Consider the following 72,089-nt stretch of genomic DNA (forward strand, 5'->3'; position numbering starts at 1 on the left):
AAAATAGTTGAAAATTTCTCTGAGGAATTGGTAGAGGTGAAATAGGGCAAGAAAATTTTGTTTTTCATTATAAGCCTTATAATATTTAGCTTTTAAAATGTATTTATAATATTACTTTTATAAAATATTAACATATATTTTAAAATCTACAAATTGAGACATTTTTCCCAGAATAAAAAATGATAATGGTTTTTTTTTTTTTTTTTTTTTTGAGACGGAGTTTCGCTCGTTACCCAGGCTGGAGTGCAATGGCGCAATCTCGGCTCACTGCAACCTCCGCCTCCTGGGTTCAGGCAATTCTCCTGCCTCAGCCTCCCGAGTAGCTGGGATTACAGGCATGCGCCACCATGCCCAGCTAATTTTTTGTATTTTTAGTAGAGACGGGGTTTCACCACGTTGACCAGGGTGGTCTCGATCTCTTGACCTCGTGATCCACCCGTCTCGGCCTCCCAAAGTGCTGGGATTACAGGCTTGAGCCACCGCGCCCGGCCATGATAATGGTTTTATAATATTAACAACATTTTTTATTGAACTCTTCTCAAGATCTTTCATAGAAAACACACGTTCATGCTTATCCAGTCTAAATATGGAAGGACTTCATGATTACTCAAGTTGTATTCCTGATTCTTTTATTTGAGATTCACTTTAAGTCTAATCCAGATAATAATCAATGCATTTTAACAAATGTCTTCACCTGTGTTACTGAAAGGGCTATCTAAACTTCTTGACATACATTCTGGCAACTTTATATTGTTTTTGATGTTTTATTTCTTTAAGAAAATAGATGCTCCTCTTCCAACTTTACTGTTTTTCAGATTTTTTTTCTATTTTGATTTCCCTGGCCTAAAGTTCCCCTATGTATTCTGGTTAGATAGCATTGTAGAGAAAAGAATCAAATTTTTAAAAATACAAAGAAAAAATGAACCCTCTGGAAAACCAATGTCCAATGTCCTAGGAATGCTGAGAATAGAGTGAGCTGGAAGAACTTGGCAGGATCTGGTCCCATAGGTATACTTTTCCACAGTGGCGCATAGCCTCCACTGGCTACAGATCTAGGTTGACAGGGTTCAAAGGTAAGTTGGGTTGAGTTGTATGGGCTTTGAGATGAGTGCAGATATATCTGCTGTTGGTCTTGCTGTCATCAAAGTGAAGTCACAGCAGGAGTGATGGTCTCTCTTCTTAGTTCAGTGGAATGTCTACTTCCTGAACTTGGAGGTAAATCATCTTTTCTTTATTTTTTCTTGGTCTGCAATAAGAAATAAAAATGGGGAGGGGAGAAAGAAATCATCAGGAGGCTGAAAACCAAAATAAAGTGGGTAAATATAAGAAAAACAACAAATGATGATGAGCTTTGTTCAGAATTAGTCTTGCAATGTGTTCGAGTGGTGGTTCTCACAAAGAAAATAGACAGAACTTGTCGATAGCTCGTGTGGACAAGGTTGTTCCTAAAATTCTCTTATTGAATGGGAACTGGCCTAATAAGTTCCTTTTTAGGGTGTTTGCCTTTCTCTGTAATAGAGAATGTGGGTAAAGACTAAACAAATCTTATATCAGTTAATAATGAAGATTGCAAAATTTAGACATTGTTATCACTAGTCCTACAAATAGAATTTGAAAAATTATTTTCTCAAAGTGTATTTACTTTTGAACAGCTCGATAAATGAAGAATGCAATTAAAACATTTGTTTAAATTGCAAGTTAATCATCTTGTCTTTGTGAATGCCAGGACATTGCTGATATTCATTGCAGAAATGCTGCTTTCTTCATTTTGTTGTTCCCAGCTGTGTCCTTTGAACCTGTTCCTGTTTATAGCAGTATGGAATCTGGTGTGGGTTGCTCCCAGACACCCAGCATCTCACAGAATTTCTGCCACCTGGAGTTGGTTAGTCTTGTCTCAATTTCTGGACCAATCCAATCTAAGACGAGGGATGGCAACAGCTTACCCAAATCACCCTATGGTTTTGGAATTCTCTAAAGCTCCAGATGAAGGGGTACAATCAAGTCAGTTGAGCTCCTGTGGTCTCTGTGCCAACAACAATAGCAACTGCAGCAGCAGAAACAGCAACAGTAGTAATAGCAGCAATAGAAGCAACAACAGGAACAACAAAAGCAACAACAGCAACAACAGTAGCAGCAACAACAGCAGCAACAAAAGCAACAGCAGCAACAACAGTAGTAATAGCAGCAATAGAAGCAACAGGAACAACAAAAGCAACAACAGAAACAACAGTAGCAGCAACAACAGCAGCAACAGTAGCAACAGCAGCAACCACAGTAACAACAGCAGCAACAGTAATAGCAACAGTAGAAGCATCAGCAACAACAGCAGCAGTAACAATAACAAGAGCAACAGCAGCAACAATAGTAATAGCAATGCAGCAGTAATGGTAGCAGCAACAGGTATGACAACAGTAATACCGTCATCATCAGCAGCAATAGCAACAGTAGCAGCATCAGTAATAACAGCAATAACAACAGTATTGCTGTTATTACTGCAACAATAGTATCAGCAATAGCAATAACAACAGTAACAACATCAGCAGAACAGTAATAACAACAGCATCAGCAACAATAACAAAAACCACAGCAATGGTAGCAATAACAACAGTATTGCTGTTATTACTGCAACAATAGTATCAGCAATAGCAATAACAACAGTAACAACATCAGCAGCAACAGTAATAGCAACAGCATCAGCAACAATAACAAAAACCACAGCAATGGTAGCAATAACAACAGTATTGCTGTTATTACTGCAACAATAGTATCAGCAATAGCAATAACAACAGTAACAACATCAGCAGCAACAGTAATAGCAACAGCATCAGCAACAATAACAAAAACCGCAGCAATGGTAGCAATAACAACAGTATTGCTGTTATTACTGCAACAATAGTATCAGCAATAGCAATAACAACAGTAACAACATCAGCAGCAACAGTAAGAGCAACAGCATCAGCAACAATAACAAAAACCGCAGCAATGGTAGCAATAACAACAGTATTGCTGTTATTACTGCAACAATAGTATCAGCAATAGCAATAACAACAGTAACAACATCAGCAGCAACAGTAATAGCAACAGCATCAGCAACAATAACAAAAACCGCAGCAATGGTAGCAATAACAACAGTATTGCTGTTATTACTGCAACAATAGTATCAGCAATAGCAATAACAACAGTAACAACATCAGCAGCAACAGTAAGAGCAACAGCATCAGCAACAATAACAAAAACCGCAGCAATGGTAGCAATAACAACAGTATTGCTGTTATTACTGCAACAATAGTATCAGCAATAGCAATAACAACAGTAACAACATCAGCAGCAACAGTAATAGCAACAGCATCAGCAACAATAACAAAAACCACAGCAATGGTAGCAATAACAACAGTATTGCTGTTATTACTGCAACAATAGTATCAGCAATAGCAATAACAACAGTAACAACATCAGCAGCAACAGTAATAGCAACAGCATCAGCAACAATAACAAAAACCACAGCAATGGTAGCAATAACAACAGTATTGCTGTTATTACTGCAACAATAGTATCAGCAATAGCAATAACAACAGTAACAACATCAGCAGCAACAGTAAGAGCAACAGCATCAGCAACAATAACAAAAACCACAGCAATGGTAGCAATAACAACAGTATTGCTGTTATTACTGCAACAATAGTATCAGCAATAGCAATAACAACAGTAACAACATCAGCAGAACAGTAATAGCAACAGCATCAGCAACAATAACAAAAACCACAGCAATGGTAGCAATAACAAAAGCAACAATAGCAACAACAGCAGCAACAATCGTAGCAACAGCAGCAACAATAGCCACGGAAGCAACAGCATCACAATTAAGAGCAAGAACAGCAGCAACGACAGTCACAGAAATAGCAACAGCAGCAGTAGCGACAGCAGAGGTAGCAGCAATAATAGCAGAAATAGCAGCAACAGAAGTAGCAGTAATAACAGCAACAGCAGCAGCAGCAGCAATAATTACAATAGCAGCACAAACAGTAGCAGCAACACCAGATCAGAAGCAATAGTAGCAGCAGTAGCAAGAGTAACGGTAGCAGCAACAGCAATAGCAACAGTAGCAGCATCAGCAACAACCACAGCAACAGTAGCAGTAGCAGCATCGGCAGCAAGAGCAACAATAACAAAAGCAACAATAGCAACAGCATCAACACCAGTAACAGCAATAGCATCACAGTTAACAGCTACAATAGCCACAGCAACAGCAACAGTAGCAACAGAAATAGTAGTAATAACAGCAGCAGCAGCAGCAATAATTACAACAGCAGCAACAACAATAAAAGCAAAGATAGAAACAACAGCAATCGCGGCAGCAATCATAACAGCAACAGAAGCAATAGCAGTAACAATAGCAGCAATGACAACGTCAGCAACAGTAGCAGCAGTGACAGCAATAGTAACACCATCATAATCAACACCATTCTGTTGTTACAATGGCAGTAACAACAGAAGCAGCAACAATAACAACAGCAACAACATAAGCAAAAATAGCAGCAATAGTAGCAGCAACATCAGCAGTTGCAACAATAGCAGCTGCAGTAGCAACAGCAGCAGCAGCAGCAGCCATAGTAGAGCAATGACAACAGCATGAACAATAATAGCAGCAACAATTTCAGCAACAGCAGCAGCAGCAACAGCAATAGCAATAGCAACAGCATCATAATCAACAACAGCAATAACAACAGAAGCAGCAACAATAGCAGCAGCAGCAGCAACAATGTCAGCAACAGTAGCAGCAGCAACAATAACAAAAGCAACAACTCTAGCAATAGCAGCAGCAGCAAGAGGGCCAACGACAGTAGCTGCAGCAGTAACAAAAGCAACAACAGCAACATCAGCAACAATAGCAGCAGCAATAATTATAACAGCAGCAACAGCAGTGTCAGCAAAAGAAGCAACAACATCAGCAACAGCAGCGGCAGCAAGAGCAGCAGCAACAGTAGCTGCAGCAATGACAAAAGCAGCAACAGCAGCAACAGCAGTGACAAAAACAACAGCAGCAATAGTAGCAGCAGCAACAGTAACAGTAGCGGCAATAGCAGCAGCCACAACACTATCAGAGGCGACGACAGTAACAGCAGCAGTAGCGGTAGTAGCAATAACAGCAGCAGCAATAACAATGGAAGCATCAGCAACAATAGTAACAGCATCACAATCAACAACAGCACCAGCAGCAACAATAGCCACCGCAATAGCAACAGAAGCAGCAGCAGTAACAGCAGCAGCAGCAACAGTAGCAGCAGTAGCAACAGCAGCAAAAATTACAACAGCAGCAGCAGCAACAGCAACAGCAATAGGAACAAGTACAATAGCAACAACAACAGCAAAAACAAGAGCAGCAGTAACAATAATAACAGCAACAGCAGCAAGAACAGCAACAATAAGAATGGCAATAGCAGCAGCAGCAACAGCAACATCAGCCACTGGTGAGTGAATACTAACTAAACACCAAGCACTGGAGTGGGTGCTTCATTGCATTGTCCCATTCATGAGCCCAAGCCTCTGACAGTGAGACAAGTTCATGGGCCAAAGGATCTAGCCGCCGGGATTAAAACTTTGGCTTTTAATCACTTATTGGCTGTGTGGTTTTGCACAAGTCTTTTCTTTCTCTGGCCTGGGCCTTTTTTTCAGTTGTCAGTGGGGTTAATAATAATAACACCTATTTCATAGGATTGCTGCAAAGATTCAACGAGGGAATACAGGCATACCTCAGAGATGTTGAGGATTCAGTTCCAGACACCACAGTAAAGTAGATTTTACCGTAAAGTGAGTCATACATTTTTGTTGGTTTCCCAGTTCATATAAAAGTATGGTTATACTATACGGCAGTCCATTAAATGTGCACTATTATGTCTAAGAAAACAATGTAATTTAAAAATACTTTGTTTTTTAAAAATGCTAACAATCATCTAAGCCTTCAGTTGGTGGTAATCTTGCGGGTGGAGGCTCTTGCCTCTATGTTGATGGTTGCTGATTGATCAGGATAGTGGTTGCTGAAGGTTGAAGTGGCTGTTGAAACTTTTTAAAAGAATATGAAGTTTTCCACGTTGATTGACTCTTCCCTTCATGAAAGATTTTTCTATAGCATGCAATGTTGTTTTGATAGAATTTTACCCAGAGTAAAACATCTCAAATCCTGATGCTGCTTTATCAACTAAGTTGATGTAATATTCTAAATCCTTTGTTGTCATTTCAACAATGTTCACAGGAGCTCCACCAGGGGTAGATTCCCTCCCAAGAAACCACTGTTTTGTTTTTGGTTTTTTTTTGAGACAGAGTCTCACTCTGCTGCTAGGCTGGAGTGCAGTGGTGTGATCTTGGCTCACTGCAACCTCCACCTCCCAGGTTCGAGCAGTTCTCCTGCCTCAGACTCCAGAGTAGCTGGGACTACAGGCATGCACCACCATGCTCAGTTAATTTTGGTATTTTTAGTAGAGATGGGGTTTCACCATGTTGGCCAGGATGGTCTTGATCTCTTGGCCTCGTGATCTGCCTGCCTTGGCCTCCCAAAGTGCTGGGATTACAGGCGTGAGCCACTACTTCTGGCCAGGAAACCACTTTCTTAGCTCATCTCTAAGAAGCAACTCCTCATCTGTTCAAGTTTTATCATGAGGCTAAAGAAATTCAGTCACATCTTCAGGCTCTACTTCTAATTCTAGTTCTCCTGCTATTTCTATCATATCTGCAGATATTTTTTATGCTGATGTCTTGAGCTCTTCAAAGTTATCCATGAAGGCCCAAATCAACTTATTCAAAACTCCTGTTAACATACATATTTTGACCCCCTCCCATGATTCACAAATGTTCTTAGTGACATCTACAATGGTGAATCCTTTCCAGAAAGTTTTCAATGTACTTTGCCTAGATCAATCAGAGGAATTACCATCTATGGTAGCTACAGCCTTATAAAGTATATTTCCTAAATAATATTTGAATGTCAAAACCACTCCTTGATCGATGGGCTCCAGAATGGATGTTGGTTAGCAGGCATGAAAACAGCATTAATCTTTAGGCACATCTCCATCACAACTCTTGGGTGACCAGGTGTATGTATTGTCAATGAGCAGTAATATTTTGAAAACAATCTCTTTTTCCTAAGCAATAAGTCTAAACAGTGGGCTTAAAATATTCAGTAAACCATGCTGTAAACAGAAATACTTTTATCTGTACATAGGCTTCACTATTCTATGAGCATAAGCAGAGTAGATTTAACATAATTCTTAAGGACCCTATGGTTTTAATGGTAAATGAGCACTGGCTTCAACATCCAGTCACCAGCTGCTTTCACCTTTCACAAGAAAGTCAACCTGTCCTTGGAGCTTTGAAGCCAGGCATTGATTTTTCCTCTCTCACTATGAAGGTCCAAAATGGCATCTTCTTTCAATAGAAGGCTGTTTTGTCTGTATTGAAAATCTGTTGTTTAGTGTGACCACTTTCATCAGTGATCTTTGTTAGATCTGGATAACCTGCTGCAGGTACTATATCAACACTTGCTGTTTCACCTTGCACTTTTTTTTCCTTTTTAATTATAGTTTAAGTTCTGGGGTACATGTGCAGAATGTGCAGGTTTGTTACATAGTTATACACATGCCATAGTGGTTTGCTGCATCCATCAGCCCGTCATCTACATTAGGTATTTCTCCTAATGCTATCCCACTCTTAGCCTCCCACCCTCTGACAGGCCCTGGTGTGTGATGTTCCCTTCCCCGTGTCCATGTGTTCTCATTGTTCAACTTCCACTTATGAGTGAGAACACGTGGTGTTTAGTTTCCTGTTCTTGTGTTAGTTTGCTGAGAATGATGGTTTCCAGCTTCATCCTTTTTATGGCTGCATAGTATTCCATGGTGTATATGTGCCATATTTTCTTTATCCAGTCTATCATTGATGGGCATTTGGGTTGGTTTCAAGTCTTTGTTATTGTGAACAGTGCCACAATAAACATACATGTGCATGTGTCTTTATAATAGAATGATTTATAATCCTTTGGGTATATACCCAGTAATGGGATTGCTGAGCCAAATGGTATTTCTAGTTCTAGGTCCTTGAGGAATCACCACACTGTCTTCCACAATGGTTGAACTAACTTACACTCCCACTAACAGTGCCAAAGTGTTCCTATTTCTCCACATCTTCTCCAGCATCTGTTGTTTCCTGACGTCTTAATGATCACCTGACGTCTAACTGGTTGAGATGGTATCTCAGTGTGGTTTTGATTTGCATTTCTCTAATGACCAGTGATGATATGCATTATTTTCATATGTTTGCTGGCTGCATAAATGTCTCCTTTTGGGAAGTGTCTGTTCATATTTTTGCCCACTTTTTGATGGGTTTGTTTTTTTCTTGCAAATCTGTTTAAATTCTTTGTAGATTCTGGATATTAGCCCTTTGTCAGATGGGTAAATTGCAAAAATGTTCTCCCATTCTGTAGGTTGCCTGTTCACTCTAATGATAGTTTCTTTTGCTGCACCTTGCACTTTTATGTTATGGAGATGGTGTCTTTCCTTAAGCCTGATGAGCCAACACTTACTAACTTCGATGTTTTCTTCCACCACTTCTTCACTTGTCCCAGGCTTCATATAATTCAAGAGTTAGGACCTTGCTCTGGATAAGGCTTTGGCTTAAGGGAATGTTGTGACTGATTTGATCTCCTATTCAGACCACTCAAACTTCTCCATTATCAGCAATAAGGCTGTTTCATTTTCTTATTTGTGTGTTCACTGGAGTAGCATTTTTTAAACTTCTTTCAAAAACTTTTCCTGTGCATTCTCAACTTGGCTAACTGATGCAAGAGGCCTTGCTTTCGGCTTATGCTGGCTTTCAACATGCCTTCCTCACTGAGCTTAATCAAATTTAAAAGTTGAGACTTGCAACTCTTCCTTTCATTTAACACCTAGAGGGCACTGTAGAGCTTTTTTTTTTTTTTGAGAAGGAGTTTCGCTTTTGTTACCCAGGCTGGAGGGCAATGGCGCGATCTCGGCTCACTGCAACCTCCGCCTCCTGGGTTCAGGCAATTCTCCTGCCTCAGCCTCCTGAGTAGCTGGGATTACAGGCACGCGCCACCGTGCCCAGCTAATTTTTTGTATTTTTAATAGAGATGGGGTTTCACCATGTTGACCAGGATGGTCTCGATCTCTTGACCTCGTGATCCACCCGCCTCGGCCTCCCAAAGTGCTGGGATTAAAGGCGTGAGCCACCGCACCTGGCCCTGTAGAGCTATTAATTGGCCTGATTTCAGTATGGTTGTGTCTCAGGGAATAAGAAGGCCCAAGGAGAGGGAGAGAGGTGGGGGAACGGTCAGTGCATGGAACCGTCAGATCACACACATTTATCAATTAAGTTAGCTGTTTTACACAGACATGGTTTGTGGTGTCCTAAAGCAATTACAATAGTAGTATCAAAGATCACTGATCACTGATCACCGTTACAGGTATGATAATCATGGAAAAGTTTGAAATATTGTGAGAATTATCAAAGCATGCCATGGTGACCGGAAGTGAGCACCTGCTGTTGGAAAAGTGCTGCAGATAAACTTGCTTAATGTAGGGTCACTGTATACATTCAGTCTGTTAAAAAAATGCATGATACGCAAAACAATAAAAGGAAGTGCAATAGAAAAAGGCACACGAGAAGGGGATGGAAAGCACTGGGTAGAGCTCTTAGTAAATGTCAGTTACTGTTATCCTCATTTTACAGACAAGAAAACTGGCTTACGAAGTGAGATAAGGGGCCAGGCATGGTGGCTCACACCTGTAATCCCAGCACTTTGGGCAGCCAGGGTGAGCAGATCACTTGAGCTCCAGAGTTCGAGACCAGCCTAGGCAACATGGTGAAACCTGACTCTATTAAAAAAATACAAAAAATTAGCTGGGCACAGTGGCACATGCCTATAGTCCCAGCTACTTGGGAGGCTGAGGTGGGAGGATGACCTGAGCCAAGGAGATCGAGGCTGCATTGAGCTGAGATCAAGCCACTGTACTCCAGCCAGGGTAACTGGAGTGAGACCTTGTCTCAAAAAGAGAGACAGAAATACAGTGAGAAGTGAGATAAAGTATAGCGTATAAGTCCATACAGGCTACATTTGTAAGTAGGATAGGTTTAGTGCCCTTAGGAACCAAGTGACGTGGTTGGTGAGGGAAGGACCCTTGCCCTGCCATTTCTGCTGGCTCTCCTCAGTGCATGTGACACTGTTCTTGGGGTCAGTTTTCAGTGCCGGCTGTGGTCTGTCCTCCTGCTCTCACACATCCCTGCCTTCTGCAGGCTGCACTTCCCACCCCTCCCTCTGTAGATGCACTGTCCTCTGGCTCTGTCTCAGCCCTCCCACTCCCACTCTTCTGCAATTCCCCAAACCTTACACATATCTCTCGGTGAGTGGCGAACTGAGTTATGTGATACAGAAATAAAAACAGTGCAAATCTTCATAGGCATATTTATAGATCACATACCTGGAAAGAATATAAAATAACAACAGGAATGATCTTTTGAAATACGTCTTTAGCCTGCTTTGAACCCGCCTGATGAAAATGAACATCTGTGACAAGCAGTGGTGTGTGTATGCCCCTGAGCTGCATTTCTCCATCTTACAACAACTCAGAATGTATTTTAAAATTTGATTTCCAATAAGTAGTCTAGGCTTATATTTTCCTGTTTTATAGAATGGCTATAAAAGCTTCTATGAATAATAGCAGTGGCTCGTAGACATTAACTAGTGTCAGGCACTTCATTGACACTTGGTGAGTGTCAATTGGAACCACACTCACTGAGTGAGAGCGCTTAGTAAATGTTAGTTATATTACATTTTATTTTATTATTAGACGGAGACTTGCTCTGTCACCCAGGCTAGAGTGCAGTGGTGCAATCTCGGCTCACTGCAATCTCTGCCTCCTGAGTTCAAGTGATTCTCCTGCCTCTGCTTCCCGAGTAGCTGGGCCACCAGCTGTGCCACCGCACCCAGCTAATTTTTTTCTATTTTTAGCAGAGATGGGGTTTCATTATGTTAGCCAGGATGGTCTTGATCTCCTGATCTCATGATCTGCCTGCCTCGACCTCCCAAAATTCTGGGATTACGGGAGTGAGCCACTGTGCCTGGCCAATACTAGCTATTGTTATCCTCATTTTGCAGAAAGGAAAACAGGCTTAAGAAGTGAGATAAAGTAATAGGGTATGAGTCCACAGGCTATATTTGGAACCAGGACAGGTTTAGTGCCCTTAAGAACCATATCAACTTAATTAGTAACCAACTGACACTTAATTGGTATCAGGCACTTTACAAACATTTTCTTCTTTAATCCAGTGAGTAGGTGCTGTTGTCTCCATTGACAGATGAAGCAACTGAGGCTTTGAGGCATTAAAGCAATAAAGCCACACACAAGGGATGTGTGACGGCAGTGCTTCAGGTTCTACAGGCCGTGCTCTTCACCACATGTATTACTGCCTGCCTGGCACTGGTGCTGGCTAGAGGAAGGAACTTCGATTAGGGATGCTGTTGAAAGAACTTCAGCATTTGTTCCACTAATAATCGGTAGCTCCTGCTCTGTGTATGCCAGGCACCGTGCTAAGTTCCAGGTCAGGACTTAGACCTTGTCTTTAACGGGAGGTGCCCATGTATGTGGGAAGTTGTGTGGGGAGAGGGGTACGGGGTTGGAGATGGTTGATTTAGATGAAAGGTCTCCAACTCAAATGTCTGCATGCACCAGGCAGATCATACAATGTACCAAAGACAATAGGAAACAGTGAAGACTGTGGCCTCCTGCAGAGGGTGTGCCCTTCAGAAAGCATGGCTGACAGTTTCCTCCTACAAACTGCCAAGAAGAGGAAATATCTTCTCAATGTTACCAAATATTCTTTTTCTTTCTTTTTTTAAAAAAAAAAAACAGATCCTGGAAATCCAGTTTATATGGAATTTCCCAGTTAAAAAAATACTGTGTGGGCCAAATAAAGCACTGGAGAACTTGGTGACCTGCAGGCTTCGAGTGTGTGACCTCTGGCCAGTTTCAAACGCCTCTTCCAACTCTAAGACTCAATTCTAGGAAAAGCCTCAGATCACTGTGATTTACCAGCATTTTGCCCAAGTACTGAATATGTTAAACATGAAGGTTTGGTAGAAGGAATAAAAGTCAGTTTTTTGTGGTATCAGCAGGCCAAAAATGGAGTAAGAAGGAAAATAAAAATATCTAAATATGCTGCATAAACAAACTTGTGGAGAGAAATTCAGATAGTTCAACTGGTCTTCTGATTCACGGTCATTTAGGTTGTTTCCAAACTCTTATAAAAAATCGCCTTAATGACTAGTCCTGTACATGTGCCATTTTGCACATGTAAACTAGAAGTGTAGAGTGGCTAGGTTAAAGGACACACATGTCTGTGATTTTTATATTACCATTGCACTGTCCATTACAGAGGTGTCTAACTCCTACCAGCAACACGGGATCCTGCGTTTCTCCCCATTCTTCCCCAACATAGTGTGTTACCAAGTAGTTTTATTTCTGACTATCCAAGTAGTTATTAGTGCAGGGTTAATCTAAATTTTTCTTACTATGAAGGAGGTTGAGTGTATTTTCATATATTTAAGAGCTGTTTTTATTTCCTTTTCACTGAATTATTTGCTCAAATCTGTTGCCTATTTTGTTTTTTCTATTGGGTGGCTGCTCTTGCGGATTTTTAGGGGTCTTTATATATTGGGACAATTAGCCCAATGTAGAGTAGCAAATATTTTCCTCAAGTTTATAATTTTACTTTTAGCCCATGGTAGTCGTTTAATGCAGAATCTTTTATTTTTATGAAAGCAAACATATTGACCTTTCTCCTATGCATTCTGGATTTTTTGGGTCATGTTTAGAAAGACCTTCTCCACATGTAAGTTTAAAGACATTCTCTTATACTGTCTTTGTTATTTTACTGAATTTTAAAATGCTTTCAAGTCTTTGGCTGAGTGTGAATTTATCTCAGTGTATGATGTGAAGTATGAAGTCAGTCTCATTCTTCTTCCCAAACGGCTAGAGGGCTGTCCTAAAACCTTCATAGAACAGTTTATTCAGAGCTTTCAGCAGCCTACCTGTGCATATTTTCAACTTCCTCGATGGTCTCGGGCAAAGCCTTCCCTTTAGTTTCTGGTATCAACAGCACCAGACCTCCAGCAACCAAGCCAATCACAGCTGAAAGCCAAACAGATGAAAATCACATTAAGAACTGAAAAACTCAAGGTCTATCATTAGAGTTTCTTTTATTTTTGTTTAAAATATTTTTTGGGTGTTTTTCTGTACCTATTTACAGATTCCTTTGCCTTCTGTGATGCTGTATTTTCCATTATAAATATTATACCAGTTCCAAACTCCATTGAATTACAATTCCTAATAGGGAAATGAAATACTTAACATTTTGAGTCAAGGTTATTCTAGGGTAGAGGACATTGCCATCATATTAAGATACTTTGGAGTTAGAAAATAACTCAGCCAAAAATTAACTGTATGAAAAGGAGACCATAACTCTGCCAGTGTAATGCACGTAGTAAGAAACATAAGTCAGAAACTTGGATCATTTCCAGCAAATACAAGTGAATTATGTATCTATTACCATGTAAGAGCACTAAAAAGCATAGCCAGGATTTTAGTTAAAATTTAGGTGTTCACTAAATCCCATTGTTCCTTTTCTTCCTTTGTCTCTAGCTATAGTCTTTAATAATAAACATGTTTTTGTTTCTTTAGATTCTGATAAAAGTTTTGAGCTTTTAAAGTTGTATTTATATGTGTTTGAAAATAATAGAATACAGGAAATAGGATATGGGTTCTTTACTAGTTTCGAGGTCTCAAAACACTGCATGCCGGTCTCTATCTTTACACCCTCAGAAAATGGCTGAAACAGAAGCTGCAGGGAACAGAACCCAAGCTCTGGGAAGCTGGGCTCCAACTCTGGCCCCCTCACCTACTGGTCTCAGGGCCCTGGGAAGTTCTGTCATCTCTCTGATGCTCCAGACTTTCCTATACAAAGTGGGATAATACTGTCAAATCAAGTTTAGCTTACAGCTACCTCCTTACATATTTTAAGTTGGGCCTAAAGGTTTCTCTATACATTGTGAGCTATAGATGGAATTGTAAACACTGCAGCCCACTCCTGTGCTAAGTGAAACAGCCTTTGCAAAATTATGACTGAGACAATGAAAGAGATCTAACTTAATCGACTTCATCTTACTTCTAACCTCCAACCTGTCCTTGTTCGGTCTTGGGTGTAGTCTGAACTAACTTGGGGAGAAACTTACAGATTAAAACAAAGATGACGACAGCCAAAGCAGACATCTTTGTTACCTCGGGACTAGGTTGCCTTTGTAGGACTCACATTAGCCACACGATTAGAAATGATGGTTTAGGAGTCATGCAGCTGGAGGCTACAGGATTCGGACCGTTTCTAAACTGCTGGTAAAGTCAGTGCTGCAGATATTTTGCAGACCCTGCACTTGGTGGATCAGCTAGCACTACCCAAGTCAATAAACTGGCTTATCTGATTGTGTGACCCCCACCAAGAACTGACTCAGCACAAGAAGATAGCTCTGACTCCCTATGATTTCATCCCCAACCAATCTACACTTCCCCCAACCCACCAAGTTGTCCTTTAAAACTCTGCTCCCCAAATGCTCAGGAGATTGATTTGAGCAATAATAAAATTCCAGTCTCCCACACAGCTGACTCCCCGTGAATGACTCATTCTCTATTGCAATTCCCCTGTCTTTAGAAATTGGCTCTGTCTAGGCAGCAGGCAAAGTGAACTCCTTGGGCTGTTACACAGTCACCGAGTTTTAGCCAGTCAAATGCGGCCAACTGTTCAAACCATGTTCAAATAAGGAAAACGCCAAGCTGTAACCAATCCAGCTGCTTCTGTACATCACTTCCAATTTCTGTATGTGGCTTTCCTTTTTCTGTCTGTAAATCTTCTACCATGTGGCTGTGCTGGAGTCTCTGAGCCTACTCTGGCTCAGGAGGTTATCTGATTCACAAATTATTCTTTGCTCAATTAAATTCTTTTAAATTTAATTCAGGAGAAATTTTTCTTTAACAATACCACCTCATAGATGTAAACCAAAAATAAAGATTGAAGACCCCCAATTGATTGAATTGAACTGAAAAACTTCAAGGTTTTTCACCCGCACCCCTTCCCATTCAAACCCTGATGGGAAGAAGTAGGGGTCATACATGTCTCATTATACCCTCTCCCTTTTGGGGTTCAAGCACAATTCGCCAGTGTTAACATTAAAACACATCTTAAGACTGACATAACAGACTCTTTATAGGAATAAGATAGCAAATTCCTAACTGAATAACGTCACATGACAAAGAAGGAAATTAAAATATTTTACCCCAAAATGTATTTTCTTGCCCTAATTTGAAATGGCCTGGCAAAGCCATCTTTTGTGGAAAATATTTGCATCTGTAAAGAATCTCTATTACACTAACTAGATCTTTCTCCTTCTAGACCTCCCTATCCTGAAGGGATGAACTGAGAATCTAGCACCTTTTAAAGGTCTGAATAGGAAACACTTGCAGTTGTCTCTCAGGTCACTAGCTATGAGATTTCATCTACATAATAAGGGCCTTGGTTTCTATACATCTTTAGGTAATAACTCGTTAAAGCAATTGCCAATCAGAAAATCTTTGAATCCACCTATGACCTGGAAGCCCCTGCTTTGAGTTGTCTTGCTTTTCTGGACCAAACCAATGGATGCCTCATAAGTATCGATGGATGTCTTTTGTCTCCTTAATATGTATAAAACCAAGCTGTAACCCAACCACATTGGATACATGTTCTCAGGACCTCTTGAGACGGTGCCTCAGGCCATGGTCACTCATATTTGGCTCAGAATAAACTCTTTAAATATTTTACAGAATTTAGTTTTTTTCCTTGACATGTCAGAGGTGTTTGAAATACAGCAACTTTACCTTGAATAGGGAATGGGTAAAATAAGGCAGAGACTTACTGGGCTGCCTTCCTAGATAGTTAGGCATTCTATGTCACAGGATGAGATAGGAGGTCAGCACAAGATACAAATCATAAAGACCCTGCTAATCCAACAGGCTACAGTAAAGCCAGATAAAACCCACCAAAACCAAGATGGTGATGAGAGGGACCTCTGTTAGTTCTGACTGCTACACTCCCACCAATGCCATGGGAGTTTACAAATGCCATGCCAACATCAGGAAGTTACCCTATGTGGTCTAGAAAGGGGAAACTCATGAATAGTCCACCCTTTGTTTAAGCATATAATCAAGAAATAACCATAAAAATGGGCAACTAGGAGCTGATCTGCCTGTGGAGTAGCCATTCTTTATTCCTTGACTTTCCTATTAAACTTGTTTTCACATTACTATATGGACTTGTCCTGAATTCTTCCTTGCATAAGATCCAAGAATCCTCTCTTGGGGTCTGCATCAGGACCCCTTTTCAGTAACATTTTTTGGGTGAACAGTGAAGGGATGATACTGAGAAGACCCCCCAGCCCAAAGGAATTAGCCAACTTTGGGTTATTGATTAGCAGCACTGATTAGCCAACTTTGGGTAAGTGGTGGGGTACCCAGGTAAAGGACATGATTGGGTCAGCGGCCCAATTTAGGGGAGTTAGAGTCTCTCTTATGACAGAGAGGGTTGGCTGGGTGCAGTGGCTCATGCCTATAATCCCAGCACTTTGGGAGGCCAAGGCGGGTGGATCACCTGAGGTCGGGAGTTCCAGACCAGCCTGACCAACATGGAGAAACCCCATCTCTACTAAAAGTACAAAATTAGCCAGGCCTGATGATGCATGCTTGTAGTCCCAGCTACTTGGGAGGTTGAGGCAGGAGAATCACTTGAACCCAAAAAACAAAGGACACAAACTCATCCTTTTTGATTGCTGCATAATATTCCATGGCAATGACACTTGACTGAGCTTCGATTTGAGACGTAACTTAGGAAGGTTAGAGTCCTTCCTAAGACTGAGGGGTTTAGAGGCCCCTCACAGTAAAATTTCTCTCAGCTCAGAACAAGTTTGGCACTATGGGATGTCAACTGCTATTTTCTTTGAATTAATTTCTCTTGCACTCTGCTAATGGCTATGGGTGATAGGATTAGGCATATGCAGGATCATGGAATATGGGGAGCTTTATTTCTCCCTACGAGTGACACTTGAGAGCTGATAGGACAGTTGGAAAAGATCGCTTCACTACTGACAAGCAGTCACCTGAACTTTTCAGGGTTGCTGTAATAGGTGGGTTTTTTTCTGACCTCCCTGAGCACCTTGCCTTCCCCACCCTGGTGCAGGTAATGTTTTTCTCTATTTCTCTCCTTTCTCTTTTCTATTTTTCCTGTTACTCAGGGCAACTGTCTGCTCTTTCATCTTGCCCAGAGACCGTATGTTGAAAAATGTCCTTGGGAGCTTGAACTTGTAACCACATGGCAGTTTTTCTCTTGGTTTTCACCATCCAACAGAAAGGAATTTGGGACTTCGTGTCATACTTATTCCAAAAAATTATCTTGAGCAGTTAAAAGCCTTTGCAATCTCAGAATTGGCTGCTCTAAAATCCTTCTGGGAAGAAGAATGGAAACCAGCCAATACTGTAGCTCAATAGCTAAGGCTTCACCATTTTACAACGGGGACCCAGGTTCAATCCTGGCTTAGGGAATGAGTCCTTTCTGGTTTAAAATCTGTATAACCTTTACCACTTGTTAATTCTCTTCTCCTCCATAAACCATCTTGAACTTTCCTTTCTCTGAGCACAAAAATGTTGGCCATTTGGCATGGCTAAAGTGGGGTAACAAGAGATTTAAAGTAATTTTTGAGTGCTATGGTTAAAAGTCAGTTTATTCAAGCTCTAACAGCCTGGAACGCCTTGGAAAAAACAGAGGAGGTATCACAGATCCCCTTTTGGAAAAACCTCTATTTTCCTCACAAAACCCCAGGAATTAGAAGTGGATGGATCCTTCTCTGAAATCTAAGGCTCTGTTCTGTTTTGCATTGCATTATCTGATGTTTTTGACTTTGGAGAGCATCAGAAATTAAAATTACTACAAATTATGAGGCAGTTTTGATGTATGATAAATAGGTAGGAAATATAGTTTTGGGGATAGCTAATGGCAGTTATGGTGACATACTCAGCTCTTTGCAAGTTTGGATCAGAAAAGCATACTCTTGGCAACACGGAAGTTATGAAAATGTCCCACTTCCCACTGAGAGATAAGACTCCCGTAAGAGATGGGCTGATTTCCTGTTTTTGGGTTACAGGATCTGGTATAAAAATGAGACCCTTAATTTTGGGAATCTGTTTTTGCTTTTCAGCTGTGCCAGCTTAATAGGCCCTAGAAGTTGCATACTTTAAAAAGTAACAAATAAAAATCTTAAAAGTACTAAACTTTCTTCTGTCTGTGAATTTATATATGTTGTGTGTGTGTGATATGAAAGAGCTTTGATTAATTGTTTTAAAAATAATAAGAGCTTAAGTCAAATATTTTTGTCAGAAAAGTAAACAGTGTAATACCTTTTATTTCATGTGACTTAAGTAATTTTTGGGAAATAAAAACCGTTTTACATACTAGGTGTGTAAAAAAAGTAAAATGTGTTTTTGGTAAAAGACTATAAGAAGTCATGGAAATGTGGATTTTTCTGCCTAAAGGGTTAAAGGATTGTTTTAAGTTAAATAATACAAAGCTGAAGGTTTGAACAAGTTATGGAATGTTTGTGAAAAATTAATCATGCAAAAAAATTCCGTGTGAACATATTGGCTAAAGTTAAAGAGGTATTATTCAGTTTTTCCATAAACTGAACATTAGAATAAAAGCACCATAGGGTTTTTTTAAGAGCACTGATCTGCTCTTTAATAAAAAATTTATAAAGAGTTATAAAAAATTTATGAGAATCCTACCTTATGGTCAAACATTAAAACTGGGTAGATATGTCTATGAAGTTTCATTACAAACAGTTTAACATTAATAGTACACTAATATAAAAGTGAAATTTGGCTTACATAGTATAAAAGTCAAACAGGAAGCATTGTCAAATATGAAATGGTGCTTGGTTGTTTTGGGGCTCTATTTGTATAAATGTCCTAATGATATGTGGTCCAAAATTAAGTGAAACTCCTATATCTTAGTGTACATTACCAGTAATAATTATAATTGTTATGTAAATTAATGTGTGCCACAGAATTAACAAGTTTCTTTATCAATTGTGTTTTTGACTGTGGCTGCCCTAAGACTTTGCCATACACAGACAATTGTTGTCTTGTTTGAGCTCTACAAAAGGTGGTTTTGTAATCAACTACAGGACTTTACAGGTATTCTTGAATGCAGGTTTCTGATAACTTTGGAGATTGTGAATTAGAATAGAGGAAAATACTTTCAGGACTGTCACAGAGAGGTGAAATGTTCATGTATATCAAACAAAGCAGGAGTTAACTGCATGCACCGAACTAATACAAGACTAAAGTAATCTTTTTAACTTTTTGCTGAAAACATTGCTGATCCTTTGTTTTGTTTTTCAGAGTCAAGGAAACTTTTCTTTTGAGCTATTAATAATTACAGCTTATGGCAATTGAGTCAAGTACATTTCTGTGAACAAACTTTGGAACATATTTGTTTACCTCTACATGATTTCTCTAAAATTTGAAAACTATTTGTGAGTATTCTTAACTTATAGCAATATAGTTATTTGCATAAGTGCAATTAAAAAATCTGTTTTCTTTTGCAACAAGACACAAGTGGAGAAAATTGTTATTTTTACCAAGGCTTTGACTGGAATGGTGTGCTTCCCTTTAAGGAATCAAGCCTAACTTGTAGAGCCAGTAAAAGCCCTGTGGGAAAACTGGCATCATACCTTGTCTACATAGTCCCCATACAGAGTTCCTGACCTGTGGTAAGTAAAAAATGTCACTTTTTGACAGGCCCAGGAACCCTGAGTTATTTGGGGACCTCAAGAGGAGAGAAATTTACTAAAATCATGGGTATTTGAGGGTACAAACCCATGGATGGGCTTGGCTTTGAAAAAAACATTTTATGAGATTCCTTTTATGGAACAGTTTTGCCAAAGCCAATTTAAAAAGCTTATATGAAAAATAATTACTTCTGCTGCACTTTATACAAATAATCAGGCCAAGTATAATAAAGCGAATCAGTCTTACCATGATTTGTCTTTAGTAAAAATGGGAAAATGGAGAGAGAAAAATTGTGTTTCAAGAACAATGGTACACCTGTTATTATACTCTAGTCTCATCAGTTGTTTTAAGCCTTTTTCCCCCTGCAATTTAGATTGACCCTGCTCATTCCAACCAGTGATTCCTGCAGCTCAGAAGAAACAAGAGGCGGCTGGGCGCAGTGAATCATGCCTGTAATCTCATCACTTTGGGAGGCTGAGGTGGGTGGATCATGAGTTCAGGAGTTTGAGACCATCCTGGCCAACATGGTGAAACCCCATTTCTATTAAAAATACAAAAATTAGCTGGGTGTGGTGGCTGGTGCCTGTAATCCCAGCTACTTGGGAAGCTGAGGCAGGAGAATCATTTGAACCTGGGAGGCGGAGGTTGCAGTGAGCCAAGATCGCGCCATTGCACTCCAGCCTGGGCAACAGGGTGAGACTCTGTCTCACAAAAAAATAAAAATAAAAAAGAAAGAAAAAGAAGAAGAAGAATCAAGAGGGATGGGTAATATAAAAATCTGGATCAATTTTCTAATTCTGGTCACACTGGAATCACCTAGTGACCCCATATCAGCATGGTTTCAATAATTGCCAAGTTCATGGAAAGCCTTCTAATTTAGTTTACCTGGGATAATTTTGCTTATTTTGCTTTACTATTGTGGAATATATTGCTGTTGGACTCTTTGTGTAGAAATACAGGATAAGCTTACCAAAAGTTTTCTTAAATTAAACTCTTATTAATCTTCCAGATACCTCTTTTTGTCAAAACTCAGAGTTATGAATGGCCCTCACCATAGTGATGCCTTCTAACTGAGCTCTCTACCCTAAATACAAGAGACCCTAACAGTTAATCAGAAATATCACTGCTCCTAATCAGCATGAAGACGTTACAGAGGATGGATCTTCCTCTCTCTGCAACCATTAGGGTTAAGGGTTCTCTCATAAAATGTAGTGGGGAAATCTCAGAGGCATTCAAACCAGAGCTGCTTTATCCTGAAGAGGGGCTAGGTAAAACAAGACTAAGACTTAGTGGGCTGCATTGAGTAAGGCATTCTGTGTCACAGGATAAGATAGGAGGTCAGCACAAGATACATAGGTCATAGATCATAAAGTCCTTGCTGATCAAACAGGCTGCAATAATGAAGCCGGCTATAACCCACAAAACCACGATGGTGATGAGAGTGATCTCTGTTAGTCCTCACTGCTACACTCCCACCAGTGCCATGAAGTTTACAAATGCCACGCCAACAGCAGGAAGTTACCCTATATGGTCTAAAAATAAGAAACTCATGAATAGTCCACGCTTTGTTTAGCATATAATCAAGAAATAACCATAAAAATGGGCAACCAGAAGCCCTCAGGGCTGCCCTGCCTGTAGGTAGCCATTTTTTATTCCTCGACTTTCTTAATAAACTTGCTTTCACATTACTCTATGGACTTGCCGTGAATTCTTTTTTGTGTGAGGTTCAGGAGCCCTCTCTTGGGGTCTGGATCAAAACCCCTTTCTGGTAACAAGCCAGGCTTGTTATGAGGCTGACATGAGTTAATGTTGTCAGGGCTTAGAATAGTACTTGGCACATGGTATAAACAACGGAATTGCCTACTAAATAATTAACCTCTCAAAATCTCTCTCCAAGCCTCCCAAGATTCACTTGGTTATTGTATTGTAACTAATGCAAACAAGAAACACATTCGGTGGGCATCTGAATCTCTGAAGTGAGTGAATCATGATAAATACAACTGATTAATCAAATTACCATTCATCTGGCATTTTATATTTGCAAAGACAGGCCTAATTAACCAGAATAATCCTTATTGATGTTCTCAATGCTCTTTCAGCCAGTATTTTCCAATGTGGTGACTTTCAGGCTTCTTCGATTATCATTTTATGGCTATTTCAAGACCACAATTAGTATATTATTATTGTGTGGAAAAGAAAGGGAAAGAGGTTAAGATGCAAAACTGTTAGGGTTGCTTTCTGTTAGCCACTCATATTAAAGATTGGTGAGGGAATAATATGAAATTACTTTCAAGAATAAAATTGGAATTGTCTTGAGTTTACTTTGAATATATAGTTATAGTCCTGTATCTTTTCTGCAGGAAGGTGTCAGGCAGGAACAAGGGTCAAGCTGGTTGCTCTTGGCCTGGACTTTGCATTGCTTTGTTAAATAGCACTTAGAGAAACATGAAATTATCAGAGGTGTTTGAACCTGAGTGACTCCAACTTGGATAGGGGCTGGGAAAAATGCAGCTGAGACCTACCAGGCTGCATTCCCAGGAGGTTAGGCATTCTTAGTCACAGGATGATGGAAGGTCAGCAAAAGATACAGGTCACAAAGACCTTGCTGATAAAATAGGATGTGGTAAAGAAGTGGGTCAAAACCCACCAAAACCAAGATGGTGATGAAAGTGACCTCTGGTCATCCTCACTGCTCATTATACACTAATTATAATGCATTAGCATGCTAAAAGGCACTCCCACCAGTGCCAGGACAGTTTACAGATGCCAAGCTAATGCTCGGAAGTCATCCTATATGATCTGTAAAGGGGAAGAATGCTCAGTTCCAGGAATTGCCCATCCCTTTCCTAGAAAACTCATGAATAATCCACCCCTTCTTTCTAGCATATAACCAAGAAGTAACTATAAGCACACACAGTGGAGCAGCCCATGCCACTCTTCCACCTGTGGAGTAGCCATTCTTTATTCCTTTTATTACTTTCTTAATAAACTTGCTTTTATTTTACTCTCTGGATTCAGGTCAAATTCTTTCTTGTGTAAGATCCAAGAACCGCCTCTTGAGGTCTGGATCAAGACCCCTTTCCGCTAACAAAGTAACCATTTGCAATCCAAAAATGTCCTGCTGACCCATTGGTCACCCACTGTCCACCTAAGGGAGTGGCCAAGACTGAGTGGTATCTAACTTCCTCCATGGCAGGAAGGAGTCCAGAGGGTGGGATGGGCACCTCCTCAAGATGAAAAGAGGGTTCTAGGGACAGGTTCCTTAGCCAGTGTTTGGGGAGAAAGGAATAGGGGTCACATATGTCTCAGAAGTAGCGCCAGCTACTCCGTGGCCAGGTTATCTCAGGATAAAGACGTTGTGCTCTGTCAACTTTGGCTGTCTTATTGTTATTAAACTGGATCGTGCAGGAATTCACTGGATCTGTTTTCCAATGGTTTGGAAATTTTGCTGGCAGATCTAGAGCAGTGGAAAATTTTCCCCCTCACAAATTCCATGAGAGGGCAAGAGAAGGAATGAGCAGGGCAGCTGCGTGGGGCATTGTGCAGCCTGAGGAATGAAGGGGTAGGAGCTTCCTCTGATAACCGAAATGAGTGACTGAGGAAAAAGTCCCATCAGTCAAGGCTTATCAAGTCAGCTTTAGCGCATGTCCCTGAAAACCATAAGCCACAGATACATCAGTGGCTGTTTCTACAAAGAGGCTTTCAGGAGGTTAGTATTTATACATTTCCTTAAAGTAGGGAGGCAGGAAGGGAGAGTGGCAGACAGGCCGTAGAGAAATGGTTCCATTCTTGTGGGACTTTAGCTGGTGCCCAATTAGGTGTACAGTTTACATCGGATAAGGTGAATGTTTGAGGAGAAAATGGGAGTAAAGGAAGAATCAATTATGCAGGCCTCTCTGGGTATGTGGAGGAATGACTTGTCTTTGCTCTGTACCTCAGGAGGTAAGCTTGCAATGAACATGATCAGGGTGGAATCAACAGACTTTAGTTTTAGGAGCTAAGCTTAGACTGTAGACCTAAAATTCTTGTCTACAAATAAAGAATTTACTTATGAATGATCTGCAGGGGAGGTCCTTTGTAGATGCCTGAGGCAGGAGGTATAATGCTTGTAACAGCTATTCATCTGGAAGAGGGTGTTGCATGACTCAGCCTCTAGGGTCAGCCTTCCTTTTTGCCTAAGGATTTTGGGGGTCCTGAGATTTTTAAAGTTCCCTTTCCATCCCATGTGCATCTGAGAGCGAAATCTCTTCCTCTTCTCTTTCCCTAAATTGAGTGTTATATGCCCATGGGAAAAAGCATCACATATTCAAATTAAAAGCAGCTCAGAATGGGTGTCAAAGGAGATTGAAATGGATGCACTGAGGTGTTCCAGTGAACCAAAGAACGCTCAGTACTCATATATTCCTGCTGGCAGTAGCAGAAGCGAAGTGTTGTGTGACGCTCCTGAAATCTAATCGCTCCAGGTGCATTGACACAGGTGCTCCATTATGCTGATGTGCTTTCTAAATGTGAGTCTTAATTTCCTCTGTGTTTTGAAATTGCCTTTTGCAAAAATTTAATCTCTTTCTTTGAAGTAAGAAGCAAAAGGGCTTTGTGTTTCACTGCCTCTGGGCATGGAGGAGTTAACTCTTTGACAGAGACCTCAGGAGGGATGGAAATCAGCAGAGAGAGAGTTAGGGGCCTGCTACTGGGAAACTTTCTCCCTTCTCATTCTTCTGGTCAACCTTCTGCCTCTATGGCAGGAGTCCCGTACTTGAGTATTAGTAGTAACTGATAATATTACGAATACTGAACTAATATTATTGATCAGTATTACTAATACTAATAATATTACTCATTACTAGGCACGTCTGAGAAGGATGCAAGCTGCAGACACATCATTACTACCAGGAGTAGTAATTAGTAGTTACTAATAGGCATGACACCTGTTCTGAAGTAGAGAAGTGAAGTTCTCTAGAAAAATAAGTTTTCATTTAAAGACATCTATGAAGATTTCTTACCAAAAACCATCAGCGGGAGCTCAAGCCAAATGTTAGTGAGCCGGTAGACCAGGAATGGCGTGATGATGCCACCAATGTCACACATCGAGGAACAGACGAGGACGCCAAGATTCCTAGAATGCAGGACACTGATTTAATTTGTTAACTTATCACAGTGCAGCAGTCGTCTCCCACCCACCCCTGAATAAATACTTCTTCAAATCATTAAAATGTTCAAGAGCTGTGGTGTACATGCTGAAGTGACAGGTGCACCAAAATCTCAGACATCACCACTGAAGAGCTTATTCATGTGCTCATACACCACCTGTTTCCCAAAAACCTATTGAAATAAAAAAATAAAATGTTCAAGAATTTAAAAAATTATTCACGTTAATTTCAATACACAAAATTGATATATATATAATTTCATTTATATTCTGTCGTTTTTGTTTTATATAAACTTTAAGATGTTTTTTAACGATGGGAGGAGCAATTGTTTCTTTTTACTTCCATCACCTGGCTTCCCTAAGCTGTTTCTGTGGACCTGTTTGTGCTGTTCCAAATCAATCTCCCTTGTAGCCATTGGGTAATCCCCGTCTTGCAATTCAATTATCTGTTCTTACCATGGCTTCTGTATTTTACCCCAGCCTGTAAGTGTGAGAGGTAAACTGCTGGGCCTGGCTGGACCTTTAAGCGTTCTCACCTTCCCTTACACTGTGTTTTGAAGGTAAGGTGTCCTCCGTCTGCATCTGCGGTGGTTCCAGCCAATGAACAAATGTCCCACCCACCCTCTTCATGCTAAGGAAAATACACTCACCTAATGAATGTTGGGTACAGCTCGGCATTGACCAGGCAGACTATCTCAAAGGCCATTGTGATTCCCATTCTTCCCAAGCATGAGATAATAATTTTTAGCCATTGTAGATCTACAGGGGAAGAGCACACCACTTATCCATATGCAGACGATTCGCCATCTTCAGACAATGCTCCAGAGGGGGATTTGCAAGGAGAAATTCCCCATCCCAGAACGGGACAAGAAAGAAAAATGACTTCTTCTATAGGCTCATGTTAATGTCAACAGATTCTCATGTTCCTTCATCTTAACCTCAGACACAGGCTATTTCTCTCTTTTTAAAAAGACTTTATTTTTTTTTTTTTGAGCAGTTTTAGGTTCATAGCAAAATGGAGAGGAATAGAGAGCTTTCCCTCATAACTCTGCCCCCACACATGCATTACCCCCTGCCTATTATCAACATTCTCCACGACGTGGAATGTTACTTGATGAATCTTCAGTGACAACCATAATCACCCCAATCCATAGATGGCATTAGGGTTCACTCTTGGTGGTACACCTCTGTGGGTTTGGACAAATGCATAATGATCTGTATCCACTATTTTAGTATCACATGGAACAATTTTATTGCCCTAAAAATTCTCTGTGTTCTCTTAACTTTAGACCTCAGTTGTTATTGACAATGGAGTTATACCAGTTTCCAAAGCTGGGCCAACTTTAGTCTATAGAGGTCAAAGAAAGAGCAAACTATAGGCACATTCAAATGACTGCTAATAACTAATGGATTCAAATAAAACTCTATATTGCTCAAAGGATTCTCTTATACAGGTGTTTGTTCCCTTTAATTGAGAAAGCATTTTAAAAGGAAAAAAGGAACTGAATAGCTGTTTATGGATGGCACTTACTTGCATTTTTCTCATTTATTCTACAGGTTGATTCAGGGAGGTCAAGAGATTCCCCTAATTAACACCTAGGAAGTGCTGGAGTAAGACCTTGACTTGGGCCTGCTCCACCCCAAGGCCCATGCTCTCTGCTCCAGGTCATCTTGATGGCCCGTAGCATGGGGCTCTGTAATCTCTCTTGTTATATTATACCAAGAAACTGGGTGCAATTTTTCCCAAAGGGAGGCTGGCCACATACATTTGCCCAGAAGAGTCCCAGATGCTGCCCTCCAACTTGTCTTTCCAAATTGATTTGGATGACAAATTACATGGTTTTCCTATAAATGGGCTGTGATACTCCCTCTCTTCAGGGTCTTGGAGACAAAACTCCAACTTGGCCTGAAACTTACCACCAGGGGTAAAAACTGAGGCCAGACAGGCTGCCCCTGCCACCATATTTGACGCGGCCCAAGGGTAACGGCGGCCGATGCGGTCAACCGTGAGGATGACGAGGAAGGCAGCTGGGAATTCAACCAAGGCAGAGTAGAAGAAATCCAGGTAGATATTGTCCCCTGCAAGGCCCACATGCATGATGAGGCCCTGGTAGACCACAGAGCTCGTGAACCTGAGCAAAGAGGAGAGTTCAGGTCAAGCCAAGCACCAAACACAGGCAACCAAAAAAGAGAGGCTTCTGGAAACATCGTGTGGATTGTAGGTCACCTTTCCCTGTGATTGTCTCCTTACTAGTCCCCCATCCCACTGCTTCTATAATCTCTGATCCACTTCAGTGTCTGGCTGTGGCTGGCTGGTTTACAAGAACCAGAAGAAGGGAAAAAATTAGAATAGTTAGAAATAATTAGAAATTAGAATAATGTTTCCTAGACAAGTGGAAAGCCAAGAAGAATGTCTTAATGGAATGACTTTTATTTTTTATTTTCTTTCTTATTTTTTGAGACAGCGTCTCACTCTGTTGCCCAGGCTGGAATGAAGTGGTGTGATCTTGGCTCACTGCAAACTCTACCTTTTGGGTTCAAGTTATTTCCCTGCCTCAGCCTCCCTAGTAGCTGGGATTACAGACATGCACCCCCATGCCCCGCTAATTTTTGTATTTTTAGTAGACATGGGGTTTTGCCATGTTAGCCATGCTGGTCTTGAACTCCTGGCTTCACATGATCCTCCCACCTCAGCCTCCCAAAGTGCTGGGATTACAGGCATAAGCCACCACGCCTGGCTGATGGAATGATTTATTTAGTTAAACTATGTCAAGTTATTAGTGGTTGTGAATTATTTCTCTCTTTGGGGTACTCTAGTGCAGCTGAGATCAAAAGAACTGACTACTTAATTCAGATTTTAGGAAACCAGAAGAACCAATGAGTACAGCCCGCTTCTTAATGACCTCTTCCAGCCTGATACAAACAACTTGGGCAAATGTTTCTAGCTTTATTAACTAAAAATGATCATTATATGTAATAGAAAATACGAGGATAATCGATGAAAGTCACAATTATTGGGGGGAAAAAAAAGAAGGATAATGAAGCCGAATTTCAAAGCTGCCTTTCCCATGCACTATTGTAAAGGTTGCTAAATTAATTCCTGAGGAGCTTTGCTTTTGTCAGTGATTGTGAACTTCCATTTGCCTGGGTGGAGATCCAATGTGCCCTGCAAGGATGCATCCCCCACTAGAAAAGGCTTGGCCCAAAGCTCTGAGAGCAGCTCAGAGACAGCAAACACAATAAAGATCAAGTCACTGGGCTGTGAAGCCACTGGCATCATTCTTGGGGATTATTTCTGTTCATAAATTTATTTTTTCTCCAAGTAGAAAAGAAAAAGGGAAAGAAAAGGCATCCTCCTTCCCCCCAAACATTTTTGGCCAGCTCTATGAGAGAGAGCTACGATCATCATCAGTTAAGTAGTGCCAATAGTTCTCTATCTGGGCTGTGTGTTAGAATCACCTGGAGATTTTAAAAACCACTGGTTCCTGAGCCCCACTCTAGAACAATTAAATTGGTATTTCTGGGGGTTTGGGGCTTGGTATGTTGTAAGCTTCTGGGTGATTCCAATGTGAATCCGAGGTTGGATTGCCTTGATCTGTGCTTAGGGACTACACTGATGTCAGTATTTGCCCGAGAAAAACATGATCAGGAAAACCTACTAGACACGGGCCACCCATTGCTGCCCACCGTCGGTGCTAATATGGCGATGAGGTCAGGTTTTCTTCCCTCCCTTAAGATGGATGATTGTGACTAAAGGAATTTGGAGCCATTTCAAGGTGAAAAATATTCCTTACCAGTTGTACATCAATATCAAAGTATGTTTCCTTATCTGAGGAGTTCTGACCAAGTCAAAAAATGAAGGGTTCAATTTCTTGCCAGCTTCCTCTTCAAGTCTCAGGTGCTAAGAAAAGAAATAGAGAGGATGCATCCAACAAAGATCTAATATCCAGAATTCATTAATTAATAAAATCATAATCATGGCTGTATAGAGGGGCTTGTCATTTATTGCAATTTTAGTCCAAGCTGGAATAGGACCATGTGTCTTTCAGTTCTACCCACTGTGCCTAGCACAGTGCCTGGCATCAAGCAGGTATCCTACATATATTTGAATGTAATTAACTGGGAGCTTTCTTCACCCCACCAAAAATAAATAAATAAATAAATCTGAAAAAAAAAAAAAAAAAAAAGAAATAGAGAGGATGGCTTGGTATATTTAATGCTGGTGTCCCTGGGTCATGTAGGGAATAACAATAATTCCTTACCCATGCTGAGTGCACATCTCATGCCCAGCAAGAGCAAGCACTTTTCACACTGTGCCTCATTTCATCTTTGGTTTTTTTTTTTGGCGTCTTGCTTTGTCGCCAGGCTGGAGTGCAATACAGCAATCTCGGCTCACTGCAACTTCTGCCTCCAGGGTTCAAGTGCTTCTCCTGCCTCAACCTCCCAAGTAGCTGGGATTACAGCTGTGTGCCACCACGCCTGGCTAATTTTTGTTTTGTTTTGTTTTTGAGATGCAGTTTCACTCTATTGCCCTGGCTGGAGTGCAATGGCATGATCTCCACTCACTGCAACCTCTGCCTCCCAGGTTTAGGCGATTCTCCTGCCTCAGCCTCTCCAGTAGCTAAGATTTATAGGCATGCACCACCACACCTGGCTAATTTTTGCATTTTTAGTAAAGACGGGGTTTCACCACATTGGCCAAGCTGGTCTTGAACTCCTGACCTTGTGATCTGTCCGCCTTGGCCTCCCAAAGTGCTGAGATTACAGGCATGAGCCACTGCACCCTACCAATTTTTATATTTTTAGTAGACATGGGGTTTCGCCATGTTGGCCAGGCTGGTCTCTAGCTCTCAACCTCAGGTGATCTGCCTGCCTCCACCTCCCACCGTGCTGGGATTACAGGCATGAGCCATCACATCCAGTCTATTTTCTAATAAGCTTAATCTCTTTTTTAGCCTCTATGGAAAGAAAAGGTTTGAGGTCAACGTAGTGGGGTCTACTAAAGGCAAACACTAAACATAGATAATGAATACTTCTGTAACTGGATTCTATTTAAGAAGGCAGGGGATTACTTAAAAGCTTTTGAACTGGGTGCAGTAGCTCATGCCTGTAATCTCAGCACTTTGGGAGGCCGAGGTGGGTGGATCATCTGAGGTCAGGAGTTCGAGACCAGCCTAGCCAGCATGTTGAAAACCTGTCTCTACTAAAAATACAAAAATTAGCTGGACATGGTGGCATGCATATGTAATTCCAGCTACTAGAGAGGCTCAGACAAGAGAGTTGCTTGAACTGAGGAAGTGGAGATTGCAGTGAGGTGAAATGGTGCCACTGCACCCCAGCCTGGGCAGCAGAGCAAGATTTCATCTCAAAAAACAAACAAAAAAGGGTTTTGGGACACTTTCTATCCAGGGTGGACAAAATTCTAAGAAATCATATGTGTTTAAAGAACTGCTTTACTGATCTACAAATCTGACCTGAGGATGGTTAATATGCAGATGATGGGAGTGATGGGCACCTGTGCGTAGGAGGCTGGTGAAGGCATCTGGTGAGACAGAAGCTCCTCATTTGACCTTTAAATGGTTTCTGGTTCCCTTTTAGTTTGATGTTTTCCACCTATTTGAAATGTTTTCCCACAGAACCACGAATCTTAGTACATAAAATACTCTGCTGCATTCCACCACAGGTAAGCCAAAATGCACGGGGGCTGGTCTTCCATGGCTCTTGGCTGAGATGACTGGTGTGCATAAGTCTTCCCATACCCTCCCTTTTTCCTCCCCGATTTGATCTTAAGGCCCTGGCTCACCTGAAGGGAGGTAGCTAGAGATTTTCCGTTTTTCTTTGCGATGTGCTTAATGACTCTCATGGCTTTAGCATTCTTGTTCTGGGAGATCAGCCACCTGGGAGACTCAGGTATGCACCTACGGTACAAGATGAGTGGAGGGCAAATCTTAAGGAATCTTCCTTACCCCTTCCCTCAGTTTTTTATAATCAGATTTCATTGAGGATCTTAACACAGTTGGATCTATGAAGAAAACAGCACTCATGTAGGGCGACACGTGGTTCTTTCCTCCCTCAAATGCTGACTTGCAGTCAGCATTGTCCAGGAATTCTTCAGGTTCCCTCCTCAGAGATTTCTAAGCAGAAACGCAGGAAGCAAGCTGCAAAGCAGGGTGCAGCTGCACATCCAACTCCTGTTGCAAGGAGGAGAGGCAAGTCTGTCTGGGTGGCCCTGGGCTTTGCAAAGGACTGAGAACTGGCAGAGGGGTCAAGGACTGGACACTGCAGTATGCAAACCATATCGGGGACGGGGAGCACGTATGTATATGTATTATGCTCAGTTTCCCAAAGGAATGAGAGAAGCGTTTGGTCAGATGGGAAGAGAACTTAAAAGGCAGATTGCCTAGTTTAAGCTTGATGTAGCAGAGCTTGGGGAGCTCTTGCAAGTTTTTGAGCAAGACTAAAACCATTTACTCTGACTCTGGAGGGGACACTGGGCAGCTGGGTTCAAGGTGAGTGAGTTCAGGGTGAATGGGAGGAGGAGAAGCTGAGAAAGAGGTGGTAGGGCTGCTGCGGCAGTTACGGTGTGAATGTAGGAACGCCTCAGTTGGGATCATCACTCTGGGAGAGAGGGTGCTCTGAGAGGCAGGGTGTAAAAGGAATCTGAAGTGGATGTTTCTGTGGAAGCGTAACGGAGAGAGCAGAAGGGTCACTCTCAGAGTGTAATGGGCTGAATGTCTCTGTCCGCCCTCAAGCTCAGGCACTGATGCCCTCACCCGCAGTGTGCAACTTGGAGCTGGGGCCTTTGGGAGGTACTTAAGTTTAGCTGAGATTTGGAGGGTGGAGACCCCAGATGTCCCTGTAAGAAGGGGGATAGAGATGAGAATGTTATCTCTCTCTCTGCCATGTGAGGGCCCACAGGTGGTACAAGTGCAAGCAAGGAAGTGGGCTCCCATCAGGATCAAATTCTCCAGCAGCACCTGGATCTTAGACTTCCCAGCCTCCAGCACCATGGGAAATATATTTGTAAGTACCCAGTCCATGGTATTTTTGTCACAGCAGCTTGAGCTGCTAAGACACAGAGTTTTACTGTCTTTTGGATAAGAAACCGGCATCCTGGAAAGGATTGAGATGTTTAATTCTTAGGGAAGACAGCCATTGGAAGAACAAGTGGCTAAATCCAGGGGGAACTAAATAAGTGGGTTTGTTGCATGGAGAGAGATTTGGTCTGACAATCCAGTATCCTCTTCATTTTATTTCAGAAAATCTCACCTTAGGGGTTTCTAATAGTTTCTGATATTTTCTAAGTGTTTCCCTTGGGCAGGGATGACAAATATATTTGGTAACTATGATTGATTGGTATGGTCTGTCTGGAGTGTCATGTTGGCCTTATCTGGGAAGAAGAACACTGTAATTAATTGGGGGTGTCTGCCTTGGGCACGAGTATTGGGAAATGGTGACACAAGTGCCATGTTCTGCTTTCTCCAACCTAACGTTTTCCCTGGGGGAGGGAGAGAATAGTAATAGTGATATTATCAGTCTCTTCAAAGGGCCTGCAGTCCAAATTGTACCACAGTGACTAGAAGCTAATTTAAACACCAAATAAATCATATGGAATTGTAAGATCCAGGTCATAAAAACTTTAAACCCAAAGAGAAAGGACGTTTGATTTACAGGGGGAGAGACAGGTGAAGCTTGTGATTTTTATCCCTGAAACATGGACTTGGGCTCTTTGTGAAATGGGCCTGGAGAATGAAAGCAATCTCAGAATCAAAAGGATAGTGTGCATTAAGGAAGGCAGCCTTTTTAGCAAAATAAAATAGTTTGATTTCTTTCATTTTTGTTCCAGATGGACTTACCAGTAATAGAGCAAGAAGCAGAAGTTGGGCAGAGTAACTGTGAACTGCAACCACCTCCAGTGAGGAAGTGCGTAAGCCACCCCAGCCAGCACCAGGAGCCCAACCGTAAAGGCAGCTTGGTAAAAAATCCCCACTGTTCTCCGATACCTCAGCCCAACAAATTCTGTAACTGCAGAGAGAATTCAAATGGTCAATGCAATTCAATACAATAATGAGTTGGCTGTCCAACTATCAGGAAACTAGAACGCCAACCTCAAAAATATACACATTCTAGAATATTCTATACAGCTCTCTGAGTATTTTTAGATTTTTTTTGGTTTTTACTTTGTTGTAACTATTGCTGTTTTATTAATTAATAAATCTTTTAGTTCCACTGTAGATGGGATGAAAGGCCTGCCAACATTAGCAAACACATTTCATTTATAATTTCCATGATGCAATTGTATTTCAGAGACATGCAAGATTTTGACCTAGAGTAGTAACTCAAGACCTGAACGAATGAATCAAACATTAAATTTAGACTGTAGATGATTTTTACATAAATGAACACCCGAGTATAACTTATTCTCTTACATGGGTTTAACATTTATCTTGCAATCCTGTTTATTTGTATAAATGGCTTGGTAACTTAGCAGAAGGCTGGAGTCAGATAGTGCTGGCTTGCAAAAACTGGTTTGACATGCTGGAGTATTTTACAAGCTGGTGGTTCAGCCCACTGGTATCAGTCATAGTGAGAATATTGCTATAAAGATGCTATGCTGTTAGAAATCAAATATTCTCTTATAGTATATGGAACTTAACTACAACTCTTGCTACTAATAAATAGGATGTAAGTTATATTCCTGGTTCTAAAAATGGCTGGCCGAGTAACCTAGGTTGACTATAGTACATGTGTTTTCAGTTTCCTTATATGTAAGTTGAAGATAATTGGAGTTTACTAGAATAGATTTTTGCAAAGTATTAAAGTCCTTTATAAATCTATTATATCTCTCATCATTGAATCTTCTTTATGAATAGGTCTGGTGCAATGGATTTTCTTTCTACACAATACTTCAGGGTACAGAAAACAAAAATTCCAAAAAAATTATGTAAGAATCTGGATGGCATTATGTCACACTTGTTTCTGCCTTCACTTTTTTTCTTTATAAGGAGGAATGCTGAGTGAGTTGATATGCTTTTAGAAATTCTTGTGATATACAAAGAAAAAATCTTTCAATATTGTCTTGAAGCTGGGTCCCATTTTCTGGATGCCACCCCCCACCTCACTCTATTTTGGCAGTGAGGTTCCTTTGTTCTCACAACTGCTAGCACAAGCATTCTTACTCAGGATGAAGCCTATTAACCAGCCTGCTTTGCTGACCAGTCCTTGGATTAAGCGAAAAATTAACATCCATGTATAGTTTGGGGAAATGGCCATGAGAACTCCAGACGCAGCATTTATGAGGATTGTAGTTAGGAGGCAGAGCTTACGGCCAAACCTGCAGGGAGAAAAACAAAGAGAGGGAATCGAGTTCATTCTGATTTGTGGAGACTGTAGAAAATGCATGGAAGTTATGGAAATCTAAACAAAATTAGAGGTTAACTTGAAATTTTGTAAATCCAGGAGGCACAGACTGATAGCTACAAAGGGAATCTGTGACTCCAGGGTCATGTAGCACTTTTCATCAGCACATTCTGTGTCCGTTTTCAGCATGATAAGCCTCATTCACCCATGGGTTCAAGTACCTTCTCAGTCCCACACTGTGGCAGGTGTTCAGGGAGGGAATAATTCTTCCAGGCCACCCAGTGCTGAATACCCTATGGTCCTATCTAGGTCTTACATCGCCACGAGAGTCGCAGCCTTTGCACTAACAGTTTCAACCAATTTATTCACCCAAGAATGTTTTTGCTTTGAAAACAACATTCAGTGTTCAGTATATACCCCCTTCCTTTTTCAACATTGCTTGTAAACTTTGTGAAAATTGTCTTTGGTACCACACATGTTCCTGTCCTATGGAGTGTCTGTATGGAACACCCTGGGGAGTAGAGCTTCCATACATCAGGTTTGAGAGACTTAGGTTTTGTCAGTTTAGGGATTTGGAAAGTTGTCTCAGTACATGGAATAGAGGAAAACAATTGGTAACCTGGGTTTAATCGTGATCTTACTACTTACTATGATGCTGGGCAAGCTATTCAACCATATTCAATGTCTTCATCTGGAAAATACCCATCTGACTCAGCTGAAAAGAGGATTAAGTGAGATATTACAGGTAAGGAGCTTGGCACACAGCCACCTCTGACTCCTTCCTTCCTTTCTTCCTTCTGTTTGCAAAGCTGCCTCAGCTCAGAGAGTTGACTTGAGGTCCAATACTATTGTTTTCATCATGTCCTGGTTTTGTTGTAAAAGATATCCTAATCCACTATTAGTGGATACATAAAAAAAATTCTTTATAGGAAACAATGTTTATTTAATGTTTTTCCACTTCAATTGGAAGGACAGCTTTCTGTTATTAGGATTGCTCATTGGATAAACATTGTTTAATTGATGCTTTTACTATTATACAACTATATTCTACTGAACATTTCAAAATAACCCACATTACTAACAATTATTTTGGAATAGCAACATTTTAAATATGAAATTTAAAGCTTAAGCTTTACATTGGTAATTAGTGTTAACTAGTAAATTTCTTAAGTCTTAAAACTCTGTTTTGACCATGTAATTTAAAAAAAAAATTATTTTTAGTGCTGGGGTACATGTGCAGGATGTGAAAGTTCTTTTTATAGGTAAATTTGTGCCATGGTGGTTTGCTGTACCTATCAACCCATCACCTAGGTAACCATGTAATTTCTTAATTCTCAGTCAATGGCTCCCCACTATAAATATACAACCTCTTACAGCCTCTAATTCAAAGCCTTCCAAAGTCACATCTTAACTTAATTTTTTAGCATTTCTTTCCATATTCTCCTACCCAAACCCCTTCCTTTACCCTCAAAGAGTTGATAATCTATAAACATTTACTCAGATGGTACTTCTTCAACTTCCAAAGATGCTTCAGGCACATAATAGAACACCACAGTAGTGCTCCATGTAGATGGACAAAACCTTCTATGTGATGAGAGGGAGTATTCATTATTTGAAACTCAGAGCAAGAAAATCAAATCCATGATGTGGAAAAACTTCAATTGGGACATGTTCCACATATGGAAATGATGAACTTAAAACAATAATAAGGCATGACTAGAATAAATTTGGGGAATCTGGGATAGAGGTTTGAGATTCCTCCTACCCCTCAGCAGGGCCACTTAAATGGTTAAATTAAAAACAATCAGATGAAACAGGAGAGGAGGGGGTGGACTCCCTGTACTGCTGGCTTGGTAAGTCTTTTAGCTACTTGACTCAGAATGTGGCTGAGGACTATTAGCATGCACTTGGGAGCAGCATCACCTGGGAGCTGGTTAGAAATACAGAATCTCAGGCCCACCCAGACCTGCTGGATCAGAATCTGAATTTTAGCAAAATTCTCAGGAGATTTATATGCACCTTAGCATTTGGGAAGCAGTGCTTTAATTTCAAGGAAATTAAAGTTTCTCCATCCATTGTAAATTATGGATAATGAAATATACTTTAAAAGGCTCTTGTGATCCTAAATAAAATATAACACATGAGGATGCCCAATCAAGTGACTAGCACACAGTATTCAGTAGTGAATGTGTTTTGGAAGATCCCACATAGTTGGGTAAGTTTGACTGGGACTTTAGTGCTGGTTTTGATGTAAGGCAGGCAGGAACCAAAACTGGGGCTTAGTCTGGGAGGGTTCTTGGCTTTGCCCAGGAAAGAATTCAAGAGCAAGCTGGTGTTGTTAAATACAATCTTTATCGAAGCTGCAATGTATAGCAGCAGCACCTCTGCTCTTTGTGGAGAGGTATGCCTGGAATAGCAGCTCAGAGGAGGCTGTTCTGTACTCATATTTATTTATGCCCACTTCTAATCACATGCAAATTAAGGGGTGGCTTATGCTGAAATTTCTAAGAAAAGGGTGGTAACTTCTGGGTTGTAGAGTCATTGCCATTAAAAGGGGTGGTGATTGCCTTGTTGCCATGGCAATAGCAAACTGACATGGCACACTGGTGGGTATGTCTTATGGAAAGCTGCTCCCACCTGGGACCTGTTTTAACTAGTCCTCAATTTGGTCCAGTGTCCAAGTTCTGCTTTCAGAATCAAGTCCCTCCTCCTAGCTCACTTTAATTTAGTTCCATGGTGACATATAAAAGTAGGGTGCTGGCTCTTGAGAGCTGATGATAAGACTTACAGAAAATTTGCAAGCTAATTGTTAGCACAACCATCATTAAAAATTAAATTATATACATTTACAATTAAATTATATTGAAAACAAATGTAATATACAAAAAATCACTTTCCAATGATTTTACTACATTTGGTCATCTATGCTTGTGAGGTTATTTACATCTACCGTATCTGCATGGTGGAAATGTTGTGAAATGATGCACAGTTCTAGCCAACTCTGTGTCCCATGACGTCATTTTTGTGGCTTGAAGTGGACCACAGTGGGTATATTTACACCAGAGAAATCAGCAAGCACTACAAACTGGGGCTTTCCATCCCAGAGAACCAGTTGTTAAACATTTACAAACATGGCACACTAAATGCAGCACTTATGGCCAGGTGTGGTGGCTCATGCCTGTAATCCCAGAACTTTGGGAGGCTAAGGAAGGCAGATCACCTGAGGTCAGGAGTTCAAGATCAGCCTAGCCAACATGGTGAAACCCTGTCTCTACTAAAAATACAAAAATAAGCCAGGTGTGGTGGCAGTGCCTGTAATCCCAGCTATTCGGGAGGCTGAGACAGGAGACTTGCTTGAACCAAGGAGGCGGAGTTTACAGTGGGCTGAGATTGCACCACTGCATTCCAGCCAGGGCAACAGAGTGAAACTCTGTCTAAAAAATAAAATAAATACCACAGCACTTATAGTTACTGCTCATTAGAGTAAAAGAAACCCTGAAATTGGTAAGGAATTGCTTTTTTTTGTCTTATGTGATACTCAAAGTCATTCATTAGGAAGTTATGGGTATATTCTCATGTCCATTCTTAATCTCATTTGCAATCTTTTCACAATGCCTTTCTGTTTGTTTTTGTTTGTTTTTGTTTTATAACAGACACCTACCTGATCAGCTTGTTAGGCCATATTTTAAAAATTATTCATGGAGGACAATGTGTTTTATTTAATGTGAGTTTAATCTGTGAATACAATGGGTTCCATGACATTCTTGTCCCATTGCGTAAAATCTGAAAATTGTAGACATTAACTATACAAAAATCAAATTGCTTTCTCATTTCTTTAGGCCACACTTCTTACTCCTGCACAAAGGCACAGAACAAAAGAAGGGCAATGACCAGCCAAGCTTCAGACAGTATAGAAAAAGAAGTTGAGGCATGGAGCCAGCCTTTGGAAAAATAATGAGTGCTTACCTTGACAGAGGGGATTTCAACAACAGTAACAAAATAATGAGATCATTTAAGTAGGCAAATAATTGACTAGGGCTTATAACTCAGGAATGCACCATCAGTAGGGATTTATAACCAATCTCCTACTTGTTGAGTGGGATGTGAATAATTAACTAATTTCTTAACCCACTGTGCAAGGGTTAAAGATTGAGTCACCCATTTACTCCCAGCCTGCCAGGGAGTGAGGGAGTGAGTGTTAGCATCTCCACATGATGGTGGTGGAGAGAGTGTGGAGAGAGTGAACGCCTGCAGGGCCAAGCTGCCCATGGGGCGTGGGGTGGACTCCAGACACCCCCTTGCTAATGTGTCTCTCCTGACTTAATTGGTCATCTCTAAAGAATCATCCTCAATTCTGTTGCAACAAAAAATAAAAACAAATGACCTTCCCTTTCACCTTGCAAGCCTCCCGCAGAAAGCCCAGGAAGAGCCTTGCCAGGGCAGCTGAGGAGACAATAATCACTGCGGGTGAGGGATGAGAGGCATGTGGCCCGCACCTCCACTTTTACCCCTCTTCCCTCCTGCTGCCAGGAGGGCCCTAGGCCCCTATGACGTGCATATGCCTTGGGGATGTGATATATTAAGCCATCACTTTTAATCTTTAACACATTTGCAAGTTTGAATTCTTCCTAACAATATAATACAATCAGTTAAAATATTCTACTTGAATTTAACATTAAACTCAAGTTTGGATTATATCATAGATATAGTTGGGGATGGCATGGGAGAGCAACAAGCATATAAATGCGTTTACTTTACTATTTATTTCAGTTATATATTAATATTTTAAATGCAAGTATGTAAGTATATATTTCTATCTAGATAATAATTATATGTTTGTGTGTTATATATAATGATATATAGTTTTGCATCATTAGCTCACTGGGTGACTACTGATTAAGGGGAACGCTATTACCCAAAATGTTGAGCACAGCGTCTGGCCGTGGAAAACACTCATCAAACAGTGTTATGAATCTTAACCAATTAGCCCTGATCGCCAAGTTAGCTAAAGTGCTTATCAACTACGAAGCAAACTTTGTGGTTCCTTTTCCTTTTGAGGACTCCTAAAAGTGTCTTATTGGTCATCAAGAGAGCAAAGCTGTGTGTTATAAAGAACTTGCAACACAGTGAATGTGGGATTTCAAAATGCTGGATAAGTAAGATATAGCAATAGCTTGATTTGTATGAACACTAGCTACTAGCTTGCTGAAGACACAGACTCATCAGAGAGGCCTTTTGTCATCGCTCCAGGGACACTGGCATTGTCGGGGTGGACATTTACCTCTCTCGTTGTAGAGAGACCCTCTTTCTCTTTCTTTAAGTTGTGGGTTCCACAATGTATAGTCGCATCTTGCCCCAGGGACCTAATTTGGGAATCCCACAGGTAATAGGGAGATACTCCATTGGGCCTGGTGCTGGGGGCTCCCAGCATATTTGTGACAAGCAGAGGATAGGATTGAGCTCAGAGGCCCTGAAGGCTGATGGGCAGGTGGAGGGCAATGAGGCCAAAAAAATGAATTGGGAAGTACAAAAGGGATGAGATCATCTGTCACTCTCCCTTCCGACTTTAACCTTCTGCGTAGCCCACATGGAAGACTTGCTGGGTAATGTTGAAACAACTGTCTGTAACCCTGGAGAGTTTGAAAATGAAGACATTAGTCATGATTATCCCAGCAGCAGAAGAAATCTAAGATTGTAAAAACACCGACATGAAGGCCAGGAGATTGTGGTCTGTGTGCTTGGGAAAGGATGGGATTCAATCACGGGCAGGTGCATCCAAGTGTTCTCTAAACCTTTGGGATTATATAAATTCCACCACAGGTGGTTCAACCTACCTGTCTGCTATGTAGCCGATACCCACAGAGCCGATAAAGAATCCTATATTCACAGATGACTGGAATAGGTCCAACATCCAGGAGTTGGCACACACCAGGTTAAACTGCCAGCAGGCGAGATGTGTTCCAAGTTGGGAGAGAAAGGAAATGAAATCCTGTTAGAATCCCATTGGACACAACTCAGCAAGGGTACTCGTTAAATATTCCTTGAGTAGAACTGTGTAGTTAAGCGGCAATAAGCCACTGTTCATTGATCATGTCAATCTCCTCCTCCTCCTTCTTCTTCTCCTTCTCCTCCTCCTCTTCTTCCTCCTCCTCCTCCTCTTCCTTCTCCATCTCCTCCTCCTCCTCCTCCTCCTTCTTCCTCTCTCTCTCTCTTTTTTTTTGGTGAGACAGGGTCTTGCTCTGTCACATAGGCTGGAGTGCAGTGGCAGTCATGGCTCACTGCAGCCTTGATCTCCTGGGCTCAAATGATGCTCCCACTTCAGCCTCCCAAAATGTTGGCATTATATTTGTGAGCCGCTGTGCCCAGTATCGATTTTTCTTACACAGCCAAAAGCCCTGCCCTTCCATCTGGCAATTTGTCATTAAGATAAAACCATAGCATTGGCTAAATCAGCTAAAATTGGGTAATTACCCCACTTATACACCAATGTATTTTTTTCCTTTCTAATGTCAATGCACAGGCAGATAGGTGTGTGGACGTGATACCATGCAGGCACCACGAGGCTGAGCCATTTAGCATCTCCCTGCTGTCCCTTTAATAAAAGGGGGTTAGGAGCATCTGCTGAAGGCTGCTGCATTTCCTTTCATTTGGAATAAGAGGAGGTGATCAGGCGGGGCAGGTGCTGGACTGGGTCAGGAGCTCCATCCTCTAGGGTTAACTCTGCTAAGTCACTCCCTGTGTGGCCTGCTTAGGGCCTCAGTTTCCTCATCTCTGTAGGAGAGGATGAGATTAGCCATGTGACAGAGCCTCGGAGAGTATGAGCTGCACATTTCCTGTAACTATCTGACCACTTTAGATCCTTCAAATTAGGCTCTACCTACCCGTCTGTTCGTTCAGAATATCTTCCCATTATCCAAGGAATCATTTTAAATTAAACTAGGCATCCGGCTGTTTCAGTATTTTCAGGATAATTTAAGCCCCCTATTTTGCTTTGCTTTCAATAAAGGCAAGCCTCCGTTTTTTACCTTTGTAAAATTTCGTTTATTGAAATGAGGTTTCACAACTAGCTTTTGATGTCATCTGTAGTTTTTAACAAAATAATAGTGCCGTAGCTTATCTCCAGCCCAAATGATCTTATATGAACACTTTGTGGAAATTAAGAGAAAACATAGGCATTGAGAGAAAAGCACGTCATATCACATGGTCAGGCACAGTTCAGGGGGGTTCCACAGTTTCAGGTGGGTGTGGGCATTTGTGTGATGGAAGAAGAGGAGCGGGAGGTAAGGCTTCCAGAAAAAGAGGAGGAGCCACGATGTTCCCTATCTCGGCAGCATTTCCAGGGGTTCTGATACGCTTTTGCCTGTTTCTCACTGCAGGGACATGCACTAACTGGAGTCATTACTGTCAGCATCTGAGGACGTTTTAACGAATCCACTCATTCTCCAGACAAATGAGAAGCTGCATGTTTTCATTTGGAAATTGGGATTTTGTAAGATACATGGAGGCCAAAAAGCAAGTCCAGGCAGTTTATGAGAGCCGGGTTTGCCCTGGTTGCCTCCTAGAGAAAAGCTCCACCCTTTGCTTCTCCATCCCAGCCCTGGGCTCAGTCTCTTACCTCGGTGACGATGGAGGAGCCAGGCGTCTCGTAAACCCAGCCGTCTCGGCAGGGGCCCAGAGGCAGGCGGCTCCTGTTGGTGGCGAGGCTGGCCAGGGGGTCCACGCAGCCGAGGGCGCTCTGGTTCCAGTCCACCTCGTAGCGCCTGCACTGGCCTGGGGAGGCCTCGCCCGCGGGTCCCGGGCCCGGCACCGTGTAGTTCAGCTCCTCTGCGGGGCTCCAGCCGCAGCGCAGGCTCAGCTCGGCCACCCCAGGGCTCTGGCAGCGGTGGTCAGGGGTGAAGCCCAGGAAGACGATGCCCACGTAGATGGGCGTGAAGGCAACGGAGAGCAGCGCCAAGAGGAAAAACATTTGCTTCTGGAAAAAGTGAAACTCCCCTGCATGCTCCAGGGCATCGTCCACGGTGGGCATGATCCCGCAGGCAGGCGGGCCTGAGATTGCCCCAGCTGCCCGGAGCGAGGCTGAGAGCGGCTGCAGCCAGCTCAGCACAAACTCCGGCCAGAAGTCAAAGCGGGGAGTTTACCTCTGCAAGTGACCAGCCTTCGGGGCAGGCCTGTCCTTGGTCCAGCTGACTTCAAAGGTGCGCCCCTCTGGCGGTTCCCAAATGCCTTGAGCTCACTCCCAGGATGCCTGCCGTGTTTATTGTAACAGGTTCTCCACAGGCTTGTCCGTGCTCCAAGCCAGCAGCACAAACACCCCTTCCTCTGTGTCCCACCACAGGGAATCCGAGTGCTGGCCCCTATCACAGCCCAGTAATCTTCCCGTAGAGCCCCAAGCAGCCAGGAACTTAATATATTCCTATCTCAGGCACATGCCCAGCCTTTCCTTCAAGGCGCTAAGGAGAAAACGCACGTGTTTGGCCACAAGGCCCAGGGTGACTTGAATCAGAATCTGGGTCAGAATCCTGGTCCAAATTCAAAGTGGGTTGCAAGTCTGACCACTGGGCTCATTCTCCAACCAACAACAAGCCATCAGGACGTATTTTAGGGCTGCTTGTTTTGATGCTGTTCAGATTTTATAACTCTTCATTTTCAAAGTGTTTGCTCCAATCTGGAATTCCTGCGTTTCATCCCTGAAGGGTCCTTCCCCTTAACCCATCTGGAGGGAAAGAGTAAAGTGCTCACGTCGCAGACAGGCCACGTGTAAATGCAGGCAGGTGTATCCAAACCACTATCCTCTTGTCCTGGATTTTTCTGTCTGGGTTTGCTGGGGCTAAGAAATCCATGCTGCATTGCGAAGGCCTCAGAAACGAAGTCTCTCTCTGACTTTCTGCCCTCCTGTCTCTCACCGGCCATTCTTTCCCGGGGCAAGCCATAGAAGCGAGAATCCTTCTTCCCCAGATCAGCTCACAGGAACCAGACCCTTTTTTTCCCCAAAGCTGTGTATCTTTTTGGCCTCCATGTATCTTACAAAATCTAGCCAGAAACCCTAGAAATCACTGTGACTTCCCTGCTGCCTTTCTGTGTAACAGTGAGCTGTAAAGAAATCCAGACCTACATTCCAGAGGGGTCCTGCCCCTGATGCCTGGAGGAAGGGATACTGCACAGAGAGGCCAGGAAGAATCTGAACAGACAGGCCTTCCTGAGTTTTCCTCCAGTCTATGAACATGAGCTCCTACCCTTTGTGTCCAACCTCAGCGCTACGCTGCATCCACAGCTTTCCCTGCATCTTTGGGTCTTCGTTCTGAAGGCTCCTGTGTCACCTGAAACTGTGATCAAATAAATGTGTCCTGCTTTTCTCTTGTTAACCTGTCCTGTTATCGGGTTGTTGGCTGTGAGCCTGAGGAGGAGGAGAAAAGGGATCACCCCCTTTCTGCTCTCATAGGTCAGGGGTGTCTTTAGGATTGTGTGGTTTGCAAGACAAACAGGAAATTTGTCTTTCCCGATGGACAAAAGGATCCTTATTGCATTGTGATCCTGCCAAGTAGAGAAGGTGGCCTGCTGACATGTCTGCAAACCAAATACCAGAAAGTTAACCCAATTTTCCTTCTTTATCGTATTGAATAGTAGGTGGGTGTAATAACATAGTTTAAAAGGAGTGACCTGCAGCGGTCTTTCTTCTTGCTGCAGCTGCAGGCTTCTTGTTTTCTCAAAAAAGCAGGGCGCTGGCAATGACATCCATTAACTTCCACTGCAGCTATGTCAGGCACACAGAGGCGCTCTGCTGCATGGTGCCCTGGGCCACTGCATTTGCTCTGAGCTGAATGAGGGGGCTCAGATCTGTTTAGGGACTTCCCAGTTGCAACGAGCATCGTGAGTGCATGAGCCAGAAGCCAAGGCTGCTCTGTCTGCACCGATTCCCCGTCAAGGAGCTGTGGGGGGGGGGGGAGTTAAAGAGTTAAAAAGTGACAGAGTTTGTTAAACTTTACTCCACTCCTCGGGCCCAGAGATGCTCCTGACTGCCTCTTACAAGAAATTTACAGACACGTGCCCTTGGGTTTTACTCACTGATATGATCCATGTCAAGACATCAGATCTTCATGTCGTGAGCAAGGGCACCAGGAAAGGGCCAGAAGAGCATGGTTGGCCAATGGGAAACAATGTTGAAATTCACTATGAATTACTTAGGGGGAACAATCAGATGAGAAGTTCAGACCTCAGGTTGCTTACAGCAATGCATTTACACTGTCACTCAACACTGTTCCATGGATGAACGAGTCACAGCCCAGATGCCATAAAATCAATCCCATTAGGTGACTGCCCCTACAGCGAAGCCACACAGGCAGTAAGTAACTCAGAGAAAGAAACCACAGAAAGGAGGGGTAGACAGCATACAGTGTGGGAAATTGTCACTTCATTTATGGGGGTGCTTACATATTCGGAAGCATGACTAGAGTATAATCTGATCATTTAATCCATATAATCTGGCAATATATAATTAATGTCAGAAGTATTTCTCAATCACTTATCAGGTTTCTCTGCAATGTAAATAAATATTGCCCCAGTGTACAATCCCCTGTGTAGTACTGAGGAAGGCCAGTTGTGCCCAGACTAACTTTCTCGGCCCCCCGCACAAGAGGACAAGGGGACAGTTGGGGTGGGAAGTTAGAGTGGATGAATCCTGTCCACCCCATGGCAAGCCAGGCATCAGGTACTTAAAGGATGATAGGGCAAAAGCAGTGAGACCCATCAGCAACAGAACGTAGGCTTTTGGGTCCTTTGTTAAGCAAGATTATTGATTTGGTAATAAATATCTGGTCTATTGAGGTCAATGCAACCCATTTGGCTAAGTTGACATCAACCTGAGACAAATATGATTAAAATAGATTGCCTCACAGTGATGGGTGCCATCTGTCCTCTATGCAACTAAGGGGGGAAAGCAGTGGGATCAGAGGGGAGGGTCAGCAGAACCCGGACTGTAGTCCAGCCTGGCCCTAACGTATCCGCGTCACCTGGGCAAGCTCTGATACCTCTTGTAAAAAGGCCATTCTCCCTAAGTCAGAGTGCTGATGGATGAGATCACATAGGACTGTTACTGAGCACAGCGGCTTCAATAGTTGGAAGTCATTCACGGAGACACTTTCACCCTCTATTCCTCCCTGTTTTCTTCACTGTGTGCCCCATTCATCCATCACATGCGTTGGTCTTCTTCCTCAACTCCATGCCGCCCACTTGTGTCATTGCCAGGTGGGCTGGGTGTAGGGCTTCTGGCCAGGAACAGCAGCAGGTGATCGGCATCGACCCAAACTTGCAGATCTCAGAGTCTCCTGGAGGGAAGGCAGCTTAGAGGACAGCAGGCAGCCCCATCTGACAATTCGATTCCTCAATGCCTGTCCCAAGTATTGGCACAGAAATGCTTTCAGTATTGGCCAAATCCAGGCTGCTGTTGGACTTCACAGATTGCTGGAAAGATCATCCTCGTAGTGCAACAGGATTCATGTCCCAGAACTTTTCACACATTTGGACATTATTTTCCATTTTGGGGTCAGGTAGATTAAATTAAAACCTTCCTATGCAGAACTTCAGATATTTGAAGCTAATGTTTACGTTTAACTCTGAGTCTTGTCTTTTCAGAATAAATATCCCCAGTTCCCCATGCAGAGGAAAAGCTTTTCTCACCACCACCAGGGGCAGCTCTGAGCTCTGCTTCAGTTTGTCTTTTGTCTCCAGGAGAGGAGTCTGGGGCCTGGCATGTCACTTGGGTGGGTTTCCCGGGTGCACTGTAGAGCCAGCGGTTATCCCCTCATGCAGGGCTGGGGCTAATATCCTCAGTGAGTCCAGTGTGCAGAAGGCAATGCAAAACCACTTCTGTCACCATCCTGCTGAGTGGGGCTTCCAGGAGGGTTGTATCTTCACCCATCTGGCAAAATTGGAGCTAACACGGAATGAAGCTATCTTGTTTGGTGGTAAATATGGCCCACTGTTCTGTACCTTGTCTGAACGGAGTGGACCGAGCGGGAGGCACTTGCTAGAGCAGTAATGCTGCCGGCATTCTAGACCAGCACAGTGGCTGATACAAGTCTCCGTTCTAAGGGTGGAAACATTTGGGTCTAAACAAAGAGAAGGAGAAATCGTAGCTGAGGGTAAATGAGCAAATAATCGGCTCTTGCCATGAGGAAAGTATCATATGACATTAACACTTTGAAAGCAGTTCAGAGCAAGAGACATCATTGCCTCTTAGCTCAGTTATCCAGGATGCCTGAAAGGGCAAGGCTATGTGTTTGCCGAGGCCACTCCTGCTCTTGAAGCCCTACGGGACAGGGTGAAAGCCTGCAAATCTGAGTAGTCCCACCCTGGGAGATATTTCCATAAAATCTGACGATGGATTGGACTATTAATGGATGAATGGGATTCTCGTCAACTGGCAGTATCTCTCGAGTTGTATATCATGTTGCTGTAAGAGATCTGTGGCCAGCGACGGGGGTGGACTGTGATATCGTACTACAATAAGAAATAGCTATTGGTCTCTGCCCCTAGTTTCTGGCACAGACCTCCTAAAACCCTTGTAATTTCCTGAGCAACAGGGGTACTAAGAGCATCTTTTGTTCTGATATTTGGTCTTGGATGTGGGTTCCTGACACTAAACTCCTAACCCCTGGAATTTCTTGGGTAGCAGGAGGATCTTTTGTTCTAATGGAGCCACTCCTGGTGGCCTCCTGCATGGAGGAGGATTAGAAGCTTGGAACTTTCATCTCCACCCCATCCTCTGGGAAGAGAAGAGGGGCTGGGAAATGGAGTTAATAATCGATGACACGTATGTGATGAAGCTGCTGTAAAAATTTCTGAACTACAGGGTGTGGAGAGCTTCTGGGTTGGTGGACATGGGGGAGTGCCTGGAGGGAGGGAAGCTCTGTGCCCCTTCTCCATGCCCTGCCCTGCGCATCTCTCCATCTGACATTCATCTGTGTCCTTTACAATATCCTTGATATTAATAGTAAATGGGTAAATGTAATTAAAGTGTTCCCCGGAGTTCCATGAGAGGCTTTAGCAAATGAATCAAACCCGAGGAGGGAGTCGTGGGGACTCCTGATTTATAGCTGATCCGTTGGAAGTTCTGGAGTCCCAGGCTTGCAGTTGGCATCATGTGGGCAGTTTTGTGGGACTGGGCCCTTAACCAGTGGATGGTAACTCCCGGTGGAGAGTGTCAGAATGGATGTGTGGGGAACAACCCGCACATCTGGTCACAGAAGTGTTCTGTGCTGTGCTGAGAGCATGGGAGGGGAAATCAGTTTGCTTGTGTTTTCCTGCCACATGACACAGCCTCTACTGTTGCTCCTGGGAGAACCTGGGATTCTCTTCTTTCAAGCCTATTGAACAAGAAAGACTTCATCTCCTGGGTCTTTCCTTTTACACAGGATTTTCTGTTTGAAGGCTTGTAAGAACAATCACCATGGAAAAAAAGGACGGAAGGTTACTGTTGTGTTCCTCCAAAATATGTGTTGAAGTCCTAACCCCCAGCACCTCAGGTGTGATCTCGTTTGGAGACGGGGCTGTTACCGATGTAATTAATCAAGGGCCTGCTGGGGCAGGTGGCACCCTGGTCCGACATGCCTGGCATCCTTCTAAGAGGAGAAGAGATACATGCACATGGTTGTGGAGACACAGGCAGAGGCTGGTGTGCTACAATTGTGAGCCAGTGGGCACCAAGGATCCACAGCCACCCCAGGAGCTGAGAGAGGGAAGGAGGCATTCTCCCTTACAGATTTCAGAGGCAGTGTTGTCCTGCTGACACCTAGGTGTCAGCCTCTGGCCTCTAGAACCATGGGAGAATAAGTTTCTGTTGGCTTCAGCCACCCAGTTTGCAGTCCTTTGTCACGGGAGCCCTAGACGCCAACACAGCTATGGCGGGGGATTTCCGAATCTAGTAGTAACTCTGTGAAATGCTTCATGGCAAGGCGGGGAGCATCTTTGCTCCTTGGCTTCTTGCTGAAACCTCTGGGCCCTCCTAGTCTCACTCCTGTACTCTTAGTAACAAAACCTGCTACAGTCTGAATGTTGGTGTCCCCACCCCAAATTTCATATGTTGGAAGCTGATGCCCAATGTGTTCGTATTAAGAGGTGGGGCCTCTGGGAAGTGACTAAGTCACAAGGATCCTACCCTAGTGAACGGGATTAGTGCCCTTATAAAGAGACTTGAGTGAGCTTACTTGCCCCTGCTGCCATATCAGGAGGCAGCAACAGGACACCATCTATGAAACCCTCGCAAGACACTTAATCTGCTGGCACCTTGAACTTGGACTTTTCAGCCTCCTGAGCTGTGAGCAATACATTTCTGTTGTTTATGAATTGCCCAGTTTAAGGTATTTTGTTTCAGTAGCCCCAGCAGATTAAGACAGAGCCCAAGCAAACTTCCCCTCCTTGGCTTGCTCTACTCCTTCCTTTCATCGCCTCTCCCCTCATTAAGGAACGGGAAGGGAGCGATGAGGGACAAACAAGCAGGGTAACTGATTGGTCCCAGACTGACATGGATGTGCTGTGCATCAGGGATTTGCTGGGCCTGCTCTGACTTTGTTCTTCCAGCAGTGCTCAGGCTCTCTCTGCCCCACTGGCCTCAGCCTTTCTCTTTCATCATTGTTCACCTCACTCCCATCTGCCTTCTTCCCTTGTCCCCAAATCTGTCCTGATGAGAAATTTGAATTTCCTTCTTTTTTTTTATTTTTTGAGATGGAGTTTCGCTCTTGATGCCCAGGCTGGAGTGCAAAGGCGCGACCTCGGCTCACTGCAACCTCTGCTTCCCCAGTGCAAGTGATTCTCCTGCCTCAGCCTCCCAAGTAGCTGGGATTACAGGCATGCGCCACCACGCCTGGCTAATTTTGTATTTTTAGTAGAGATGAGGCTTCTCCACGTTGTTCAGGCTGGTCTTGAACTCCTGACATCAGGTGACTTGCCCGCCTTGGCCTCCCAAAGTGCTGGGATTACAGGCGTGAGCCACCGCACCTGGCCTTGAATTTTGTTTTAAAGAAAGACATTCTAATGCAATGTGGAGTGAGGGCCATTCCTACATATATACACACTCTATACTCATTTGAAGTGATTTTGTGTTACAAAACCACAATAATTTTCAGGAGCAGTGGCATGTCTTAGTAGGATGTGTTGAATGGAATCACAAAAAGCTTGAGAATAAGAAAAATAAAAAGATAAAATCTGCTGACGTTTTTGAAAACCCTAAAATAATTTGGAATCCATAGGGAGAGCCTTGTCATACTCATTTACATAGTATGGAAGGGTATTTGACAAAAAAATCAAATGAGGTATTGGAATAGTAACTCATAAATTTAAGACAATAAAGCCAAATTCCACTGGATTTTAAAGTTATGCAAATGATTCCATAATCCCCAAATTAGGGACATGAAAGTCTATAAGCAGCTTTGGGGCCGAGAGGGGTTCAGTAAGCATCTTGCTGTATAATGGAACAAGTCCTGACCCAGAAAAGAATCTGTACTTTGTCCCAGATGCTCTATAACTTGCTCTGTGACCTTAAGCTAGTCAGTTAACGGGTTGTAATGTCTTTATGAATAAACAAAAGGAAATGAACTAATGGCTAGGGATCTTTTTAATTTCACAGCTTAAGGACTTAGTGATTTGCTAGTGGTAAATCAGTTCTTTTATGTCACGCACAGATAAAGAGCTCAATGATGCTTCTGATGTTATACATTATTCATCATTGCGGATATAAGTATTTCCCTCCTTCTTTCAAAAGGCTCTTGCTTAATGTGGAGCCAGGATGTGTGTATGTGATTCATTGGTTCCTGGATCCACAGCTACCTACCTCCTCTCCATTTCCTTGGATTGCTACCCTTATTAACCATGAGAAAAAAAATATCAAGTGTATCTTTGTTATAATTAATTACTCCATTAATTCATTTTCCTAAGAAAGACAAATTGAACTAGAAGACTAGGAAAAGACCTGTAGACTTGTGGTTGAAATGAGAGACGCTGGGCAAGTGATCAAAGTGTTTTGTTTACATTTGGGATTTCCTCAACATCAAGTCTCAGAGTCTAGGTTTATTTGATCCAAGAATAGAGAGACAGGTTGCCTACAGGCATTATTTTCACAGGACCAGCAAGCCATATTTATTTACCCAGACCAAGCAAAAAAGGAAAAAGATGTGAAGAAAATACTGTATAACTGAGAATTGACAAATTATTTTTACTTATTTTCTTCATATTTATTTTACAGAGTAAAATACAGATGGTTCCAAATATACGATGATTCAACCTAAAATTTTCAGCTTCAGAATGGTGTGGAAGCCATGCAGATTCGGTATAAAGCACACTTCGAGTACCCTTACAACCATTCTGTTTTTCACCTTCACTGTGGTATTCAGGGGGCTTTGTGTTAGATGATTCTGCCAACTATAGACTAATGTAAGTGTTCTGAGCATGGTTAAATTAGACTCGGCTAAGCTGCTATGTTTGTAGGTTAGGTGTATTACATGCATTTTCAACTTACGATGGGTTTGTTGGGAGAGAACCCCATTGTAAATTGAGGAGGATCTGTAATTTACTTTTTTAAAAGAACGTGTGCTAAAGCTAAAATAAGCAAGTGTGGAAATGAACAAAACCCACTCAAATGAGAACAAGCAAAAACTGTTTATTCAGAACTAGCTATAGCAAGGGAGTCTACTGCCATCACTTGTGTTCTGACGGAGACTCATAGTCAGGCAGAGGAGTGGGGAAGCTTCATAGCAGAAAAGGGAAGGTGTCAGGTGTGTGCTGACCAGAGGCTGCTGGCCGGGCAAGCTGGAAGGAAGTGGGCTGCCCAGAGGTGACACATCCATCCTCTGTGGTTGCTTAGGGTACATAGTTCACTCTCTCCAGTTGGGCCTAAGCTTCAAGTGGGATAGAATTGGGGGTAGCTGTCAGTTATTAAGCAAATTCTAGCATCTTGGGTTGGTTGCTACAAGGGTTGTTGTTTGGCTTCCTGACATGTTAGCTGTAGGTAGTGGGTCGGCTTCTGGGGCTGATTGGAGAGTTCTGACTTCATATGTCTCGCCATTGTTCATGTGTATATTCAGTCTCTCCCAAGATGGTCATGTGGTAAGTGGCCAATAAGCTTTAGCTCCTTAATACAAAGAAACCAAACCAGCCTTGGATGGGGAGGAGAGTTCTATCTAGAGATCTAACACTGTGATGCAGGAAGCAGTCCCAAAGAATGGTAGCCTGTAATATCATGCTTAGGCATGTGGTCTTAAATGACCATTGGTGATAGACTGGATAAAGAAAATATGGCCAATATACACCATGGAATACTATGCAGCCATTAAAAAGGATGAGTTTATGTCCTTTGCAGGGACATGGAGGAAGCTGGAAACCATCATTCTCAGCAAACTAACACAGGAATAGAAAACCAAACACCACGTGTTCTCACTCATAAGTGGGAGCTGAACAATGAGAACACATGGACACAGGGAAGGGAACATCACACACTGGAGCCTGTCAGGGGTGGGGGACTAGGGGAGGGATAGCATTAGGAGAAATACCTAATGTAGATGACGGGTTGATGGGGTGCAGCAAACCACTATGGCATGTGTACACCTATGTAACAAACCTGCACATTCTGCATATGTACCCCAGAACTTAAGTGTGTGTGTGTATATATATATGTAAAGTACAGAGCTCAGAGCAGAGAAACACATGGAGGCAGCTCTTGCCTACGCTCTCCTAGATGTTCAGTCTCTGAGATCGTAGTAACGCAGCCAGCAATGAAACCTACCTGGTTAATTAGAGAAAAAGAGCTCCATCGATGTAAGGGAGAAGTCTGGGAAGGCTTCTTATGGAAAATTCTTTACCTTTTTTCCCTTCAAATATTGTTTCTTGTCCATTCTCTCAGTTGGAATCTTTCCATAAATAAGTTGGAGCTTTTCATTTTTTCTCCATTTCTTTTCACTTTTTGTCTGTATTTTCCATCTCTTTAGTTCCCTGGGTCAAAGTGTATATATATTGCGTTCTCAGATGTAGTTTCAGCCCTCTCGTTTTCCCTTCTGTTGTGTTTGGTTTACAGTCTAACTTGTCTGTGGCATTTTATTTTCATGGATGAATTTGTATTTATGGTGTTTGGTCAATCTCCTTGTTCTTTTTTTTCTTTTCTATTCTTTTGCTTCTTGTTCTTTTTAAGCATAATTTTGTATTCTTATATTACACATTAAGTACTTCCTTTACATATGCAAACTTTTTAAACAGACCGGATTACCTAATTTTTGTGTTCCTGGGAGTGAGAGCTAACAGACCCTTAGCTTTATTTGGGGAAATCAGTTTCAGCTTCTCATCACATACAGGCTTGAGGCCACAAATTCTGATTCTCCTTGGGTATTAACTCCAGTGCCAAGGAATTCACTGCACCCTATGGGCTCAAATCATGTTGAAACGCAAAAGCCGCCTCTCTGATTTCACTTTCCTTCTATGACTCTGTGACTCTAGCACCTTTCTTACTTTTGAGCTCTCTTTCCAGCCATGATTCTGTTCAGCATTTCTCTGTGGGAGGAGCAGCCACGTCTGCTAAGTCTCGGATGTTAACAGTGTCAATGAGTATTTATGATGCACCTACTGTATGCCCACTGGGGATAGGCACTGGCGATACAGAAATAAACAAGGCATGGGCTTTTTCCTCAAGAAACTTAAAGTCCAAAGGACCAGACAGACAAATGAACCAACATTTATAATAAAATGCAAGAAGTACAATGGTTCAAGTATAGCAGGTTTGATGGAATTCCCAAGGAGGGGAATCAGACTCGGGCTCAAGGGAAAGGGAGGGGAAGTCAGCAAAGAAAAGACATGTTCTTCTAAACAAAGCTCTTATTGGAAAACATGAACGCAAAAGGGCGTTTTTGTGGGGAAAACATTTTGGCTTTATTTTCTTTTTAAAGCCCGTGTGTGGTCCCAAACTCACAAATACACGTAGACATTCATGTCTCCCTATTTCTCATACTATGGGGCTTTTGTGACCTACATGGTCTTTTTTTTTTTTTTCAGCACCAAAGATATTATCTGGTGAATCATTTATTCAGCAAACATCATGCAAACAATTTTAAGGTCGTTTCCCAAAAGATTAATTTTACTGCTGGGTTACAGGTTATACCCTGGAAGACTTTGCGTCATTGCAACCTGCCATTTTAAATATTTATTAGAAGTGTGTTACCAATGTCTTAGGAAGCTTTATTCTGTTGTTTTTGTTTTCCTTTACACATTAACATAGTGTCTGCCATCCACATATGTTTGGTAAGGTATGAAAATTAGGGGGGGCATGGTAGCTCATGCCCGGGCAACATGATGAGATCCTGTCTCTACAAAAAATAAAAAAGAAACATTACCTGGGCATGGTGGCTCACATCCGTAGTCCCAACTATTTGGGAGGCTGAGGTGGGAAGATTGCTTGAGCCCGGGAGGCCGAGGCTGCAGTGAATTGTTGACTGCACCATTGCACTCCAGCCTGGGTGACAGAATGAGACCCTGTCTCAAAAAATAAAACAGCAAAATAAAATAAAAATTATTTTTTATATTGAGGATAAAGGATCTGGAATGGAAGAAATATACTGAACCATCTGTAGGATCATAAGATTTTTTTTTCTTTTTGAGATGGAGTTTTGCTGTTGTTACCCAGACTGAAGTGCAATGGCACAATCTCAGCTCACTGCAACCTCTGCCTTCTGGGTTCAAGCAATTCTCCTGTCTCAGCCTCCCGTGTAGCTGGGACTACAGGCACGCACCACCACGCCCAGCTATTTTTTGTATTTTTAGTAGAGATGGGGTTTCACCTTGTTGACCAAGATGATCTCGATCTCTTGACCTTGTGATCCACCCGCCTCGGCCTCCCAAAGTGCTGGGATTATAAGCGTGAGCCACAGCGCCCGGCCCGGATCATAAGATGTTAAAGCTGGATGCTATCTTGTTGAAAATGAGGTAAATCTAGGTTAAACCAGGGTTTCTCAACCTGAATACAATAGAAATTTTGGGCCAGACAATTCCTTGTTGTTAAGGGGCCTTTCTGTGCATTGTAGGATGTGGAACAGCATCTCTGGTCTCTATTAACCAGATGCCCATAGTCATGACATGCCACATATCCCCACATGAGAACTACGGGTCCAGATTCCTTATCATAGAAGCAAGAAATGAAGATTCAGAAAGGGAGGGTGAGATGGCTTAGACACAGCCAGTGAGAATCAGACTTTGGGCCAGCGCCTCTGGGTTGCTGACTTTATAGGGCTCTTTTCACAAAAATGAACTGCAGCAAAACCTGCTGGCTCATGTTGGTTCAGCTCTCAATCCCATTTGCATCAGAGCTCTGGGCTCAGACCCGCAGAATAATGTAGCTGCTATTGGAACACTCAAATTTGGCCAGCCTGCCCTGTTTGAGTTGTCTCCAATTCACTTAAGAACCAAGATTTTTGTGAAATTTCAATGACAGTCATTGAGTTGATTCTGAGTGACCAAAATGTTCCTTCCAAACTCACACTTTCTTTTTGAACAAGTGGCTGTTTCTCTTTCCGTCTGCTTGTGAAAAAAACAAATCCTTTGAGCCAGTCCCAAAGGATTATTTTATACTTGATCATTTTCCGTGGTACTAATGATTGAGTGACTGCATGCTTGCCAAACAGTAAATTAATCCGTACATGGCTTTTGTTCATTTGATAATTGGGTGTAATATATGCAAATTTAAAATTCACTTCATGAAAACATCCAGTTTTATTTGAGATCTTTTCTTCTGGTCAGTGAACCCAGAGGCCCAGGGAAAAAAAATCAATTCACATGTTTGAAACAGTGTGGTCCTCCCATTTGCCTCTCATTCATCATGTTGACAAACAAGTGTAAGGGAGAACAGAGGGTGAATGAGACCAGGCTCCAGAATGTTCCTCCTCAGGGAGCACACCGCTGCGAGTGCAGCCCTCTCCGGTTGGTGAGAGGCTCCTTCACCTTCAGGTTGCCCGGGGTCATTTGGCAGGCCTGTGCTGGATTCCGACACTTTACAGAGCTGTTCTCACAGAGTCCAGTGGCTTCTGGTTGGGAAAGACCATGGAGCCAGCGAGTGGTCAGTGACATTCAAGCTCAGCTCAATTTATGTCAGTATGCCGGTGACGAAATTCACAACTCGATTCTCCCTCAGGGCTGCGAGTGTCTGACAAATCCTCCAAACAGCCGCAGCAGGTGTTTCTTCTAGCCCTGTGTTGCAATGATCTGCAGCTCCCAGGGATAACTCAGGAACGCTGCTGACGCCATCAGGAGGCTCAACACCCTCACCCGCTTACGCTACGACCAGGAAAAACAAACCCTGCAGCTGCCTGCCAGTCGGAAAGAAGGACTGTGTTGCCGTGTCGTGAGTCTCCTCATTGCAGCCAGATGATGAATTCGCTGCTGGCTTTGTGCGAAACTGAGAAATACAGCGTCCAACTAGGGGCTGGGGTGGCAACTTGATCAAGCTGATGAATTAAAGAAATTGCCTGAGGCCCGGCGCGGTGGCTCAAGCCTGTAATCCCAGCACTTTGGGAGGCCGAGGTGGGTGGATCATGAGGTCAAGAGATCGAGACCATCCTGGTCAACAAGGTGAAATCCCGTCTCTACTAAAAATACAATAATTAGCTGGGCATGGTGGTGCGTGTCTGTAGTCCCAGCTACTCGGGAGGCTGAGGCAGGAGAATTGCTTGAACCCGGAAGGTGGAAGTTGCAGTGAGCCGAGATTGTGCCATTGCACTACAGTCTGGGTAATAACAGTGAAACTGTCAAAAAAAAAAAAAAGAAAAAGGAAAGAAGAAAGAAAGAAAGAAGAAAAAGGAAAGAAAGAAAGAAAGAAAAAGAAAGAAATTGCCAGGTCAGGATGCCCGGAGGCCTCAGCTTCTGCTCTTTCTTCTGAGTGACTACATCTTCTGCACCGCTCCCAGGACGGTGTTTGTGATAAGCTGGTATGCCCAGTAAAGCCGCTGCCCGGTGAAGCAAGCCCTGCCTCCCGTCCTCTCTCATACAGTGCTGTGGACCGTGGTGGGAAGAAAGGGCATTTGACAGCAGGTTGAAAACTATGGACTTCATTCGTGGCTCTGACACTTTTAGGAGTTGGGGTCAGTGGCTCAGTGTTGGGGGGTCTCATTTCTCTCCGACTCTCTAGGGCTGTGAGATCACCCACAGCTTCTCTGATTTGTGTGTCCAAGCTTATCCCTGCACTTTCTCCTCAGAATCTGGCTAAAACTTTGAGTCACTCACTAGCTTCCAGAACTATGGTTAGCTCAGACTCTGTCGTAGCTTCCCCAAACTGTCTTCCTACTGTTTTATCTTGCGGTTGAAGGAACTGAATCCCAGACAGCCTGAGCAACCCATTCAGAGTCACACCAGAGATTTCCTCACCCCGAGCCTTCCCATTTTTACATGTCTTTTATATTAAGGCAAAACCAAAAACTCATAATTAAGGCAGTTATGTAGAAACCTTAAAGATACTTTGTTATAAAAGGTTCACTGCGAACCAGGATTTAGAAAATACAAACTCTTGGGTAAAATAAAATGTTTTTGGGAGACTCATCAGCAGGATTCCTGCCCCCAGTTCTGAAAATGTGACCGTGAGGACAAGAGGCCCGACTGGTCACTGCAGGCCAGACCATCTCTCTGACAGTCTGGGATTCTCCCTGCGTCCCCAGATCCACCCTAATGATGCAGCTCAGGTGCTGAGAGCAACTGTTCAGATGTCGGCAGGGTCATCTACATCCATAGGCAGCTGAGTGGCCACTCTCCTTTGCCCAGCAGAGCTGCAGCAGGCACCTGCAGATACCACCAAGAGACATTTCTGCAGCGGCTGAAATGTCCAGTATCTGTATGTACCTGGAGCAGTGGCGAGTGGCCACAGGTGGCTATGGAGATTTAAAACAGGGCTAGCGCAAGTGGGAACCTGGAGCAGTGGCGAGTGGCCACAGGTGGCTATGGAGATTTAAAACAGGGCTAGCGCAAGTGGGAACCTGGAGCAGTGGCGAGTGGCCACAGGTGGCTATGGAGATTTAAAACAGGGCTAGCGCAAGTGGGAACCTGGAGCAGTGGCGAGTGGCCACAGGTGGCTATGGAGATTTAAAACAGGGCTAGCGCGAGTGGGAACCTGGAGCAGTGGCGAATGGCCACAGGTGGCTATGGAGATTTAAAACAGGGCTAGCGCGAGTGGGAACCTGGAGCAGTGGCGAGTGGCCACAGGTGGCTATGGAGATTTAAAACAGGGCTAGCGCGAGTGGGAACCTGGAGCAGTGGCGAGTGGCCACAGGTGGCTATGGAGATTTAAAACAGGGCTAGCGCAAGTGGGAACTGCATTCGCAATTCTGTGTCATTCTAACCAGTTTAAAGTTTATGCAGCCACATGTGGTTAGCAACTAACGCGTTGGATGACACAGTTACAAAAGCCCCTCGCCTGGGCTCCACCAGCTGCAGACACATTCTTAAAGTAAGACATCCTGCTTGTTCCTTGGGGTGTGGGGGCTGCAGTCTCAGTGTCTGCTCAGTCTTGTGGACACATCTGCCTCTGCCTGTTCATCACCCACACACCCCTTACACACACACACGCACGCACGCACCCAGCTCACCTTAACTTTGTGAATGTAAGTCTTTTCTTGACCCCACCTGCAGTCTCAATGACCCAGGTTGAAATCTTTGCATGTTGAGGGAGGGGCCTGTGGGTGCAAACCCCGTTCTCCTTACTCCGAGACCATCAAGGACCCAGCCCCGCTGCTCTTCTCCCCCTGACCTCAGCGACAGCATCTTTCAGCTCTTTGCCTGAGAATCCACAGCTTCCCGGCCCTGTCTGGCTTCCTGTCTTGGAAGCAATGTTCTCGCATCTCCCTCCACACAGTCAGCTGCTGGCATCTCCACATCTCCCTTTTTCTGCAGCTGAAGTCAGGACCCACAGATGGCTATTTTCCTCCACAGCTCTGCTTACTGCATTTACAGGGGTGGCAGAACCCAGTGCGAATGAATATTAAATTACCTAGGGCAGAACTTCTCAAAATACACTCCTCAAAACACGTTCTGGTTTTTTTTTCCCCACAAACTGGGTCCATTTTAGCTTCATGAAAACCACATTCTCACCTTCCTTTCTGTGAATATATAAGGAAAGAACTCAATTTTACTTTTTTTTTTCTGTCAAAAATTTTCTTCTTAAATTTTTTGGCTGCTACCTGTTTTCAAGCAGATGGCTAATCAGGTAGCAAATGAACTTCTCTGTCAACAGCCTTTTTCTTTTCTTTAAAATTTAGTCCAGATTTTTGTGGGAAACCAAGAAATACCCACCGTCCAACTGAGGGCTGGGGTGAAAACAAAATCAAGCTCTGACACTCCTTTTTGAAAGGAGTTTTGAAGCAAGCTTGCAAGTGTTTACACCTGAACTCTCAGTTAAGAGCAGTTCCATTCTTCCAGCTGCTTGGGCCAATAACTTCCATATCGGTCTTGACTTGGATTTCTCTCATACACATGTGCAGTCCATCAGCTCCACCTCCACCAAATATGGAGAGCTGGATGCTGTTCCTACCTCCCCTGCCAAACCCCTGGTCCAAGCGACCATGGCCTCTCAGCCAAGTGAATGCAAGAGTTGAATTATTTTCTGCACCTACTGAGATTATTATATGGTTTTTCAATTTTAGTTTGTTAATATGCTAAATTTCATTAATTAATTTTTAAATATTAAATCAACCATGCACTCCTTGAAGAAGTGATACTTGGTTGTGATACATTTTCTGTTTAAGAGATTTTTTGATTTGGTTATTAATATTTTGTTTAGAATTTTTGCATCTATGTTCAAAAGGAACATTGGTCTATAGTTTTCCTGTAATATCATTGCATGATTTTGGTGTTAAGGCTATGTTAGTCTCAGAATAGTTTCAGAAGTACTCCTTCCTCTTCAAGTTCCTGGAAAGATTTATGTAGAATTGAAATGATTCTTTTGAAAATAATAGGTAGAATTCATCAATGAAGACATGTGAACCAGGGATTTTCCTACTGAAGAGGGTTTAGTTACAAATTCAATTGAAAAGATACAAGATTATTCAGGTTATCAGTTTCTTCTTACACGACTTTTAGTTGTATGTGTCTTTTAAAAAATTTATCCATTTCATCTAAATTGTTGAATTTAAAGGCAGGAGGTTGTTCATATCTTCTTATTATCTTTTTTTAAATCTGTAAACTCTTGAGATATCACCTCTCTCGTTGCTGATACTGGTAATTTGTGCCTTCTCATTTTTTCCCTGATCATTCTGGCTACAGGTTTATCAGTTTTATCGATCTTCTTTAAGAGGCAGCTTTTTGTTTTACTGTTTTTTATGTTTTCTATCTCATTGAGTTATACTCTTATTTTTCCTTTTTTTCTGCTTACTTTAAATTTAACTTTCTCTTTTTCCAGTTTTAAAGGGGATATCTGAGACTATTGATTTGAGATCCTTTATACTTTCAACTATAGTCATTTGGTGCTCTCAACTTTCCTCTAGGTACAGTTTTAGTTAATCCATAGAAGTGGGGGTTTAATGTTTTTATTTTTATGCAATTCCAAATATCTTCTAATTTCTCTTTTCTTTATTCATTGATTTATGGGTTATTTAGAGTTGTGTTCATTACTTTTCAGCTATTTGGAGATTTTTCCGTGATTTTTCTGTTATTGATTTATAATTTAATGGTCAGAAAACATACTTTGTATGAATCGAAGCATTTTAAATTTGTTGAGAATGATTTTATGGCCCAGAATATGACTATGTTGGTAAGTATGATGTATGCATTTGAAAGGAATGTGTATGCTTCTGTTGTTGGATGGAGCATTCAACAAAACCACAATTAGGTCATGTGGTTGATATTGTTGTTCATGTCTTCTATGTCCTGAAGTTTCTGTCTACTTGTTCTATCAATTATTGAGAGAGTGGCATTTAAATCTCTGATTATAATGATAGATTTCTTTATTTCTCCTTTTGCATATATCATTTTTGCCTTGTGGTTTCTGAAGTTCTCTTGTTAGGTACATAAACTTTAATGAGTGTTGTACCTCTTGATGACTTAACCCTTATCTTAGTGAAGTAACTTTTTTATTATCTGTAATATTATTTGCTTTATATTTGTCTTTGTTTAATATTAATATCCACTTCAAATTTCTTTTAGCTTGTGTTAGCATGTTATATCTTTTTCCATCCTTTTCATTTTAACCTGCTTGTTTCTTTACATTTAAAGTACATTTCTTATGTGATGTTTAAATGAGTTTTGCTTTATTTATACACTCTCCCAATCTTTGGCTTTTTACTGAAAGCTCTAGATCATTTACATTTAATGTAATTATTTATATAGTTAGACTTAAGTCTACCATTTTGATATTTGTTTCCTATTTGTTTTGCCTCGTTTTTTCTTCCATTTTCCTTATGTTCCTTCTGCTTTTGAATTGTTTTATAATACTTCATTTAATCTCCTTTGTTGACTTCTAGCTAAAACCTTTTGCTACTTATTGGCTTCTTTAGGGCTTAGAGTTACATACTTCAAATGGTATATGACTTTCATATGGTATAAGTATTTATAATAGTGGAACTCTGCATTTTTCTTCTCCCAGGTTTTATCCTATGATTAAACACATTTTTCTTAAACCCCAGAAACCTGTAAAATCCATAATGTCTTACTTTAAAAAAAAGTTTTAAAAATGAAAGAATTTGTTGTTAAAAAAGAAATTATTTTTGCCTTTAAAAAGTCAGTTATGTCTTTGAAAAGTTTTAAAAGTAAGAAAAAAAACTTACATATCTGCCAGTATCATACCATTTCTGGTGTGCTTCATTCCTTCATATAAATCATTAGTTCCCAACTGGGTGTGATTTTGCCCCTCAGGAGACATTTGGCACTGTCTAGACACCTTGAGATTTTGTTGTTGTCATAAATGAGGAAGGTTACTCTTGGCATTTAGAGGGTAGAGGCCAGGGATACTGATAAATATTCCACAGTACAAGGAAGAGTCCCCTCAACAAAAATTGTCCAGCCCAAATGTCAACAGTGCCACAGTTGAAAATCACTAGTATAAATCCATGTTTCCATTTAGTTTCAGTTTATGCTGAAAGAGCTTCTTTTTTTTTTTTTTTTAACATTTTTTGTTATGTAGATCTGCTGGTAATGAATTCTTTCAACTTAATGAGAATTTTGAATTTTTGTTTTTATTTTACCTTCATTTTAGAAAGGTATTTTACTGAATATTGAATTTATTATTGACAGTTTTCTTTTTCCTTTTAGCACTTAAAAATGTTTTATCGTGGCCTTCTCACTTGCATTGTTTCCAAAAAGAAATCTGCTGTCATCCTTATTCTTTGTTCCTTTGTACCTGTTATCTATCATGTTATGTCTTGTTTTTTGGCATCTTTTTGGATTTATTAGTGGTTTGTGCAATTTAATTACAAAGTGCTTTGGTATAATTTTTTTAAATGTTTCTTGTGCTCACAGTAAGATATGCATCTTGGATCTCTGAGTTTCTACTTTTTTTAAACCAAATTTGGAAAAATTTAATCTATTATTTTAAAAAGTTTTTCTGTTGTCCCCTCTTCACACTTTTTTAGGGACTCAGGTGCAAAATATACATGTATTTGGCCATTTAAAGTTATCCCACAGTTTAATGACAATTTTGTAATTTTTTAATGTTCTTTTTCCTTCAAATTAATTTTGAATAGTTTCTATTGTTATATTTTCAAAGTCAATTAATCTTTTCTTCTGTAATGTCTAAGTAGCTATTAATTCATATCCAGTATACTTTTTATCAAACAGTTTTCAGTTTTTTCTCTAGAAGTTTGATTTGGATCTATTTAACTTCTTGAACATCCAGAATAGGGTTATATAGTCAGAATAACTGTTTAATGTCTTGATCTGCTAATTCAGGCATTTTTATCAGTTCTTGGTCAGTGTTGATTGGTTGATTTTTCTCCTAACTGTAGATGCTTTCCTGTTTCTTTGCATGCTTGGTGAATTTTACTTTGGTGCTGAGTATTTTTATATATCTATGGATATTCTTGAATTTTGTTCTAGAATGTTGTCAAATTACTTGGAAAAAGTTTGATTCTTTTGGGTCTTGCTTTAAAGAATTTTTACTTGGAATAGAGCAGTGGTTTCTCACAAGCTAACTACTTCTCATTACTGAGAAAAGACTACTTTGAGTGCCCTATTTAATGACACATTAATCTTGATGCTTTTCTCTCTCAGTGGTGGGAAGAGGCACTTTACCTGGGCATGGTAGTCTTCTCGAATCCTCTATGACACTTTCTTCCCCAGCCTCACATAGTTTCCTTATGTGCATGTGCTTATCAGAACTCTACTAAATATTTTAGGGACATGTTCCATAAATCTCAGAAATTCTCTCTCCATGCAACTCTTTTCCTCTCTGGCACTTTAATCTACAAATTCTAGGCAGCTTGGTCTCCCAGAGTCTCAACTGTACTTATTTACAGAGTTCTCTTTACCTAGGGAGTCCACTGGGTGCCACCTGAATTCTCTTTTCCTCCACCATGGACTGGAAACTTTCTTATGGTAGTAAGCTGGAGTAATCATAGGGCTCATCTTGTTTTTTTCCCATTTCTCAGGATTTCTGTCCTTTATTGCCTAACATCCAGTATCCTGAAAACTGTGATATATTTTATTTGTTTTTTTATGACTGTTTCAGATAGGAGGGTAAGTCTGGTCTCTGTTATTCTATCTTGATCAGAAGCAGAAATTGCAATTGAACAAGTTTTTGTTTCCTTCTAAGAAACATGTAGAAGAAGAGAAGATGGCGCTGTAAGAGCAACTCAGGATTGCAGCTCTCAGTGAAAGTGCAGAGGGTGAGTAGATGCCACATTTCCAGATGGATCTTTATTGCCTACAGACCAGGAGATTCCCAGGTGTAGGAGCCCCACGGGTCACCAGCGTGGCTGTTTTGGCCAGCACGGCTGTTTCGGCCAGCACCGCAGTGCAGCAGCACTCCATACAAAATACACTGGTCTGGTTGCCCTGTTAAACTGGCAATTGAAGATCTGGGAAGGCAGATTAGCACATTCATCTGATTAAATGGGACTAAAACATAAAGCCAGGCCAGGAGATTCCAGGGCAGCAATGTTGTTTCAGCCGGCACAGTGGGTCGCCGCACGGGACATCACACAGATCCCAGTGCCCTTTCAGCAGGCGACTGGAACACCTGGGAGAGAGCCAACCATTCAACTTAAAAAAAAAAGGGCTCTGAGGCAGGGAGCCAGGTGATCAGGCTTGGTGGGTCACACCCCCACAAAAACAAACAAACAAAAAAACCTGCAATTGGAAATGCTCAGGATTGAGAGTTTCACAGCAAGCACAGCTGAACCCAGGATGATGCAGCTCGGTGGGGGAGGGGCATCTGCCATTACCGAGGCATGCCACCCCTATGGAGGTACTCTGCCATTGCTGACGCAGCCTACCATTGCTGAGGCAACCCGCCATAACAGAGAGAGTCTGCCATTACAGAGGTGGGCCACCATCGCCACAGCAGTTCTAACCACACCCATATAAACAGGACTGCAGGGAATTACACACGGAAGCAGGGCAGACCCCAGAGCAGCTCAGTATAGCCTCTGCAGGCAGGCAGTGACTAGACTACCTCCTTGCTGAGCAGGACAGTGCAACGGATACTCATAAATAAAGCCCTAACTCCCCGGGACAGAGCACCTGAGGAAAAAAAGGGGTTTTATGAGTTCTGCTGCAGCAGACTTAAACGTACCAGCCTAGCAGCTCTGAATGAACAACGGAGCTCACAGCTCAGCACTTGAGCTCCTATGAAGTACAGACTGTCTCCTCAAGCAGCTCCCTGACCCTCTTTTATCCAAAGAGTCACCTCACAAAGGACTGATCAGACTGACATTTGGCGGGCATCATTCTGGGACAAAGATAGCAGAAGAAGAAACTGGTAGCAACCCTTACTATTCCGCAGCTGCTATAGGTGTTCCCCAGGCAAACGGGCCTGGAGTAGACCTCAGCAGTCCTACATCAGAGGGGCCAGACTGTTAGAAGGAAAACTAAGAAACAGAAATATTTCATCATCAACAATCCGGACATCCACTCAGAGACCCAATGGGAAAATCAGCAATTACTCAGATGGCAGGTGGATAAATCCACAAAGATGGGAAGAAACCAGTGCAAAAAGGAGGAAAACACCCGAACCAGAACACCTCGTCTCCTACAAGGGACCACAACTCCTCACCGCAAGGGAACAAAGCTGGATGGAGAATGAGTGTGATGAAATGACAGAATCAGACCTCAGAAGGTGGGTAATGAGAAACTTCCATGAGCTAAAAGAACATGTTCTAACTCAATGCAAAGAAACTAAGAACGTTGAAAAAAGATTTGATGAAATGATAACAAGAATGGACAACTTAGAGAGGAATATGAGTGAATTGATGAGCAGAAAAACACAATACAAGGACTTCATGAGGCATGCACAAGTTTCAACAGCCTAATTGACCAAGCAGAAGAAAGGATATCAGAGGTCAAAGATCAACTCAATGAAATAAAATGAGAAGGCAAGATAAGAGAAAAAAGAGCAAAAAGGAATGAACAAAGTCTCCAAGAAAGGTGGGACTATGTGAAGAGACCTAATCTACATTTGATAGGTGTACCTGAATGTGATGAAGAGAATGAATCCAAGCTGGAAAATACTCTACAGGATATTATCCAGGAAAATTTCCCCAACCTAGCAAGGCAGTCCAATATTCAAGTCCAGGAAATACAAAGAACACCACAAAGATACTCCGCAAGAAGAGCAACCCGAAGGCACATAATCGTCAGATTCATCAGGGTGGAAATGAAGGAGAAAATGCTAAGGGCAGCCAGAGAGAAAGGTCGGGTCACCCAAAAAGGGAAGCCCATCAGACTCACAGCAGATCTGTTGGCAGAAACCCTACAAGCCAGAAGAGAGTGGGGGCCAATATTCAACATCCTTAAAGAAAAGAACTTTCAACCCAGAATTTCATATCCAGCCAAACTAAGCTTCATAAATGAAGGAAACATAAAATCCTTTGCAAATAAGCAAGTACTCAGAGATTTTTGTCATCACCAGGCCTGCGTTATAAGAGCTCCTGAAGGAGGCACTACACATAGAAAGGAACAACCAGTACCAGCCATTCCAAAACCATACCAAATGCTAAAGAGCATCAACAAAATGAAGAATCTGCATCAACTAATGGGCAAAGCAGCCAGCTAGTAACAAAATGGCAGTATAAAATTCACACATAACAATATTAACCCTAAATGTAAATGGGCTAAATGCACCAATCAAAAGACACGGACTGGCAAATTGGATAAAAAGCCAGAACCCATTGTTGTGCTGTATCCAGGAAACCCATCTCACATGCAAGGATACACAAAGGCTCAAAATAAAGGAATGAAGGAAGATTTGCCAAGCAAATGGAGAGCAAAAAAAAAGCAGGAGTTTCAATTCTAATATCTGATTAAATAGACTTTAAAACAACAAAGATCAAAGAGACAAAGAAGGACATTACATAATGGTAAAAGGATCGATACAACAAGAGCTAACGATCCTAAATATATATGGACCCAATGCAGGAGCACCCAGATATATAAGGCAAGTTGTTAACAACTTACAAAGAGACTTAGACTCTCACACAATAATAGTGGGAGACTTTAACACTCCACTGTCAATATTAGACAGATCAACCAGACAGAAAATTAACAAGGATATCCAGGACTTGAACTCAGACCTGGAACAAGCAAACCTGATAGACATTTACAGAACTCTCCACCCCAAATCCACAGAATATACATTCTTCTCAGCACCACATCACACCTACTCTAAAATTGAACACATAATTGGAAGTAAATCACTCCTCAGCAAATGCAAAACAACTGAAATCATAACAAACAGTCTCTCAGACCACAGTGTAATCAAGTTAGAACTCAGAATTCAGAAACTAACACAGAACCACACAGCTTCATGGAAACTGAACAACTAGCTCTTGAATGTTGACTGGATAAACAATGAAATGAAGGCAGAAATAAAGAAGTTCTTCAAAACCAATGAGAATGAAGACACAACATACCAGAATATCTGGGACACATTTAAAGCAGTCTCTAGAGGAAAATATATAGCAATAAGTGCTGACATGAGAAGAGTGGAGAGATCCAAAATTGACACCCTGTCATCAAATTGAAAGAGCTAGAGGAGCAAGATCAAAAAACTCAAAACCTAGCAGAAGACAAGAAATAACTAAGATCAGAGCTGAACTGAAGGAGATAGAGACACGAAAAACCCTTCAAAAAATCAATAAATCCAAGAGCTGGTTTTTTGAAAAGATCAACAAAATAGACCACTAGCCAGTTTAATAAAAAAGAAAAGAGAGAATAACCAAATAGATGCAATAAAAAATGATAAAGGGGAAATCACCACAGATTCCACAGAAATTCAAACCATCATCAGAGAATATTACAAACAACTCTATGTGCATAAACTAGTAAACCTGGAAGAAATGGATAAATTCCTGGACACTTGTGTCCTCCCAAGCCTAAACCAGGAGGAAGTTGAAACTATGAATAGACCAATAACAAGGTCTGAAGTTGATGCAGCAATTAAGAGCCTACCACACAAAAAAAGCCCAGGTCCTGATGGGTTCACAGTCCAATTCTACCAGACACACAAAGCGGAACTGATTCCATTCCTTCTGAAACTATTCCAAATAATCCAAAAAGAGGGAATTTTTCCCAAATCATTTTATGAAGCCAACATCATCCTGATACCAAAACCTGGCAGAGACTCAACAAGAAAAGAAAACTTCAGGCCAATATCCATGATGAACATAGATGCAAAAATCTTCAATAAAATAGTGGCAAGCTGATTGCAACAGCACATCAAAAAGCTTATCCACCATGATCAAGTAGGATTCATCCCGGGGATGCAAGGCTGGTTCAACATACGCAAGTCTATAAACATAATTCACCAAATAAACAGAACCAAAAACAAAAACCACATGATTATCTCAATTGATGCAAAGAAGGCCTTTGACAAAATTCAACAGCCCTTTATGCTAAAAACCCTCAATAAACTCGGTAACGATGGAACATATCTCAAAGTAATAAAAGCTATTTACGACAAACCAACAGCCAATATCATACTGAATGGGCAAAAACTGGAAGCATTCCCTTTGAAATCTGTCACTAGACAAAGATGCCATCCCTCACCACTCCTATTCAATATAGTACTGGAAGTTCTAGCCAGAGCAATCAGGTAAGAAAAAGAAATAAAGGATATTCCATTAGGAAAGGAGGAAGCCAAACTATCTCTATTTGCAGACGACATGATAGTATACCTAGAAGACCCCATCGTCTCAGCCCAAAAACTCCTGAAACTGATAAGCAACTTCAGCAAAGTCTCAGGATACAAAATCAATGTGCAAAAATCACAAGCTTTCCTATACACCAATAACAGACTTAAAGAGAGCCAAATCAAGAACGAACTGCCATTCGCAATTGCTACAAAGAGAATAAAATACCTAGGAATACAACTAACAAGGAACATAAAGGACCTCTTCAAGGAGAACTACAAACCACTGCTCAAGGAAATAAGAGAGGACACAAACAGATGGAGAAACATTCCATGTTCATGGTTAGGAGGAATCAATATCGTGAAAATGGCCATACTGCCCAAAGTAATTTACAGAATCAATGCTATCCCCATCAAGCTACCAATGACCTTCTTCACAGAACTGGAAAAAACCACTTTAAACTTCATATGGAACCAAAAGAGAGCCCACATAGCCAAGTCAATTCTAAGCAAAAAGAACACAGGAGGAGGCGTCACACTACCGGACTTAAAACTATACTACAAGGCTACAGTAATCAAAACAGCATGGTACTGGTACCAAAACAGAGATATAGACCAATGGAACAGAACAGAGGCATCGGAGGCAACACAACATATCTACAACCATACAATCTTGGATAAATCTGACAAAAACAAGCAATGGGGAAAGGATTCCCTGTTTAATAAATGGTGTTGGGAAAACTGGCTAGCCATGTGCAGAAAGCAGAAACTGGACCCCTTCTTGACACCTTACACTAAAATTAACTCCAGATGGATTAAAGACTTAAACATAAGACCTGGCACCATAAAAACCCTAGAAGAAAATCTAGGTAAATCCATTCAGGACATAGGAGTAGGCAAGGACTTCATGACCAAAGCACCAAAAGCATTGGCATCAAAAGCCAAAATAGACAAATGGGACCTAATCAAACTCCACAGCTTCTGCACTGCAAAAGAAACAATCATAAGAGTGAATCGGCAACCAACAGAATGGGAAACATTTTTTGCAGTTTACCCATATGACAAAGGGCTGATATCCAGAATTTACAAAGAACTAAAACAGATTTACAAGAAAAAAACAAACAAGCCCATTCAAAAATTGGCAAAGGATATGAACAGACACTTTACAAAAGAAGACATACATGAGGCCAACAAACATGAAAAAATGCTCATCATCACTGGTCATCAGAGAAATGCAAATCAAAACTACATTGAGATACCATCTCACGCCAGTTAGAATGGCGATCATTAAAAAATCTGGAGACAACAGATGCTGGAGAGGATGTGCTGAAATAGGAACACTTTTACACTGCTGGTGGGAGTGTAAATTAGTTCAACCATTGTGGAAGACAGTGTGGCAATTCCTCAAGGGCCTAGAAATAGAAATTCCATTTGACCCAGCAATCCCATTACTGGGTATATATCCAAAGGACTATAAATCGTTCTACTATAAGGACACATGCACACGAATGTTCATTGCAGCACTGTTTACAATAGCAAAGACCTGGAATCAACCCAAATGCCCATCGATGATAGACTGGACTGGGAAAATGTGGCACATATACACCATGGAATATTATGCAGCAATCAAAAACTATGAGTTCGTGTCCTTTGTGGGGATATGGATGAATCTGGAGAACGTCATTCTCAGCAAACTGACACAAGAACAGAAAATGAAATACCACATGTTCTCACTCATAGGTGGGTGATGAACAATGAGAACACATGGACACAGGGAGGGGAGCACTACACACTGGGGTCTATTGGGGGGAATAGGGGAGGGACAGCAGGGGGGTAGTTGGGGAGGGATAGCATGGGGAGAAATGCCAGATGTGGGTGAAGGGGAGGAAGGCAGCCAAACACACTGCCACGTGTGTACCTATGCAACTATCTTGCATGTTCTGCACATGTACCCCAAAACCTAAAATGCAATAAAAAAAAGAAACATGTATGTACATGGTTATGCTTTTACATTGCATATGTACAATGGACATTTTATGTAAGTAAAATTGATTCTTGTTTTTGTACTGGAACTAAACAGATGACTCACTCGTGAGTTTTGTTTTCTAGGTAAATCATCCCTGCTGGGTACTGAAGATGTTGGAGATTTCCTACCCTTGTTTATCTACTTATCACAAATGTGCATTCACAGATCTCTTTTCTTATCAAGGGAGTAATATCTCCTTTTCAGTGGGATTCTTCTTTGCTCCTATCAAAGTTCCACTTGGAATTTAATTATGTTTACTCCTTGAAATTCCACCTTTTCCTTTCCTCAGAATTTTACAAACTGACTTTTCCTTAAGGGACCATATCACATTTCTTTTCCAGTGTTAAAAATCTAAGCCTAAAGTAATACAACTTCTAAAACAAAATACTTAACAGGATGAGATCTTTAGGCATAGAAATATCTAGATATTTTAAATAGAGATTTAACAGTGCTCTAAGTAAATGGTAGAATGTCCATACTCGGTCTCTTCCTATGTCACTAATCCATGGGGACAAGAGGTCATGAAACAGGAACAGAAGTAGGAAAGCCTACGTCAACACAGAAACAGCCTGTTCTTTGCAGAATGGAGAGCAAGGCAAAGCTGGTACTTTTAGAAAGCTGAAAATCTGTACCAGTAACGTTTTCCTAGCTTATTTTTAGCTTTTTGATTTTAGGAAGTTTTGATCTACGAAGATGCTCAGTATTTAAATAGATATTTTTGTTTTATTTCTTCCATTGCTTTTATACTTCGGCATCCTCCTTACTGAGATGAAAGTTTTAAAAAACATTATTTGTATGGAATTATTTTCTATGTATTATTATTTAATTCATATGGAATTTATTAAAGGCATGAGATAAAAAATAATATTTTTTACAAAATAAAAGGCAATTCTCTCGAGCATTACTTTAAAAAAATCCCCATTGGTTTGCGATGCCAGTTTTATAACAGATGCCCTTCTGGTGTATAGCAGGATTTGTTTATGGGTTCTCAGCTCTGTTCTGTTTATCTATCTGGCTCATCTTATATCCCTAAAATGCTAATTGAAGTTATATTTAAACTTTAAAATATTTTTTCAGATCTGATAGAAAAAATCCAATGTAGAAAAAATTAACACTCTTCCTATTCACCAACTATTCTTATGTATTTCATTTTCCACATAAACTTTATGTTAACTTTTTCAACTTCAAAAAAAAATAAACATTTTCTTTGGAATTAAATAGTAGACCTCAATTATTTAGAGAAGTATTGCTATTTTTATAGTACTTTAACCTTCCCAATTTTCCTATGCAGAAATATTTTGACTTTATTTCAATTTAAAGTAAATTATTTTGATATTTCAAATATTTCAATTTAAGCAACTCAGTAAATACATGTCATGTGTGTATACTGTGTATTTTAAAATAAGATTTTCTTAAGTTACTTTTTAAAAATTATTTATATTCATCTTTGCTTGTTGATAGCAAAAATATTAAGGCCCACACATTATTTTGTCACATTTCCTTAATAGCGTCCAGTCGGTTTTGTATGGCTTTTTCTTTCACGAATAGATCACAATGAATGTTATCTTGAATCAGGATTCCATTTAATAATACAAGGAAGTCTTATAAAATGATGGAGCAGGGGGGAACCACTCAACCCAAACTTCCAAAATATAATATCCTCATTATATGATATATTTTTGCTATTAAATCTTAGAATTCTTTAGAATTGAGTAGAAATTTAGTCATACTAAACCCAATTCTTCAGGGAATGAAATAGAGAATGCGACACGTAGTTGTTGTAATGTTAAATGTTGGGGGAGAAAGAAACATTAGTGACCACATTACGGCAAGCAGTCATCAACATTCCAATGTTATAGTCACGTTACATTTTGCGACCTGTAATTTTCCCCAGAGTGATTTCAGCACAGCCCCCTTTGTCTTGAATAAACATGCTTGATTTCAGAGCAGAGGCAGAAAGGAAGGTTCCCCAGCTGTTGCTCTAAGCTGCTTTCTCAGCACACAGCACGCTAGCATGGGGCCACATGTGGCATTGGTCAAATCTCAGCGAGTGTCTGCAACAGGCCAACACAAACAGATGAAGCCTCTACATGGAAACTCTCTGCTCTAGAGTCACGTTTGGCTGGGGGGCAGGGGCTCGGGGGCAGGGGCTCGGGGGCAGGGGCTCGGGGGCTGTAACTCAGGGAACTTCACAGGAAATAGACCCGGCTGGAAACTTGTGTCCCTAAAGCCACCAACACTGCTATAAAGAGCTCTGCAAGTGTATAATATTATGTGCTCTGAAAGTGGGGGCTGTTACCCAAATCCCCTGGAGGGAACCAGCTTCGCAAAGTGTCTGATGTGAGCCCAGAG

General features: G+C 41.7%; 1 protein-coding gene across 1 annotated transcript; it reads right to left on the reverse strand.

Annotated features, from left to right (window-relative positions):
- Positions 1-609: 609 nt before the first annotated feature.
- SLC22A2 (solute carrier family 22 member 2) lies at positions 610-42,553 on the reverse strand. Its single transcript, XM_035297105.3, has 11 exons — positions 42,047-42,553; positions 40,266-40,369; positions 34,251-34,405; positions 32,928-33,096; positions 30,875-30,989; positions 28,866-28,972; positions 26,989-27,203; positions 25,722-25,830; positions 24,926-25,038; positions 13,094-13,193; positions 610-1,246 (listed from the first exon to the last, which is right to left on the reverse strand). Exons 1-11 carry the CDS (start codon positions 42,455-42,457, stop codon positions 1,180-1,182), a joined length of 1,665 nt encoding a protein of 554 aa, XP_035152996.2. The 5' UTR covers positions 42,458-42,553; the 3' UTR covers positions 610-1,179.
- Between the last annotated feature and the right edge of the window lie 29,536 nt (positions 42,554-72,089).

The sequence above is a fragment of the Callithrix jacchus genome, chromosome 4 (assembly GCF_049354715.1).
Source record: "Callithrix jacchus isolate 240 chromosome 4, calJac240_pri, whole genome shotgun sequence".
Classification (NCBI taxonomy): domain Eukaryota; kingdom Metazoa; phylum Chordata; class Mammalia; order Primates; family Cebidae; genus Callithrix; species Callithrix jacchus.

Coding starts and splice junctions, on each gene's coding strand:
- SLC22A2 (XM_035297105.3), bottom strand. CDS start 42,457: ATGCCCACCGTGGACGATGCCCTGGAGCATGCAGGGGAGTTTCACTTT. Junction 13,194..24,925: donor GCTCCCGCTGATGGTTTTTG/GTAAGAAATCTT, acceptor TTTGGCTTTCAG/CTGTGATTGGCTTGGTTGCT. Junction 1,247..13,093: donor GAAGTTGAAAATATGCACAG/GTAGGCTGCTGA, acceptor TTCTTATTGCAG/ACCAAGAAAAAATAAAGAAA.